Source organism: Urocitellus parryii, chromosome 7 (genome assembly GCF_045843805.1).
Source record: "Urocitellus parryii isolate mUroPar1 chromosome 7, mUroPar1.hap1, whole genome shotgun sequence".
NCBI lineage: Eukaryota > Metazoa > Chordata > Mammalia > Rodentia > Sciuridae > Urocitellus > Urocitellus parryii.
The window spans coordinates 177,271,448-177,339,821 of record NC_135537.1 but is presented as its reverse complement, the minus strand read 5'-3'; the positions used below and the strand labels follow the sequence as shown (position 1 = coordinate 177,339,821).

At 57.9% G+C, this 68,374-nt stretch overlaps 3 protein-coding genes across 6 annotated transcripts in view; all 3 read right to left on the bottom strand.

Moving 5' to 3' along the window:
- Positions 1-307, bottom strand: part of Dnai2 (dynein axonemal intermediate chain 2) — an 8,003-nt gene extending 7,696 nt beyond the window's left edge. Inside the window, exon 1 of the mRNA XM_077801290.1 lies at positions 125-307. Coding sequence (XP_077657416.1) covers positions 125-307 — 183 coding nt within the window. The remainder of the gene's footprint in view (positions 1-124) is intronic.
- Positions 308-15,874: 15,567 nt separating this feature from the next.
- On the bottom strand, positions 15,875-51,164 carry Ttyh2 (tweety family member 2). 3 transcript variants are annotated; one of them, XM_026411713.2, is made up of 14 exons: positions 50,993-51,164; positions 44,544-44,716; positions 40,083-40,194; positions 34,251-34,471; positions 31,298-31,393; positions 30,836-30,908; positions 27,095-27,164; positions 26,767-26,822; positions 26,018-26,110; positions 25,725-25,817; positions 23,794-23,936; positions 23,207-23,392; positions 22,771-22,849; positions 15,875-17,577 (listed from the first exon to the last, which is right to left on the bottom strand). In XM_026411713.2, the coding sequence occupies exons 1-14, from the start codon at positions 51,119-51,121 to the stop codon at positions 17,497-17,499; spliced, it is 1,605 nt and encodes a 534-aa protein (XP_026267498.2). In that variant the 5' UTR covers positions 51,122-51,164; the 3' UTR covers positions 15,875-17,496. The 3 variants fall into 3 exon arrangements, with proteins under 3 accessions (XP_026267498.2, XP_026267499.2, XP_026267500.2); XM_026411714.2 differs by lacking the exons at positions 40,083-40,194; positions 44,544-44,716; positions 50,993-51,164 and adding an exon at positions 38,160-38,670; XM_026411715.2 differs by lacking the exons at positions 40,083-40,194; positions 44,544-44,716; positions 50,993-51,164 and adding an exon at positions 37,218-37,598.
- A 4,039-nt stretch (positions 51,165-55,203) lies between these two features.
- Positions 55,204-59,289, bottom strand: Rpl38 (ribosomal protein L38). Of its 2 annotated transcripts, none has more exons than XM_026411703.2 (5): positions 59,222-59,289; positions 58,987-59,023; positions 58,790-58,850; positions 55,643-55,765; positions 55,204-55,272 (listed from the first exon to the last, which is right to left on the bottom strand). In XM_026411703.2, the coding sequence occupies exons 2-5, from the start codon at positions 58,987-58,989 to the stop codon at positions 55,247-55,249; spliced, it is 213 nt and encodes a 70-aa protein (XP_026267488.1). In that variant the 5' UTR covers positions 58,990-59,023; positions 59,222-59,289; the 3' UTR covers positions 55,204-55,246. The 2 variants fall into 2 exon arrangements, with proteins under 2 accessions (XP_026267488.1, XP_026267489.1); XM_026411704.2 differs by having other exon boundaries at positions 59,192-59,244.
- Positions 59,290-68,374: the final 9,085 nt, after the last annotated feature.

Below are 68,374 nucleotides of genomic sequence, written 5' to 3'. Positions count from 1 at the left end.
CCCACGCTGGTCCATTCCACCTGGATTCCAGGTGGACAGGACACCCAGGACCCTGACCTGCTCTTTCTGGACACCTTGCCCGACCACATCTTCACTGACCTGGATTCTTGGGGCAGGGACCCACCTCATGCTCTGACATGCTGGCGGAGCACTGGACGCCCGTGTCCACTGGGTTCCGCTCCACAAACTGCGTGGCCAGCTCCGGATTGGGGGGGATGTCGATGTTCAGCTCGGCCTGGCGGTCTGAGAAGTTGCACTGCTTGCCAAACTCGCTGCGCTTCTTCACGTACACGTAGACAATCTCCATGGTGACGGGGGCTGCGGGGGGTGGGGGCGAAGGGAAGGGGTGAGGGGCCACCTGGCCACCCCTCAGCCTGGGTCCCATGGGACTGCTTCAGGTTCCCATCTGGCTCATGGGTGAGGGTGGGAGTGGAATCCAAGGGGTTTGTCAGGTGTCCAGAGCTGCACTGGGTGGCTGTTGCTGCACTGGGGATTGAACCCCAGGGTCCCACCCAAGATAGGCAAGCTGTCCATCACCGAGCCACGTCCCCAGTCCTTAATGTTTTGAGAGAATCTCACTAAGCTGCCCAGGATGCCCTCAAATTTAAGATTCTCCTGCTTCAACCTCCCCACTACCCGGGATTATAGGTGTGGCCATGGCACCTGGCTTGCATCTGAGGGTTCAGCATATGATAAGCATAAATTATCTTGTTTAGTTCTTGCAAATACCCTCTGAGGTGGGGAAGAAAATCACCATTTGATTCGAAGGAATGTGATACTCAGAAGTACCCTGAGCCACTGGCCCAGCATCACATAGCCACTGAGTGGTGGCGCTGGCCTGCCTGACTCCAAAGCTCTGACCACCCACTGACACGGCTTCTCCTGATCAGTATTATTGGGAGGCAGGAAGAAATGCTGATGGTGGTTCTGTTGGGCTAAACTGCCTGCTGCACTCTGGACCTGAGCCATGCAACACATGAATCGGAGATCCCTGGGCCCCTTCTGGAAGCCTCCACCCAACCATCCACTTCTCCACCTAATTGTGGAAAAGGCTCATTGACACCAGAGTCCTCCGTTGCCAGGCTCCACCCCCCCACACCCACCGCTCTCTGGACCCCCTCTGGGAATCTCTTCCCTCTGCACCAGGCCAGCCAGCCAGAGCTGAGCGGTCACCTGAGAGCACAGAGCCAGATGGCTTCCTGAGCAGGAGGGACCATCAACCCTCGGGAGCCCCTCTGATTTGCACTGGCCATAAAGAGTGGGAACTGGAAAGCAGCTGGGCAGGGCCCTGACCTCAGGTCCAGGCCTTGCTCTTCACAGCTGCATGACCTTGCCAAACTCGCTGCGCCCAGCAGTCAGGAAGCTGGTGTTCAAATCCCTGATGTAAGGAAGAAGGTAAGGAAGAGTTCTTCACCAGCGCTGACCCAGGGCTTAAAGATACACACGCGGCTCCCACAAGCTGCCCTTCGCTCACCCCAAAGAGACCCTCCTGCCCCCCTCACATCCATGGATTCTCTGGGGCTCAGTGCTGGCCATCAGGGAGGCCAGTCTGCAACGTTATGCTGTGGACTTTAGCAGTACTGGTCATTAGGGGGCCACCCCAACTCTCAGGAATTGTGCTTTGGTGTCTCATTCCCAAGAGGGCTTAGACAGGCCCTGGACTGCGATAGCCCTGGGGGTGCCGGTGGGGAGCTGTTGACCGAGTGGCCACAGTGGTTTGGGAAAGGCCCATTGTGCAAATTTGCTGTGGCAGCACTCACCACCCAAGGCCTTTTGAGACTCAACAAATCAGGCTTTGGCCCCTGAGTGGGTGTTGCTGCCTTTGAATGAAGTAGGGACCTGGTGGGAAAATGGCTGGAGGGCGTCTTGCCTCCTTAGCCAAACTCAGGAACTAGAGGGATACAGCAGAACTGCTGGAGTAGTGAGCCCTTTACCTAGCAACGCCATCAGGAAAGCAGTCCAAGACTGCTCAACAACACTCAAAATGACTCTTTTAAAAAAAATCTAATTATATAGACTTTTCTAGAAAGTACAGTTTTTATGACTGCCAAACTGTAGGCTTTATCTTCCTTCTAATTATAGTTTTCATTATCTCATCCAATTTTGCAACAAACACTTATTAGATCCTACTATGAGTGATCAGGACGGTGCGGCTCTGGCACAGGGTAGACATGCAGATGAACTGAAGGGACTCAAAGTTCAGAAATGAACCTTTACAGTTAGGGTTGACTGATCTCTGGCAAAGGTGCCAAGGCAGCACAGTGGAGGTGGGAAGGACTCTCTTTTTGGCAAATGGCTCTGAGACAACTGGACATTCCAAAGCAAAAGAGTGACCACCGCCAGGCACAGTGGTGTATGCCTATAATCCCAGAGACTTGGGAGGCTGAGGCAGGAGGGTTGCAAATTACAAGGCAGCCTGGGAAATTTAGTGAAGCCTGTCTCAAAATGAAATAAAAAGGACTGGGGATGGGCTCAGTGGCAAAGCATCCCCGGGTTCAATCCCCAGGAACAAAGGAAAAAAAAAAAAGAGTGACCATAGATCCCTATCTTACCTCAAATTAATTCAAAACGGGCTGCAGGACTGAATGTAACAGCTAAAACCATAAAACTTAGAACACAGGGGGAAAGACTTCATAGAGACGGTATAAAAAGTAGGGTCTCTAAAAGAAAAACAAATGACAGATTGGACCTCATGAAAATTTAAAACTTCTGCAAAGGACAACATCACGAAAACCAAAGAGGAGCTGGGGATGTAGCTCAGAGGTAGAGTGTTCGCCTAACATGTGCAGGACCCTGACTTTGATCCCCGTAAAACACACACACACACACACACACACACACACACACACACACACGAAAGAAAGAAGAGAAAAAAAGAAAGAAATTTGGAAGCACAAGCCACAGACTTGGAAAAAAATATTTCCAAATCATCTATCTGATTAAGGACTTGAATCCAGAATGTAGAAGACCTACCAGGTCTGGGCAACCTCATGTCCACCAAGACTATGAAATAGGCCTCATGATTTCCCCTCTACAGGAACAGAGTAGTGCTCAGAGACATGTAGCGCCTTGTCCAAGGTCCCAGGTTTTGTTTTTTTTTTTTTTTTTACCCAGGGGCACTTAACCACTGAGCCATGATCCCAGCCCTTTTTTGTATTTTATTTAGAGACAGGGTCTCACTGAGTTGCTTAGGGCCTCGCTCACTTGCTGAGGCTGACTTTGAACTTGCAATCCTCCTGCCTCAGCCTCCCGAGCTGCAGGGATTACAGGCGTGGGCCTCCATACCTGGACCAGTCACAACCAAGATCAGAGCACATCTGGCTCTGAACCACTGGTACTTGATCTTGGCTACACATTTAGAAATATCTAGAAGGCTTTATAAAGTTACATGCTGAGGTCAAACCCCTGCCCAACTAAATCAGAATCCCTCAATGATATTAAAAAAAATTCTCCAGGTAATTCCAACGTACAACCAACTTTAAAAACCAGTCAGGATGCTCATTAATAAGAGGGGAGTCCCAAGCCCCCTCCTGCAAATGCTGACCTGCCCCCCACCCCTGGGGTGGGATCTAGCCATTCCTGTTTTCTACCATCACCCCAGATGAAGATTATAACTAGACAAGGGCTACTAGAAACCCGTCCAGTGCAGCCTGGCTGATGTCCCCTGAGATGCACGACCAAGAGCTGAGAGATGATCTAGAAGCAGATGCCAGGGGTGGACTTGGCCAGGAGCAGCGGAGACAGGGTGTGAGCGCAAGAGGGCAAGAGAGTTAACCACCCAGTCTCTTTGTAGCCACATAACTTGTTCCTTAAAGGCAGCTCCTCCCCAGCCGCTCCCACCCCAGAACAGCCCAACTTGAATCAACCGCAGAAAGGCCTTTGGAGACTCTCTGGGGTAGAAGGGATGGCCTGGAGGGCAGGGGGCGGGAGAGAGGCCCAGTTGCTGCAGGACGCCTGAATGGATTTATTCTACAGGGACCAACAAAGAGGGAGCCTTGGAAAAAGAATGGGAATCCAATTAAATTCTCCCCTCTGCCACCACATGGAGAAGCACCTGTTCCTGCTAGACAGAGCCACTGGGCCCAGGCAATTAGGGGCTGCCTCTCTCTCTTTCCTCGAAAGACAATTGTTGGGAGCCGGCCAGCTCCTAGGGGACACAGGAGGCCTCAGAGGAGGAGGAGACTCCAGGAGGACACAAATGGACTCTTGAGCCCAGATCAGGTTTTGAACGGCTTTGCTCTCCTTCTTGGTGCTTCCCAAGGCCCAGCCCTGAGCGAAAACAGAGGCACTGTCTTGTGTCTGGAAGGAGACAGAGGGGACATTTAAAGGCTGGCCCGGTGACAGTGATGGACAGCGCATTCAAGGACTCAGCAGCCCAGGCTCTTTTCTCACCAGCAAGCAGGGCATGGAGATGAATAGCAGGGCCAGCCCGGGGGTCTCCGCAGTGCCCCTCCCTTGGGAGACAAGTGCTACAGGGGGCTTCCCCCAAGTAGGGCTGAGCAGGGCTGTCTCCAAGAGGGCCCAGAAGGGGCAGGAGCAGTGTTGCTGCCGCCTGGACTTTGGGGGGAGATTGCCCTCCCCTCCCCCGTGGGCACTAAGAGACGCAGAAGCTTGCGGGACACCACTACAGGGCCACCCAGACACAGACCTGGATGCTGGGGTTGGACCACAAGTGCAAGTCCCCCACGTCCTGGAGGAAGGAGTTGGACTGGAACCTTCACAGACCATGCAAACGACACTCCCCTGAGCAGGGAGAAGGAGCAAAGCCTTTCCTGAAGAGAACCTGCCTCGCTGAAGAGAAAGCGCTACCCAAGCCGGCCGGGACCACAAAGTGGGAAGGAGAGGTGGCGGGTGCAATAAGGACATGAAAACCTTCCTCTTCCTGTTCCCTGAGACTGAGGGTCCCTGCATGGCAGAGGGATGCAGGAGGGGGGTTTCTCATGTCCTCGTGCAACTTCTGCAGTTCTGGGACCTAAGGGTTTTGCTGGACCTTCCGAAGGGCGGAGCTTGGCGCAGGCCTGTAATCCCAGTGGCTCAAAAGGCTGAGGCCGGAGGATTACAAGTTCAAAGCCAGCCTCAGCAACTTAGTCCCTGAGCAACTCAGGGAGACCCTGTCTCTAAATTAGATTAAAAATAAAAAAGGCTGGGAGGGCTGAGGGTATAGCTCAGTTGGTAGAGGGCTTGACTCGCCTGCACAGGCCCTGGGTTCACTCCCCAGCACCACACCAAAAACAAACAAACAAAACTAAAAATAAAAAAGGCTGGGAATAGTTCAGTGGTGAAGTGCCCCTGGTTCAATCCCAAGTACCCATGCCCCCCAAAAAGGCAGATCTCCCTGGCCATCTCCCTTCATCACCTCTCCCTCCCTCCAGGAAAACACTAAGGTCCCCAGCAGGAGCATGGGGAATGAGAGCAGGGAAGGGTGGGAGGAGCTCCCAGAACTGGGGAGTGACCAGGCCTGAGCATCTGCTCCCCCACTACAACACTCGGAGAGGACAGTGGACTTCCTGGGCCCAAATAGAGAAGGGGCCCAACACCCACTCAGTTACCTGCTGAGCGTGTGACCGTGACACCAACCCTCCATCAGAGCTCTGCCCCCCGATTCCTCCTCTTCTAATCAACTTAGCGAGACCCTGTCTCAAAAAAATTAACAAATAAAAAGGGCTGGGGATGTGGTTCAGTGGTTAAGTGTCCCTGGGGTCAATTCCGAGTACAAAAACTAAATAAATACAAAAGAAACAAAGGATTTGCACGGGGGAAATGCAGGGTCTGAAAGCCAGGAGAAGAGGGGCTTGGGATTAAAGTTCAGTGGCAGGGGGCTTGCCCAGTGTGTATGAGGTCCTAGGTTCCATCCCGGGTGTGCATACAGGAGAACTTGAACTTGTTGCAAAGACAAACTGCCCAGCCTTTGGAAAAAGTAACCACCAGTCTGACACTGATCGTGACACATAATGGGCATATAATGCCATCTCCTGGGCTGAGGGTCAGATGAAGGGATGCATTTAAAATTCCTGTCACCTTGCTGGGTGCAGTGGCACATGCCTGTAATCCCAGTGGCTCAGGAGGCTGAGACAGAAAGATTGCAAGTTCAAAGCCAGGCTCAACAATTTAGCGAGACTCTGTCTCAAAACAAACAAACAAAAAAAAAAACTGGGGATGTGGCTCAGTGGCTAAGACCCCCCCACCCCTGGGGGTTCACTCCCAGCAACAGTAACAACAAAAATCCTGATGCCTAGAAGGTGTGCCATATGATTGACTTCCTTTCCTCTATTGTTACCAGAAAATACTCCTTTTTCCCTTTTCTTTTCTTTTCTTTTTTTTTATTATACAGGGGATGGAACCCAGGGGTGCTCTACCACTGAGCTACATCCCCAGATCTTTTTATTTATTTTTAAATTTTGAGACAGGGTCTCCCTACGTTGTCCAAGCTGGGCCACTCCAGAGTAGCTGGGATTACAGGAGGCTCCACTGCCCAGGCCAGAAAGGTCCCCTCCTGACGTCCACCCTCCCAGGTTGTCTTTCCCACCGTCACCTGTAAACCCTTTAGGAGCCTCCCACCCGCTCCAGGGCAGACTGCCTTCAGGACCGGATGGCTCAGGGGTGCAGGATGCAAGGTGTTCCTAAGTTACAGGATCCTGGGGCCTGGGGGACTACCCCCGGGGGCAGGGCTACTGTGGCGGAGGACACTGGAGCACTGGTCCTGGGTCCGCCGCGGGCAGAGCAGTCCCAGAAGCGCCCCTGGAGGAACCCCTCGCACTCTGGGGGTCTTTACCCTCGGGGGCGCTCTCCTTCACCCTCCACGCTCCTCTCCGGCCACAGCCCTTATCCTGGGTGGGCTCCTCCTGCCGCTGGGTTCCGCCAACGGAGCTTCCCCGGGTCCAGCTGCTCAAACGGCTCCGCGGCCGCCGAGTTTACCGGTTGCCTAGCAACCCCGGGGCAGGGACGCGGGCGGACTGGAGGGCAGCGACTCGGAGCACGTGACTCCCGCCCGCCACGTCGGAAGCACAGCCGGACCCTCCTCTTCTGGAGGCCTGTGGCGGGGGACCCAAGGTGGCCGAGAGAGTGAACTGTCGGTAGTGGTGATTCGCGTCCGCAGGGGCTTCGCGGTGGCGCTTGTCCACGTCCCTCTGCCAGGTCCCGAGAAAAGTAGTGCCTGGGAAGCCCTGAGCCCTGTTGGTGATGGTGGCCTCGTGATCTGCTCCTGATCCTGGCAGGCCATGGTGTACTGCTTCCTGTAATTCCCTCCTCCCGCCGCCACCATCTCCCCTGCACGCTGTGTGCTAAGCACGCGGGACCACACTGGCCGAGGACTTCCACGACTGGGCTGCACGGTGGGAAAGGCCTAGTAAGTGCTCACTGGGTGAGTGAGCGAAGGATGTTTCTCAGAGGATGAAGGCAATAAAAGTGAGATAATGAACCTAGAAGGGGATTTAGGGATAGAAACCACACCTAGAGCCCAGATAGCTTCCCACAGGAAGCCCCTAGTGCACTTTGGAGCCACGGGTCCCAGCGGGGCCATCTGCTGCCTGTGTGTCCATCTGCTGCCTGTGTGTCCCTGGGGCAAGTTACTTTCCTTTTCTAAGCCTCAGGTTTCCTCATCTGCAAAGTGGGGGACAGTGGCCCCCTTTAGAGGATTATCAGGAGGATGAAATAAGGTGATGCAGAGGAGTGTCCAGCCCTGTGCTGAGGGTAGAGCTCGTGGGGCCTGTTCACCCCCTCTTTATTTACCACGAGCAGGAATGAGGTTAACCTGGGTTCAGGGATGGATGCTGGAGATCTGGACAGACAGGAAATGAGTCATCCAAGAAGTGGGATTTGGGGTTGGAACTGAGCCTTGGAAAACCGTTCAGGGTGGGGGGGAGGGCTGGGGAGAGCATTCCAGCCTGGGAGTGGAGGGTGACGTGAGCAGGGGTGGGGGTGGTCTTCTAGGAAGAAAGGCGTTGGAGAGGTGGGGGGAGTTGTGGATCGCTCTGGCTGGAGTTGACCGTCCCTGCAGGGGAGAAATAAGAGAGGAACTGGCAAAGGTCCCTTGCAGCCAGTTTGTGAGGGGCCCAGAGGGCAGGGGATTCCCAGATTTCACGTGGGAAGCCCTGAGTGGGGTTTGGAGCTGTTTAAGTAACAGAAGAAGCGCCTGTTGGCCCCTGCTTCCTGACCTCTCCACAAGTGTGCCTTTGACACCACCCTCCAACCTTGAGCCCAGAAGGTCCAAGGAAATCCCCAACCATGGCATTTGCAGGTAAATGGACGGAGTTAGAGAAGATAATGCTAAGTGAAGTTAGCCAGTCCCCCCAAACCAAACGCCAAATGTTTTCTATGATGTCAGGAGGCTGATTCATAGTGGGATAGGGAGGGGGAGCCTGGGAGGAAGAGATGAGCTCTAGATAGGGCAGAGGGGTGGGAGGGGCCAGGGGGTTATTAATGATGGTGGAATGTGATGAACATCATTATCCAAAGTACAGGTATGAAGACACAAACTGGTGTGAACATACTTTGTATACAACCAGAGGGATGAAAAATTGTGCTCTATACGTGTAATAAGAATTGTAATGCATCCCGCTGTCACATATAAATAAATTTAAAAAAAGAAATTCCCAAGGAGGGGCAGGTACCCTGCAGGGCCACCTACCCTCCCACTTGGCTCCTGCTCCTACCAGCTTCTCTGGCAACACTCCTGGGGTGGGGTGGTGAGGGCGTGTGAAACCCCACTGAAAGGGTTCCGTGGGAGCCAGACAAACCGCCCAGGGGTAGGAAATGAACAGGCTGGCCCGACCAATAATGGCTGTCTGGGGCTGCAGTCCCCCACCCACCCCCAGCTGGGGAGGCTTGGGGGGGCTGTCTGATGATGGAGAATGGAGGGTGGTAGATAAGAAAAGAGGAATAGGAAGAGTCCAAAGGACACTTTCTCTTGTTCAATGGTTTATTTTGGGCTTCCCACCCCCACCCACGATCAGGAGGTCCGAGTGCTGCCAACTACCGCCGGAAACTGTTCTCTGGTAACCTCTTGGCAGGCCCATCTCAGCCACCCTGGGAAGGCAGCATGAGGTCAGAGAAGTAGGGACATTCACGAGGAACTAGCTTTTTAAGATATTGCACTATCTCCCAGATCTCCGCCCCGTCACAGTGTCACTGGCAACAGAAATTCTTTCCTGAGAGCAGTCCCTGGCCCTGGACATCCTCCAGACCAGCCCTCAATCCACTGACAGCCCCCACCCCTTTTCTTTTCCAATTTTTTTTTTATTGGGATAAAATTTACAGAACATAAAATTTGCCATCTTGAGTGTTTGTTAGTGTACAGTTCAAAGGCATCTCGCACACTAGTATCATATGCAACCACGCCCACCGTCCATCTCTAGCCTCTTCAAGCTTCCAAATAGAAACTGTACCCATGAAACAACAGGTCTCCTTCCCCAATGCATGGGCTCATTCAGCAGGGCAAAGAATGAGAACATGCTCTGGGCTGGGTGAACTGAGCAAAAAAAAAAAAAATTTGTAGTAGCGACTGAGCCCAGGGGTGCTTAACCACCGAGCCATATCCCCAGCCCATTTTATTTTTTATTTTGAGAAAGGGTTTTGCTAAGTTGCTTAGGGCCTCACTAAATTGCTGAGGCTGGCCTTGAACTTAAAAATCTCCTGCTTCAGCCTCACGGAGTTGCTGAGATTACAGGCGTGTACCACGGTGCCTGGCTCTAAAGTCCAGTTTGTCTACTTTTTTTTTTTTTTTGCCTTTGTCTTTGATGTCATGTCTAAGAAATTGCTAAGTTCAATGTTGCAAAAAATTTCCCTGCTTTGCTTTCTTCTAAGAGTTTTGTAGTTTTAGGTCTTACATTTTGGCGATCACCACTGTTTAAAAAAGACTGTCTTTCTGGGGCTGGGGGTATAGCCCAAGTGGTAGAGTACTTGCTTGGCATGTTCAAGGCCATGGATTTATTTGGTTGTCTTTATGCCTGAGCCATGCTCTTGATTTCTATAGCTTCGTTCTGTTTTGAAATCAGGAAGTGTGTGAGTCTTCCAGTTTTTTTCTTTTTTTTCCAAAATTATTTTGGCTCTTTGGAGTCCCGTGAGACCTCACATAAGTTCTAGGATGGATTTTTCTTTTTCTTATTGTTTGGAGGTACTGGGATCAAACACAGGGCCTGGCCCAGGCTAGGCAAGTGCTCTTCCACTGAGCTATACCGCCAGCCAGGGTGATTGATTGGTTGATTAGTGCTGGGTATTGAACCCAGGGCCTTGTGCATGAGGAGCAAGCTCGCTATCAACTGAGCTATATTTCCAGCCCAAGGATGATTTATTTTTATTTCTGCAAAAAGCATTATTGGGCCTGGCACAGTGGCACATGCCTGTAATCCCAGCAGCTCAGGAGGCTGAGGCAGGAGGATCACGAGTTCAAAGCCAGCCTCAGCAAAAGTGAGGTACTAAGCAACTCAGTGAGACCCTATCTCTAAATAAAATACAAAATAGGGCTGGGGATGTGGCTCAGGGCTCCAGTGCCCCTGAGTTCAAACCCTGGTAAACACCCCCCCACACACAAAAAAAATCATTGGGATTTTGACAGAAATTGCATTGAATCTGTAGATCATCTTGGGGTAGTGTAGACATCTTAATATTCAGTGTTTCAGTCTGTGAATATGGATGACTTTCCATTTATTTACACTTTTATTTCAGTGTTTGTTAGTTTTCATTGTATTAGGCTTTTGTCTCCTTGGTTCAGTTGATTTTGAGGTGTTTTATTATTTTTGATGCTGTTACAGATGAAAAATGTTGTAGTGCAAATTTGAAATAAATAGATTTCTTTTCTCTGATAGCTCATTATTATTGTACAGAAATGTAACTGATTTTTTGTGTTGATTTTGTATCTAGTTACTTTGCTGGATTTATTAGTTATGACGACTATTTTGAATCTTAGTCTTCCTCATGTAAGGTCACATCATCTGTGAACAGGGGGAGTTTCACCTCTTCCCTTACAAGTTGATGCTTTTCGTTAGTCTTGTCTTTTTAAGGTTTTGGACCAAACTTTCAGTACCATGTTGAATAGAAGTGACCCAAGTGGGCATTCTTGCTGTCCGTCCTCTTTTAAAAGAACCCTTTTATTTTAGAACAGTTTTGGATTTACAGAAAAGTTGCAAAGACGGTACGAGAATCCCCAGGTGCCCCATCTCTGGTCCTCTCTCATTACCATCTTCATTGGTTCTGGAAAATTCTTTCAAAGGTGTGAGTGAATATGGATCATGCTATCATCAACTAAATAAAGTCCATACTTTTGAAAAATATTGAACCCAGTTTCTCACTGCTATGGTTTGACTCTGAGATGTTCCTGAAAGACTCGGGTGTCGAAGGCCTGGTCTCCGATGTGGCGATGTTGGGGTGGGGGTCTTGGGAAGTGAGCACGGGGGCTCTGACCCCATCAGTGGGTTAATCTCTCGATGGGTTCATAGCAGATGGCATTGTTGAAGGGTGGCAGAGGGGCTGGGATTGTGGCTCAGAGGCAGAGCACTCGCCTGGCACTGGAGGGACCCAGGTTCAATCCTCAGCACCACATAAAAATAAAGGCATTGTGTTGTGTCCATCTCCACCTGAAAATAAATACTAAAAAAAGAAAGAAAGGTGGGAGAGCCTTGTTGGAGGGAGTGGGTCTCTGGGGGCAGGCCCTGGAAGGGTATTTCCTGCTGCCCCATCCTGCAAACCCTTCCTTTTTCTGCTCTTGGTCACCAGGAGGTGAGTAGCTTTGCTCTAGAACCCCCTCCCCACCGTGATGTTCTGCCTCACCACAGGCCTAGAATCAGCAGAGTCAAGTGACCGTGGACTGAACCTTTCCTCCTGCTCGCTTATTTTCTCATAGCAATGAGAAGCTGACTAACACACCCCCAGCGTCTTTTTTCTGTTCTAGGATCTCATATCATGTCTTTTTAGATTCCTCCTGACTGACAAGGTTTCTCAGACTTTCCTGGTTTTTAATAAGCTTGACCATTTTGAGGAGAACTAGTCAGATATTTGTAGAATGTCCCTCCGTTGGTATATGCTTGATCTATATTTTTTTCACGATTAGACTGCAGTCATAGGTTTTGGGAAGGAGGGCCACAGAGGTGAAGTAACCATGTCATTCTATCTGTTGTACCCTGTGGATCCTATGGGGTCGATCTTTTTTTCTGGGGCAGGGGATTAAATCCAGGGGTGCTCTACCACTAAGTTACATCCACAGCCCTTTTATTTTTTGAGACAGGGTCTTGCTAAGTTACTGAGACTGGCCTCAAACTTGAGATCCTCCTGCCTCAGCCTCCCGAGTGGATGACAGAGAAGGTTTAATTATATTGCTTTCCTCTTGCTCCACCTGAGACCTGGGAGACAGGAGTCAGAGTGTGGGGTTTAGGTCACCCCAGAGCACTTGGAGTTTGGAGGAATAGGGAGTGCTGGGATGTCAGCCGTGCACTTCACAGGGAGGTGAGGAGCTGGGTTGCCTTTGTACTTTCTTTCGTGGCCTGTCTCCACCTGCTCCTTCAGCGCCGGGGTCTATTAGACCCCCCAGTCCTCTTGCTCGGCCCCACCCTTCCCCACGACGCCAGTGACCACATGCATGTGCTGTCTCCCCTGTCCAGGTCTCTGGGCCTCTTTATCAGTTCTGCTCCAGACTTGGCCTTGGTTGCCCAAGGTGGCCCCTCGACCCCAGCTGTCAGGACTGAGATCCTCACCCCCACCCTCATGTGCCCCTCTCCCAGTACCGAGCCCTGGTTATCCACTGTTTTAATCAGCTTTGCCTAACTGTGACCTATGTACCCAACAAGGACAACTTAGAGGAGGAAGAGCGTATTCAGGCTCAGAGTTTCAGAGGTTCAGTCCGAAGGAGGCCGACTCCCTAACTCTGGGCCTTAGGTGAGGTAGGATATTATGGCCGAAGGGAGTGACAGGTGATCCACTTCCTCCATTAACACCTCCATGCCCACAGCTGCCGCCCAGTGAGTCCACCCAGGTGTACTAATCTACAATGAGGCTGCAGCTCCCATGATCTGATCATTTCACCTCTGAACATGCTTTCATTGTCTCATATCCCAACCACAACATCCACCCATCAACTGGAATGTAACGGATGACCCTTGACCCATCTCTGTGAAGCAGGGTGACAGGTGTGGGGGACTCATGAACTCTGCCACAGCTGTCACTCACGTGCTCATATGTTGAGTGCTGCTTGCTCTGCGTGTGAACCTCAGGGTGGCTTTTGTGTTGTGCTTGCCAAAGGCCCTGTCAAATTGACAAATCGCCTGCGAGGCAGGAGGACAGCGCTCCCCCGGGGAATTCTCAACGATGAGAAGATACAGCATTAGGTAGGAAAAGCAACTGCAGAACTCTGTGTAGAGTGTGGTTGTACCTCTACAAATATTTTAGAACAAAACTTGGGAGAATTTCCACCAAACTGTTCATGCAATCATGCTCTGGACTGAGGATTAGGGAGGATTTTCACTTTTGCACACATTTTTGTGAAGTTTGGATTGTTTGCAGCACACGTTTTTATAATCAGAAAAAATAATGGTCAGATTAAGCAGAGAGTGGGCTGGGGATGCAGCTTGGAGGAAGAGCACTTCCCAGCACACATGAGGTCCTGGTCCAACCCCCAGCACTGCAAAATCAAAAATAAAAAAAGTCAGAGAGGCCAAAGTGGGAAGCACTGGACTCCAGGAGTCTTGAACCCATGATCCTGAATTTGCATCTAGGCTCATGTGTTGGGTGGTACTTGCTCATTTGTAATCACCATGAAGTCCAGGACCTGACTGCCTTAGGTACTTCTGAATTTTCAGAATTTAGAGAAAGTGAGGTGCCAGCAAATTGGAAACTGCTGTAAAAGATGGCAGATATTTTAGGCTCTGCAGGCCAAGAGAGAAAAAAGAAATCATGTAGGTACTATTTATTTATTTCTGTGGCATTGGGTATTGAGCCCAGGTACTGTACTACTAGGCCCATCCCTACCCCTTTTTGTTTTGAGACAGGGTCTCACTAAGTTGCTGAGGCTGGCCTTGAACTTGCAAACCTCCTACCTCAGCCTCCCAAATCACGTAAGTACTTTGGACAAAAGAGAAAACTGATTTCCACACACGGGACTGATGAAATTAAAAACATCAAGATGACTGAGCGCACTTCTTTTGTAATATACTCTACACAACAATGAGAAGAATGGAATTCCTGGGGGGTGGGAGAGAAAACATTTTGTTTAATTGGAGTTTGAAGTTAGTGTTCTCTGCCACCCAAATCAGCTGCATATGTCTGAATTTTTCTTTTTTAAACCATTTAAAATGTAAAAGCCGACTGGGTGTGGGGCACGTGTCTGTTAGTCTCATCATTGGGGAGGCTGAGGCAGGGGATCGCTGGCGCCCAGCCAGGGGTCTGAAGCCTGGGCAATGTAGCAAGGCCCCATCTCTAATCAGTCAGTCAGTCAGGAGAAACCTCTGTAGGCAGGCCATGCAAGCAGCAGGTGGGGCGGGCTCAGGGCTGCCCTGGTGATAAGCAATCAATACAATCTCAGTTTAATAAGTGATGGGAAGAAAGGAAGTGTCCACATTTGAGAATACCGCCTCTTGGTCTGCAGTGTTTGGAGTCCGAGGCATTGATAACCTACCTGCAGGCCTACACAGAAGACCCCCAGGTTGGGGGTGGACGTTGCATGCTGGGGGTGAAGGGCTTTGGAGGAACTGCACAGCCCACAGAGCGCCTGCGCCTGGCGGAGCTCTGCCTGAGGGGCCCGATGGTCCCTGCTCTTCCTCTGGGAGCAAGTTAAATGTCCCCCTTCCTGCAGTCAGTTTGTTGTCAGAGGATGGTAAGGGTGAGGTGGGGGAGGACTGACCCAGTGACCACTCTCCCCACCCCTCTGTCCCCTGGCTGAGACACTGCTGGCACACCATGTAGGGACAGAAGGTGACACAGTGGTACTGGTCAAGCCTCCCTTGGGCCTGAGCATTCCCATGCCTCCTCTCTGCTTCACGCTGGGCCTGTCTGCAACTCCCGTCTCCACCGATCTCGGTGCCCAGAGACCAGGGGTGGGGTGGGGAAGCCTGCCATTCTCGTGAGGCGGTTCTGGTGCCCAGTTCTGAGGAGGGCTGCACTGGGCTTTCTGCATCTCGTCCCAAGCAGGGGACGCATCTGCTGCTCACTACAGGGGCTCCCGAGAACACTGTGGTTCTGGGAGTGCAGCTGCCACAGAGAAGCACAGTGTCTCAGGGCCGCGGGAGAGCTGGGGCCAGTGCTGGGGAGCCACCCGGCTGGCTAGGTGCGTCCCCAGAGACACCGTAAAGGAGGCTGGAGGGCGCTGGGTCTCGGGTGTGCCTGCCCTAGAGGCTCCTGTGGAGGTGAGTGTCTGGTCCCCTGGTGACACCCATGAGGGAGAGCAGCCCCAGGAGGTCACCTGGGAGGCCACCCACTGTGTGGCCACCTCCCAATCCCAGTGAGTCCAGGGCACCCAGCATCATCAGGATCCAGGGCTTGGGCAGGTCTCCCAGTTCTGCACTCGCACCAGCGAGATCCTCACCCTCAATGCACCTGTTGACAGATCTGCAAAACTAAAGCCCTCCAGGAATTATTGTGAAGATCAATGAAAAACCAACATGAATGCCCAGGAGATTCCCTGGCACCTTGAGTCATCGATAAATACTGCTTACGGCTGACGAGAATGAGCTTTAGGGGAACTTTGGAGAAAGACTGGGGCAGAAAACAAGGGCTGTCCTTGGTCCTGTAGGAGCAGCTAGAGACCTTGAGGGGCCCATGACCTTCAGAGCCCCCTTTCAAATCTCTGGAAGCCACCGGGAAGCCCCTGCCATGCGCAGGAGCCTGTGGGAGGGGCGGCTCCATGCTCCCCGGTCCCGCAGGGAGGAAGTCAGAGGCCGCACAGGTTAGAACAGTGGTTTATTCCTCTCCAGGTGAGGGTGCATGTGTCAGGTGAGGGTCTGCCCACCTGGCTCCCGCGGCAACCCCCAGGAAGTTTAGTTTAGTTTACATGCATTAAAAACAACCCTCAGGTTACCAAGAACAGGTTAGAAGCAACACCTCGAGGTCGGTGCGCCTAGCTGCACTCGATGTGGGCATCGGATGGCGTTCGAGGTATGCACAGGTTAACGCAGGTGAGTCACAGAGGCCCCAGCTGCCCGGGGGCTGAGGAGCGCTCGGCTGGCGGTTTGTGAGGCCAAAGTGGCTCTTCCCAGATGGCAGCAGAGCCCTCGTCCTGAGCTGTTAGCTGTGGTCCCGCTTTGGTGTGGAGGCCCCGGGGCCCAGTGCTGGGCAGGAGGGTGGGAGCACCAAAGACCCCACCTGGTCCCTGGGTGGGCAGGATAGGGGTCATCCTTCCCTCCTGGCCAGCGCCATTTCCTTCCTTCACCACCAGCAGGTCGGGGTCTCAGACACTGGGGTGGGGACAGGGAGGTGGGAACAGCCTGTGGTCACATGAAGCCAGGATAGTGGCACTCTGCCTGATGACAAACCTGCTCCAGGACCAAAGGGAAGTGACAGCTTCTTGGGTGCCAGTTGTCCCCAGAATGGGGGACCCCACTGCTTTTCCTGTGGGCTCTCCCCTCTCACGGGGCCTCCAGATGCCCCCTGACAGCAGCTCAGGACCGGAAGTCTCACTGACCTTTCTTTTATTGAAAAGCCCGCCCTCTCCTGCCCTCCAGGTCTGTAAAGCACTGGCCAGTGCCAGGGAAACCTGACGTGTCTGGCACAGAATCTGTAAGGAGCTCGCCCTGAACCTAGCCTAGGAACTGGACGTGCTGAGTCGTGATTCTTTGGATCATCAACATTTTAAAAAAACACTGCACAAAAGAGTGAAGATGCTTTCAAGGTGCCTGCACACCCCGGTCCCTGTCTGCAGCACCCACTCCTGGGCGGAGGTGGGCAGCGGAGGCCAGACACGGCAGCACACGACAGCTTTCTCTCCTGTGTGCACCCAAGGCCGCCAGCCTCCCCCTCTGCTCTGACCCAGTGCCTCTGGGCTCAGGAAGTCTGTGGCCCTGGGAACGTGGACAGTGTTCTGGTCCCAGGGACACCACTGCCCCTAAGCACATCTCTTGATCCAGCCCTCCCACTGGCCCCTGCTGGGAAACGAAGAACAAAGGACAAGAGTGTAGCTGCCTGGGCTTCTGGCCTTGCTAACAGGAGACAGAGTCTGGGGGGGGTGGGGGGGCAAGAGGACACAGCCCAGAGGCCAGCGCAGACGGAGGCGACCCCCTTCTTACGCAGCTCCCCCAGCCTGGCTGGAGGGACGTCAGGATGGGCCGAACCAGGCTTGGGGCTCAGGAACGATGGCCAGGCCCTGGGGTGTTCTGGGGTGCACAGCAAGGCAGGAGAGAGGCTGGCCCAGTCGGGGGCCTTCTGTCCATCCAGGGCTTTGGTCAGGAGTCTCAGCCTCGCCTCTGCGGCCACAGGAGGCTGCGAGCCTCCAGGTGCCTTTGGTCTCCATAGAAGGAACTCGCTGGTATTCGCACTCGTTAAAACCCAGCTGGGAGGAGGAGGGAAGTCCACGTCCAGCCGCTAGGCTGGAAACTCACTCCCATAGTGCCTCAGGTGCTCATCCGCCACGGACATGTAGGTGGCCCTCATGCTGGGAGAGTACTGTGGGAGAGAGGGGCGGGCAGGGCACAGCTTGTCACTGTGAACGGGGCACCGTAGAGCCCACCGCCACCCACCCCGTCCCCGTATCCTGTGGCCCCACAGATTCCTTCCACCCACCTCAGACAAGGTGTTTTTTTAAAAAACCCTCTGCACTGAACATGGGCAGACCCTTTCTTGTTATTTCCTAAACAGTACAGGACACCAGCTATTTATGCAGCATTTGCATTGTATGAGGAATTAAGAGTGATCAGGAGATGGGCTGACGGATCCCGGAGGATTGTGTGGGCTGCCGGCAAATGCCACATCATTTTGCATCAGGGACTTGAGCATCCTCAGATTTGGGTGTCCTCAAGGTCCTAGAACCAACCCCCATGGAGACCCACGGGCCAGGTGCTTGCAGAGGGGGAAAGCCAGGCCAGCCGGGCAGGGAGTTTCAATCACAAGTCATTGAGGGGCTGAGGGATCTGAGAGTGACTAGGGCGGGCTTTGTGCCTGGTGATGCCTTCTGTCCCCTGTCCCTCAGGGTGTCTTGCTCCAGCCTCGAACACACCATGCTCTGACAGAGAGGATGAAATGACACCAGGCAAGACCCTGCACACGGTGGCTTTTAAAGTGACATCAGTGGGCTGGGGGTGTAGCTTAGCGGTGGAGCGCTTGCCTAGCATGCGTGACGACCTGGGTTAGATCCCCAGCACTGCAAAAAAATAAATAGACGGATGCACACCCCCCGCGACTTCCAAAGTGCTCTTCTGGCAATTCCAACATGGAGAAGTAGTGACCCTGGTACAGGGTGAGCTCAGCAGCACTTAGTCACTCCTCAGGCAGCAGAGACAGGGCTTCTCACACCACGCCCTGAGCCCAAAGCACCTGGGGACCTTGTCCGCGAGACTTGAGGTCCCACATTTCTAATGAGCTTATGGGTGCTGCTGCTCTGCCGCCCTGAGCAAGGGCCGCGTGCTCTGTCTCCTGGCCTGGGGAAGCTTTGGAGGTGCGGGCCATTCACCCCAGAGGGGACTGAATACTTCTACCACTTGGGCTGGTGTCTGGGAGGAGAGGGCAGAGGCTCTGCAGCCCAGTGAGTCTCCATGACAGGTGGCTTTGCCTCCCAGGGCTTCTGACAATGTCTGGGGAGGTTCTGATCGTCACAGCTGGGGGCTGGGGTGCTACTGGCACCCAGCGGATAGAGGCCAGGGATGCTGCTACGTACCCTACAATGCACAGGACAGCCCACCACAGAGGATGACCCTGCCCCTCCACAGTGCTGAGGCAGCAAGGCCCAGAGCCCGGGTCCTCCACCGCTGTCTCCAGGCCAGCCCATCAGCTCTGCCTGGGAGCCTGGGCCCGCCCCAGATTTCCTGGATCCGAGGCAGTGTGGGCCCACGGTCTGTTTCAACCAGTCCCCTTGGGTGACTCTGATGCTCCTTCGTAGGACGATCCCCTTAAAGCAGTATTTTGCTTTGGACAGAACTTCTAGGAGGGTCCCCATGAGACGCAGCTACACTTGACCTAGAGTCTCAATCCACCAAACCAAAGCTAAGCTGTTTATCTGATCTTGAGAGATATCGGGAGAATAAGACTGAGTGTCCTCCTAAGCAGGTCAGTTTCCACCAGCATGATCATTAAGTTCCCTCCCCTTTAATCTTTATAAAAAGTGACCCGGGGGCTGGGCCTGTGGTTGCCTAGCATGCACAAGGCCCTGGGCTTGATCCCCAGCGCTGTGACCTGGCATTAAGCAATCAGTGATCTCTATTGTTCTCACTCCATTCTAGTCTTAAGGGAAGATAACTTTGAAATGATCAATGCACTTTTTTTTGGGGGGGGGGTTATGGGGGGCTTGAACTCAGGGACACTCAACCACTGAGCCACATCCCCAGTCCTATTTTGTATTTTATTTAGAGACAGGGTCTCACTGAGTTGCTTAGCAATTGCTGAGTTGCTGAGCTGGCTTTGAACCCACAATCCTCCTGTCTCAGCCTCCTGAGCTGCTGGGATTACATGCGTGCACCACTGTGCCCGGTGACCAATCCACTTTTTGTTCCTTGTTGCTGCTTTCTTTAACCTTTCATTGTCTATAAAATCAGCCTCCTGGGGGCTGGGGAGCAGCTCAGAGGTAAAGCATGTGGTTTAGCTTGGGCGAGGCCCTGGGTTTATCCCCAGCATCACCAAAACAATAAACAAACAAACAAGAAGCCCCTCCCTGGCTGGGCTCAGTGGAACACTCCTTCTATTTACGGAATGCGGTGCTGTCCAATTCTAGAACCACAAACAAAGCCACGGATCTTTAACTCAATTTGTTGTAAGGCTGTGCTTTGGATGGACTGTCCTGGGCCGTTTTTGTCCATCAGGTCCAGGAAGCAGTGCCTGGGAGGAGGGGTTCCCTGAAGGCAGAGCTGGGGGAAGACACATTTCCAGTGGAGGAACAGGCTGTACCTTCCAGATGGCCTTTCTGGGTGTCGGCCAGCCAGGGAAACCCTCTGGCTGTCCCTGATAGGGAGCTCAGCACTGGGGGTGGGGGTGTGTCCGATTCCACCACTGAGCCACACCCCCACTCAGTTGTGCCACATTGGGGAAACCCTCCATGCTGGGGCCAGCGGGGTCCTTAGCCATGTCCTCTGCCCCTTGCAGGGCTGAGCTTGGTGGCGCCAAAGCACTGAGGGTCTCTGGGCAGGCTTGGTCTGGGGGAGGCCGATTCTGTCCTTGAGTCCTGCATTAAAGCCAGTTCTTATCTGCCTCTGCTGGGGGCAGGGGGAGGGGCCTGGTCTTTAACCTGAGAATCTTTTCATTGGGTGTCACAAGGCTCCAGGTAGTTCCTTTTCCATGGCAGCAGATTTCCCCTAATCATGTTTTGCTTAGATTAATATTAAAGTCAATCTGAATCCCTGGGGCCTAGCCGCTGGTGGCAGAAGGGATCCAGGAGGCTTCTGATTCGGAGAGAAGCCAGGTGCTGACTCTGGGCTGTTGGAGGTGGAGCTCAAGGGTAGACGGCTTGCACAGGAATAGATAAATAAAAATTCTAAAACATTAAAAATTTTAAATAAATAAAAAAAAAAGGTGCTTACTCTAAGTACAGGCTTCAACTAGTTCACTCCCCTGAGCCCCGGGGAGAAAACAAAACGAGGCAGGGTCTGATGCTGTTGGAAAGCTGCTTAAAAAGGACAGCAGATGAGCCAGGGACCATGGTGCCCGCCTGTGATCCCAGTGATTGAGGAGGCCGAGGCAGGAGGGCCGCAAGTTCAAGGCCAGCTTTATCAACTCAGCGAGGCCCTAAGCAACTTAATGAGACCCCCGTCTCAAAAAAAAAAAAAATGTTGGGGACTTAGCTCATTGGTAAAGTGACCCTGGGCTCAATCCCCTGTAAAAAAAAAGGCAAAAACAAGAACAAAAGAAGGCAGATAGCTGGTGGTGCTCTGGGCAGACAGCAGGGTGGGGAAGGCTGGTGGAGGGCAGGGCACCCACACCTCGCCCACCTGCTTCCTGGCTCTCCCTCCCTAGCCCAGGTACCTGGTTCCCAGTGCCTACTGCACCAGTTTCTGATCCCCTTCCAGACTCCCTGGGTGGGGCAGGCAGGACGCCTCCCGGGTCAAGGGAAGGCAGACCCTGCCTCCAGATTCTCTGGCCCACCGTCCCGCAGCCACCCGACCTGGGCCTTTCTCCTAAGGCCACACCTCTGTCGACGAGGGCGGGGAGGAAGTGCTGCTGACTGGAAGGAGCAGGCAGGGGCCGGCCAGTCTTAGGGGTCATTGGAGACAGAGCACCCTCACAGGGGTCTGTGACCACCATCTCCCTTCTACACACGGAGAAACCGAGGCACCTGAAGGCACTGTCCTGGTCCAAGGTCACAGAGGCCACAAGCAAGAGTTAGGATTCCAAGGCAGGCCCTTGGCCCGGGAGCCTATGCTGTGCCCAGGGCAGTGGCCCTGTGACCTGCAGATGCTCCCTGAGAAGTGGCAGAGCGCTCCCTTCTCCGCTGCCCACCCTGCACAGCTGGGGCTCCTGCCTGGCACTGCTCCTGCTGGCTGCACAGGGTGGGCACAGTCCTGACGGAGTGAAGAGGCTGCCTGGCATCGGCCTCCCACACATGGCACCACAACAGACCCACCCTCCAGCCCAGGGCCACCCAGAGGCTAGGGCCGAGGAGAAACAGATGTAAAAAGGAAAACTCCTGTAACTTTCCCTGCTGCAAAAGGAAGAGAAGGTCCTCTCGAGCCATTTCCTCCTCCTCCTTTCTTTTTTTCTTTTTGTGTGTGTGATACTGGGGAGGATGTTACTACTGAGCTACACCCCCAGCCCTTTTATTTATTTATTTTTGGATACCAGGGATTGGACTCAGGGGCACCCAACCACCGAGCCACTTTTGCTTAGCGCTTCCCTTATGCTGAGGCTGGTTTGAACTCATGATCCTCCTGCCTCAGCCTCCCGAGCTGCTGGGATCACAGGCATGTGCCACGGCACCCGACCAACCCTTTCATTTTGAGACAGGGTCTCACTAAGCTGCTTATGCTGGCCTTGGACCAGGATTCTCCTGCCTCGGCTTGGTTTACGGACGTCTGCCACTGCACGGGGCTCTTCTTGGAGTATTTTCTTTGGAAAACTTACTTAAATCATTTCTGCTGGGGATGGAACCCAGGGCCTCAGGCATGCTAGGCAAGTGCTCAACCCCTGAGCCTCACCACCAGCCCTCTGGCCAGGCTTACTGTGCAGGGGTGGAGGAGCGGCTCCTTGAGGGCCTGAGAGCCGCCCCTGGGGAAGGTCACACAGCGAAGGCGGTGTCTCTGCTCCGCAGAGCTTGACTGAGGCCCTGCCTCCGCGCTGGTATTCCGTGACCGCCAAAGATACGAGGAAGGTGATTCTTCCTACGGTGAAGGCCATCACCTAACATCCACCCAACCACCAGAGATTCCGGACGGGCCAGAGGGATGGGTGGTGCAGTGTGACCTCTTACTTAAGGACAGGTCCCATTTATCCAGAGGACAGGGGTGCAACAGGCCGAGCCCCCCCAGCCACAGGAAAGGGCCCGACTTCCCTGGCTGCAGTCTCTCGGGCAGCCTGTCGGGGGCGGGTCCAATGCTCATTCCATAACCAGATGGTTTCCTCCTTGTCTGCCTCTGTGGGGAGTGCTCGCTGGGTCGCCAGGGCATTTTGTCATTATGTCCCCAACAAGGGCAGAGTGACTGTGCGGCTGAGGGCACTTACCGTGGGCGGGGGGGAGCCTCTCCCGATCAGCGGCACGTTCTCGTAGCGTGGGTTCCCACCAAAGAGCATGGCCTGGTTCCTGGGGGACAAGAGGGGGCTGAGCAGGGTCTTCGTGGGGGGAGGGCTGCGGGTTTCTAGGAGGGTCCCCTGGGTGTGCAGAAATGGGCACAGTGGCGGGAGCGTGGGTGGGCAAATAAGGCAGCGAGCCCTCCGGGAGCCGTGGGGTCCGGAGCGGGCAGCATGGCGCCTGGGGCCTGCCAAGGGGCCGCGGCTGCACATTTGTCAGGGCTCCCCCCAAGTCACACGGGCAGCTAGATGCTTGCCACCGGGTGTTCTGTGGCTGCAGCTGGGGGACCACAGCTGGCCTTTGATGACCCCTCCCCCCAGACCCAGCTGCCCTCCAGGGATGGGCAGGGCTGGCCCCGAGCCTGCCTACATGTACTCGGAGACGGGCGCGTTGGACACGGCCTGGGCGGGGGGTTGCAGGCTGCTCTGGCTACCCAGGCCGCTGCTGTAGCTGCAGAAGCTGTGCAGCTGCCCCCTCGGCGGGTTGTGGGCTGCGATGCGCCGAGCTTGGGGGTTAAAGGGGTCGTCGTCATCGATGTCGTTGTAGTCTCTGTCCCTAGAACAACACGTGGAATTGAGGCCAGAGGCCTGTTCTGCTCTTCCCACCCAGGACGTTCCCCCACTTCTATCCCCGAGACAGACACAAGCGTGATCCTCAGCCCTGCCTCACACAGATCACTCCGCCCCTCCCAAATCCAGGTCCTCCTCCCTAGGCAGCCCACCATGCTGACTGCAGGTCCTCCCTGCACACCCACATCTCAGCACCCCACTTTGCAGAGTCCTACTGAAGAAGAGGGGAAGCAAGGGGTGCCAGGCTGCCCTAGGCCCGCGAGCCTTCCTACAGGAAGCCAGTCGGTGTGCGGGCCCTCGACGGCCTTGCTGGTCAGGTGATCAGCTCTCCTCTGCTCCCCCAGGGGCCCCCGGTCAGCAGGAAGCCCCCCTTTTCTGGCAGCCCACCTGGAGGAGAGGTGCTTCCAGGCCCGTGGTCCCGCACAGATGAGGGTGGAGAAGGTCAGGGTGCCCAGGAGGGAGAAGAGGCCGAGGTACAGCAAGCCCTCCATGCCATCATAGCAGATGCCGGTGAGGGCGTCCAGGTAGTCCTGGGGAGGGGCAGGTGGGCAAGAGGTTGCAGAGGGAAGGAGCCAGCAAGACCTGCGGCCCACGCCCTTCTTTGGAAGCCCTTTCTCAGCCTGGACTCTGGGCTTCTGGCCGAAGACATCTCTTACTGTCATTAAAGGTTCCCTGGTTTGGAGTCAGCACAAGGCAGCCTCCTGGGCACCTACCGCCTTCCGGGCACCAGAGAGCTGGCTCTGAACCACCAGGGGGTTGTGGGGAGGCACAACAGGGGCCAGGAGGGCAGGAGGAGTGCGTCTTAGGAGACAAGGCCAAGGCACAGGCTGGCCAGCGGGAGAGGAGGCTGGGTCTTACCCCGAGGCAAGTGGAGGTCACCGGAGGGTCTGGGGGTGGATGGAGCTAATGGACTCATTTTCAAAAGGACCTCTGGCTGCTAGTGTGGAAGGTCTGGGTGGTAAGGGGCCAGAGGAAGCTGAGGGGTGCTCTGCCTTCCTGGGGAACAGATGGGTCCTGCCTGTCACCCAGGGGACCAGGACTGCCTGCACCCTGGGGAAGCTGTGAAGACAGAGTGGGCAGATCCAGGGTTCGCCTGAGCGTGTCCTCGCTGGGCCTTGCTGAGGTGCTGGATGTCAGGGGAGGGAGAACGGGCACAGGGTGACTCCCATGCTCTTAGCTCCAAAGTCACACGGCCAGGGTCCCAAAGCCAAGTCTCTGACTTGCCAGCTCGGTATCTTCAAGAAGCTACTTCAGCACGTGTAGTCCCTCTGTCACCCGAGGCCAGATGGCAAGCTCCCTCGGGCACCCACCCTCCCCCTCCCTTCCACACCCAGGCACAGTCTAGTCTCCGAATCTAGATCGTGTCCTGGGGAAGTATCTGTGGAAGACCCTTGTGAGGATAAATGACATATGGCTACACAGTGCACGCAACAGGGCTGAGTACTTAATCAATGGCAGCTGTGACAGTTATTCTGCTTACTGGCTCTAAATCCACAGAAGAGGATCACACGCATTGGCTCAATGCTTGGGGGTGGGGGTGGGGGCCACTGGTATATTTCCAGTGTGTTCCCTGTAATTATTATTTTTTTTGTTTTTATTTTCGATTTGGGGTTGAACCCAGGAGTGCTTCACCACTGTGCTGATCCCCGTCCTTTTTATTGTTAGATGGGGCCTTGCTAAGTTGCTGAGGCTGCCCTTGAACGTGCTACCCTCTTGCCCCAGCCTCTGGAGTGGCTGGGGTGACAGGGGGGTGCCACAGTGCCCGGCTACCCCCTCCACCGACATTCCAACTTCTTAGAAAGATGTCGCTGGCCATGAGATTAGGACAAGCACTTGCAGCCCAGGAAGATGGGTTCCCAGACGGCCGGGAGTCAGGATAAGGGAGAACTGCCTTCTTCAGTGGCCAGGGCCCCAGAGTTCTAAGCTGGGCGACCCTCCTACTCCTGTCCCCACCACCTTTCTTTAGAGTACAGACAGGAGCTCGTTGGAAAAGCGAGAAATGAGGGTAAGGTACGGGCCGGCCCTGCGTGTTCTGCCTCCAGGAGAGCAGCGTGGCTCCTGCCGAGTCTGGGGTTTTAAGGATTTGGGGTCCCTTTGTTCTTGTCCTAGTCCCTCACACCCCTGACACCCCGCCCCCAGTACCCCCCACTGAGCCACCCCGTCTCAGCCACAGAACAAAGGAGCCGCACCTCTTCCCCTCCCACTGCCTAGCTGGGGGTCCAGGGAGTCTCTCTCCTGGGCCTCCATGGGCTTCTCTGGGAGACCTGGTTGGGGGGAGCGGCCCGTACCCCCCGTGTACCCCGAGGTCACCCGAGCACCTTGTGCAACCCTCGGCAATCCAACATGGCGGTCAGCTGGTGAAGGCTGGTCTCCGACATGTTCAGCAGGAGCTGGATCCCCAGGAGATCTTTCTGGAGCAGGCGGGGGAGAGAGGCAGGGAAGGGCGTGGGCTCACAGACCCAAACACAAGGCCCCCGAGCTGCTGGGGGGAGGCAGAGCGGGGCACACTCAGAGCCGGCCTGGGGCTCGGGGGGAGTGTGGCGGGCAAGGGCGGTGGGGGCCACCCGGCTCCCCTCTTCCAGCACGGGTGCTGTGGGCGGCGCGGCCTTACCTCCGCCGTGGGGAAGAGGGGCACGGCAAACTGCAGCAGCCCCACCACCTGGATCTGCATGGTGGTCAGCGAGCGCTGGAAGGTGGTCAGCGCCTGGGCGGAGAGAGCACAGCCCCCATGAGGCTCCATTTCCCAGAAGCCTCCACAGCCCCTGTAGCCCCCCACTGCCCACTAGACGCTCCTGCCAAGGCACAGGTTTCCAGGTGGGCCGTGTCTGCTGGAAGAGGCTGCTTACACTCAAGATGCAGGGGCTAGGGATAAGAGGTGGGACCGGGTAGGCTGTAGAATGTTGGGGACCCTGGTCCATTTGGGGGTGGCAGTTCCCCAGGGTTCCCATTCCCAGCCATCTGGTCAGCTGTTCCCTGTGGTCATCACTACAGGCCCTCTGGCTTGCAGGAGTCCCCCCCACCCATTCCTCTGGCCTCTTGAGACCTACACAGTCCTACTTCCTGCTTCTCAGATGCGGTCCTCAGACCAGCACATGGGCCTAGCCTGGGAGCCTATGAGGAATTCTCACCCTGACCAGCACTGCGGGGTAACAGCACCCCAGAGGAGGGGAGTGCATGAGCAACCCAGATCTGAACACACAGACCAAGGGCACAGCCCCCTCAGGCAGCTACACAAGGACCAGAGTGAGGCCCGGCCTCCCAGCCTCCTAGCCTCCCAGTCGGTGGTGGGGCTAGGGTTCTAGAGGGAGGGAGGGGACGGAGGGGCTGTGGTAGGGTGAGGGTGTGTCTGGGTGGCCGTACCTGCTGGAAGGGGCTGCTTACACTCTGACCGCAGTACAGGTAGTAGCGCGTCACCTCTGCAAGGCAATGACACTGGTGACAGGCAGCTTGCAAAGGACCAAGCCCTCGACCACCCTCAGTGCGTGAGCTGGGCCTCCCTCCCCACCCACGCTCCCAGTTTCTAGAAAAAGGCCCTGAGGTCCAAGTGGACCTGAAGTCTGGGGCAGGAGAGGTTGGGTGATGACAGGGCTGAAAGAGGTTCAGCAGAGACACGGCGTGGCTGGCCACATGGGCCCGGCCTGAGTGTCCAGAGAGGCCCCAGTGGCAGAGGTCCGGGAGCGCGCATTACCTGTGCTGATGTGGCCCTGCGTGTTGTTCAGGATGAAGGTGTCAGGAGCCACACAGAAGTCACTGGTGCCCTGGGTCAGGGAGAGATGGGAGGGAGCGGAGGAAGGTCAGTCGCTGGGACCCTCGGCCATTCCCAGGGAGAGCAGAACAGTGGGAGCAGGTTCCGGGGTTCAGTCCCTGCCCCACCCTTCCCTGGCCGTTTCCTGGCCGGGTTACTTATTCCTCCTGAGCTGCGGCTGCACCATCTGTCACCTGGGGACGGTAACTGCACCTTACGAGTGTGTACGGGGGGTTCTGGAAAGTGACCTGGCACGGGACTGCTCATGCCTCTTTGAGGCTCAGGGGGTCAGGTGCCCCTGGGCCGGGGGGCAGCTGCAGGGCGTGGGGGAGCTCCCTGCACCCCGGCCTCATGTGCTCATCTCAGTTTACCTTTATCACTGTCATCAAGCCCTACCAGCTCCGGGGAGGCTCCCTAAGGAGTAGGTAACAGATCATCCATCCTAGAGCCTTCAGGGACAGGTCCTCACTGATGAGACAGGGGGCAGGAAGGACCAGGGGCTGGGCGTCAGGACAAGCTGGGGACCTGGTCCTGTAGCACGGCCCAGCTAGGTGGCCACAGACCTGTGTGGCTGTGTGGCGCAGGCACAGGCCCTAGGAGGGGTGGTGGCACGGATGCCATCCTCTGAGCCAAGCCCCTCAGATCCAGCCGGGGTGCTGTGGACTTTGGGGGAAGGGAGCCCCCACTTTCAGAGCAGCCAGGGCAAGTTCCAGTCCTGTAGCCCCCTCGGAGGCACCAACCCCTGGCCTGGTGCATGCTCCTGAGCAGGGACCCCTGCAGACGCCCGCAGTGCCAGGCACCCTGTCGTGCTTCGGGGGCCACTGCCTTGAGGTGCCACACTGCAGGACCCTCACTCGCTGGGTCAGAGGTGGCGAGTACCTACTAGGAACCAGCAGAACCGGCACCGGAAGCTGTACCCGGAGGTCTACAGGTCAGGGGATCCGGGGATCCCAGGGGAGGGAGGGAGGGAGGGACAGGAGGGCCCCAGCTGAGGCTCCAGCAGGGACGTGGCTCCTTCCCTCAGGGCCGGGGCTGCTGTTGTGTTGGATACGAGATGTCCCCCAAGCTCCTGTGCTAACTCAGGACTATTCAGGGGTGAGGTGAGTAGATTCTGAGAGTCTCGACCTAATTGGTCAGTTGAGCCAGTTGATGATCTGAAAGGACTTCTGTCCTGGGGGGCAGGCAGCTGGGCGTGGCTGGAGTGGGTGGCTGGGGCGTGCCTTTGGGGGTTATAGGCTGTCCCCAGGTTCCTCCTCCTCTTTCCCTGCTTTCTGGCCACCTCCAAGGAAGCAGCTTTCCTCTGCTCCGATGCTCAGCCTCACCCTGAGCCAGAGATGGGGCTGGCCAGCCCCAGACGGAGACCTCCGAAGCCACCAGTTGCTCCGGCCAGGCATTTTGGTCACAGTGATGAAAAGCTGGCACACCTGGGCTTTAGACCCTTGGCTACTCCAGTCCCGCTCCGGGGGGCCGGCTTAGCCAGGGTGGCGTGCCGAGTGTGGCTGTGAGGAGCCCACGAGTGTGTGCACGTGTGTGAGCGTGTCTGTGTGCACAGGTGTGTGTGCTCGTGTGTGAGTGTGTACAGCACTCCCACAGTGGGGAAGGAGGAGGAGGAAGGGCAGGGGAGAGGGAGGGGCGCCTGGCACAGACGGGGTGGCGGGAGGAGCTGCCAGGACCCGGGAACACTGACCAAGAACCCCCTGGATTTACCCCTCATCTTTGCCTCCCCCGCCCTCCCAGCTGGGCACTGGAACCCTCTCCATGTTATTCCCGGGGAAACCGAGGCACGCAGAGACTTTCCTGAGGTTCCACTGCTGGGAGGGGTGAAGGGGGACGTGGCACAGGCTGGGGGCTCCAGGGCCACACGCCTCTGACTACAGAGCCCCGCCACACTGCTCAGTGGCCCACTCCTTCCTTCTTCTGGGGGTTTCCTCTCCTCTGTCTGAACGGCACCTCCTAACACCCTCTGGTCAGGAGGGTCGGGGGGTGAGGTTGGGTCAGGGGCCTGGAGGCTCGGCGCAGCCCCAGCTCCCACTACCCTCCTCTCTTGGCATCTGAGGGCATCGTTTCTTGTCTTCTCCTTTTCCCTCTTTGGTACCAGGGACTGAACCCAGGGGTGCTCTACCACTGAGCCACATTCCAGCCCTTTTTATCTTTCATTTTGAGACAGGGTCCTGCTAAGTTGCCGAGGCTGGCTTTGAGCCTCCTGCCTCAGCCTCCCGAGCTGCTGGGAGTACAGGCCTGCGCCACTGTGCCCAGCCGAGAGCGTCATTCCTGGCCCAGCGGCCTGTCCTATGAGGGCCTTGCTGGGGAAGGTGGGGGAAGGGTGGCAGTATCAGTCCTCTGGCCCAGAGACTCTCAAAACAGGCCTCGGGGAGCAGGGTGGCAGCAGAGGCCACACAAAGCTCAGCACAATGACCCCTTGACAGCCAGCGGCCCCCTGCTCCTCCTTGCTCCTCTTCCTATTAAAATGCGGCAGCATCCCCGGCCATCAAAGGCCCTTTCAGCAGGGCCTCAGCCCCCTCCCCCTCCCCCCTGGCACAAGGGCCTGACTAATGGAATTAGGGACATGGCAGTGCTCCCAGTCCCTGGCATTCCAGGGCACCCGGCTGTGAGCTGAAATCAATCCCTGGGGGTCCCCTGCCCAGGGAGTGGGTGAGAGAAGCCCCCTGGGAGGGGGCCAGCTCCTAAGGGGCAGCTGGTGGTGGCAAGCTGGAAGTCCCCGGTGCTTCCAGAGGCAGACGCAGCCCCGGGTGGGGGGCCGGACCCCGGAGGCCTGCCCGGGAGGCCTCCCTGTGCTTGCTCTCAGACGCTGCCAGGCAGCTGTGCCGGTCACTCTGGCCCGGGGGCTCCCTCGGCTCTGTTTACAGCCCTCTCGGCTCCACAGGGGAGCTTTAGACCACACTGGCCTTTTCTGCCCCAGTCCTGGGGATGTGGCCATGGCACGGAGGAGGGGGAGACAGGAGGTGCCCACTTCCTTCCCACAAGATGCAGAGTCAAGTGGCACCAGGGGCCATTGATTGGGTGGGCCTCGTGGAGGCCAAGTGCCCACGGCCAGAGCTACTGGGCAGTCCCTGAGACTCTGAACCTGGTGTAAGCGTGGGCTGGGGGCGTCCATCACAACCCGGGGCAGGACGCCAAGGTCTCAGGGCCTTCATCTGAGGCCCTGGACTCAGGGAGGGGTCCCGTGAAATCCTCTGGTCCCTGCCACCCCTCCAGCATCTGTGTCCACACAGGCACACACACACACACACACACACACACACACACACACACACACACAGGAGTGTGCACACAGCTGTCGGGTCCATCAAAGTCCAGACGTACCTTCATAGGAGCCCCTGATTTAATGACATCTTGAGGGACCAGGAAATATGCAGGTTTTCGAGCCACAGCCCCACATTCCCCAGGCCCAGGGGAGCAGGTCCCTCCAGCCTGAGCTAGAGACCCCCGACCTGGTTAGCTCCTCACACCCACACAGAAGCCACCGGCCACCACGAGCCTCACAAGCACTGGCGTCCGTCCTGTCCTGGCTCTGTCCCTAAGTGCCCACCCTTCTTCCCTCCTGTCCTCTCGTCCTGAGATTCTGGGATGCTAGGGGAGGGCCTAGGGCAGGAAGCTGGCCCGGCCTGGGGGTTCTCAACAGGACCCAGCACCAGAGAGACCCCTCCCCGCTGCCCCACTCACCACTGCGGCGGCCGAGTCGGCGGCCAGGGAGGCCCAGCTGAGGAGCAGCGCCAGCACCCCGCAGCACAGCGTCCTAGAGAGAGGCAGGGGCATGGGTCCTGCAGGGTGGCAGGCGGGGTCCCCTGTGACAGCGTGCACCCTGTTTCCAGCCCCCTTCTTTCTAGCTGCTACCCCACGCAGCCACAGCCCTGCGAGTGCTGGACAGCCTCATGGGGCCCAAGGGACCCAGCAGAGACGGCAGCTAGGAGGGGACACTGGACAGAGAGGACGGGTGCTGGGCTTGGGCCTGCGCTCTTCCAGCTGCCCCACAATCAGACCCACAAGGGAGGGGACCCACAGGGAGCCCCTGTGCGCTATCCCCACCCCCTGCCCCCCGGCTGGGCCCAGCCAGGCCCTGGCCTCTCTCTGCTAGTGGCACCTGGCCCAGCTCTTTGTCCCAGGCCCACGGACAGGGCTACTCACGAGGCCAGGAGACACTTGGAGCGCTTGGCCAGTCCCAGGCAGGCGATGAAGCAGATGACCAGGTCCAGGATGAAGAGCAGGAGGTAGGAGAGCCACCTGGGAGGACAAAGAGGGACGGTCAGGCCAGCGAGGCAGAACCCCCACCTGCTGCCCACCCTGGAGTCCTTGCTTCCTGGAGCCCACGGAGGCTGGAGGCTCTTGAGGGGCCTGGCTGCACCCCGATCCCACCTCCCTGCCCTGGCCTCACTCCCGGGCCGTGTCTCATCCAGCACGTGCCCTAGAACTTGAGCACCCTGGGGACGCTCTACAGCGGTTCTGCCCAGTCCACCTGCCACTGCCCGCAGGTGGCCACCAAGAAGCCGAGACGCGGCCTGTGCAGGCGAGGAAATGAATTTTTACCTTTACCTAACAGTTAAACTGTCCACGTGGCTCCTGGTCACCACACAGGACACCACATCTCTGGAGCCCACCTGCAGGCCTCTCCCGAGATCCTGTTTCCCTTTGCTTCTCGGACTCTCTGACAGCAGCAGGCCAAGCTTGACGTCACAGCCTCTGACCTAAGGAGGCCCCTGAGTGCCCACTACTTCTTCTTTTTCCTTTATTTGTTTAAGTGTTGGTGACTGACCCCAGGGCCCTGTGCATGCTGGGCAAACACTGCACCACACACTTTATTTTTGACACAAGGTCTCACTAAGTTGTCGAGGCTGGCCTTGAATTGCCATCCTCCTGCCTCAGCCTCCCAAGTTGCTGGAATCACAGAAATGTGCAGCCTCACCTAGCAATACCTACTTCTTCAAAGAATGCTCAGTCTAGCCCCCCACCCCGACCCCCAGGCCTCCCATCTTGCCCCGATCTGTGTGGGATCCACGATGTAGGCTGTTTAGGTTCATTTCAACCCACATTTGTGCCAGGCACTGAGCTTGGCACCAGGGATGTCCACACAAGAGGAGGGCTTGTTCTTGACCACTGGGGAACAAGGCACCCACGGACCTCCAGGCCTCCCAGCCCTGGGTTCCTCGGGCCTTTCTACCCCTCAGGCTGAGCTAATGGGGAAAGACTGTCACATACCCCTGGGAGACAGTGACAAGTCACTTTGCCCTTTGAACCTGCTTCTATATCTGTAAGGGAGTCAGAACTCTTATCTCACAGGGCGAGGGCCGAGGCTCCCTAGATGCAGAGGGGCACAGGGAAGGCAGCAGGGACAGAGGTAGGGGATGGGAGAGGTCCCCACGGAGGGAGGCCCTTGGTCATTACTTGTCTTGATGCAAAGGCAGATTGCATTCATTGACCCCTCCCTCCAGCTCTGGATTCCTGCCTCTCCAACAGCATGGAGTGCTGCTCAGGGACCAGGTAGGGCTGGCAGGGAGGGACAGAGGCTCCGGGTGGAAGGGGCACGCTGCAGGCCCTGGGAGCCAAGCGAAGGGGGGCTAAGTGCCCAGAGCTGGGGCCCAGTCCAAGTCCGTGATTCCTACACGGGGCAGGGGGCAGCGCACAGCGGGTCTCGGGTTCCCAGGAATGGAGACGCAGCTTTGGGGGAGGGCAGAGTGCACCCCCCACCTGCTGGGGGTGACGAAGGAACCGGCTTCCTTAGCCTCAGAGCTGGGAGGAACCTTGGAACCCCTGGCCCCAGGATCCCATCCTAGACTAGGGACTCCAAGGCGCCAGCCAGTTCCAGATGCTGCACAGGACGCCACACGGTCCTTCTCCCAGGGGCACAGCTGGCCACGGGCCCCTTGCAAACTGTGGGTTGCACGCTCCCAAACCAGGCTCTCGCCTGGAAGCTGCTTGGGTGACCCCGACCCCGGGCCACCCTTTATCTCCGTCAGACCCTGGCCAGGCCTCCTGTGGTCCCGGGAGCATTTATTTTGCTGGGTGGCCACACGGAGAAGCCACCAGGAAGGCAAATGTGAGAGGCCCCTGCTGCCGAGCTCCCTGAACAGGCCTGTGAGCCACAGCGGCTCTGGGGGGGGCCGTGACAAGGCGCCACAGTCCATTTCCTCAAGTCACAGCCTCATCATGAACGAAGGGCGGGGATTGGGAATGGGGTACAGAAGGGACCTGCACTTGGGTTGTCACTTGGCCCCTATTTAAAATAAATCCATCTCAACAGTAAGCTCCTTTCAATGTGTAAATGGACGGGCTCAGCTGTGAAGGGTCCCCCGGTCCTTGGGCTCAGGTGCTCCTTAGGGCCAGGGGAGGTCTCGGACCACCTTCAGAGTTGGCAGTGGGCCAGGGGAGGTCTCGGACCACCTTCAGAGTCGGCAGTTTCTCTCTGTCCTGGGGGGCGGGGGAGTCATTTTGCCCATCAGCATCTGTCTGGTGGGGAGCTGGACCAAGGTCCCTTTCGATCTAGAACATCCATCACATCGTGGAAAGGCAGGAGCTGGACAGGCTGGGGGCCGAGGGCCGGGAGCGCCATCTGAGGCAGGGACTTCATAGCTCCCGTCCTCCTCCTCACGGGAAGGGGAGGTCTCTGGATTCAGCCCAGCAGTGACCTCCTGGGGTGGGGCTTTAGGGCACTGTGCAAGTTGGTGTCCAGGCTTGACCTCCATCAGTGGCCTCACAGGAGCCAGTACACTGGGGGGAAGGGGGTGGGGGGGGACTCAAAGGCGGACATTCGCTCTCCACCACTCATATCCGCTCCACCCTTGGGCCTCCTCTGGGTGGGCACCAGGCCCCGGGAGCACCAGGACACACACTCTGTGAGTCAAGGTCGCCATTTGGCAGGGGGTCACCCTACCACCTGGACTGCTGCTTCCTCCCTGGACTTACAGAAACGCCTCCTAGACCCCCCCGCCCCCGGAGGGAGGGAGGCCAGCCACAGTCTCTGACCTGTGCCCAGGGACTTCACCTGGGATGGGGAGTCAGGAGAGATCTCCACGGACCCCCCAAAGCTGGAGGACAGAGGGCGGGGCTGTGTACCTCACGGGGTGGGGGCCTCCCTGCGCCTCACCTGTAGTACTCCACGTAGCCGGTCTGGTCGGACAGCTCGGTCAGCTGTGTGGTGACCTCCCTCCACACGGGCAGTCCTGAGAGCTGGGCGACGATGCTGCCTGCCATCTGCTGCATGAACTTCAGGGTCTGGATGTAGTCACCCCGGGCAGCAAAGAGCTCGTGGAGCCGGGCCAGGTGCTGCTCCAGGTCCACCTGCAGCTTCTGGGCATTTTCGGACACCTAGGGAGAGGCGGGGCTCAGGGCTGGCCCTGGGTGGGTGGGCAGGGGGAGGTCTCTGCCAGCACAGCAGACAGCTACCAGGGCTTAAAAAGGGACACATTCTGCGGAGCCAGCCCTGAGGAATCCATGAGGCTGCTCCCCTAGAGGAGGGACTGGACACGGTGTCACCACGGATATAGTGGGGGCCTACAATGTCCCCTGGTGGCCCAGGTGCAAGGCTTGGTTCCTGTGGGGAGGGGGTGGAAACTCTTGGTGGGAGGTCTTGGGGTCACTGGATGCACGTCCTTAAAGAGGACAGCAGGACCACGGTCTCTTTCTTTTTTTCTTCCCAGCCAGGAGGGGAGTGGCTGGGTCCCACCATGTGCTTCCCAACACACTACTCGTCACGGGCACAAAACCAAAGCGGGCCAGGAGGGACTGAAACCTCCCAAACCCAGCCACCCCAGCCCCGGTCTCTTCATAGACATCTCAGATGTCTTATGTAGGCAAAGGTGCTTTCAAGCAGCCAGGCCCAGGGCCACAGCCTGGTGGCCTTGAGCTCGTGATAGTAAGCTGGCTAACATACCACCCGGCTCCTCGGACCAGGCGGCAGGCCCTGCTCTGACCCGACCAGGGCTGGACTCCAAGATCCAGCGCCTTCATCCAGGTGGACCGTCCCTAATCTGAAAGCCCTAAACTTCTGAAAGCTCGAGCAGCCGAGTCTATGCACATATCCCAAAATATAGGGGAAAAAAAACACAACCCAAGTCCCAAACACTTCTGGTCCTAAACGTTGTGGATGAGGGATATTCCATCTGTGTCAAGAAGACTCCAAAGGAGAAACAAGGATCCATATTTTTCTTCCTTGAAGACTCTCTTAAAACACTTGGGATCATGAATTCTCTTTTACAGAAACAGAAAGTTTAAACTGAAGCGCTTGATGTGGCCACCATGACCTTCTCCCCACAGTAGGATTCTAACTGCCCTGCAAGAGTAGGCCGGGCTCCCGGCAAAGGCAGAACAATGGGACTTTGAAAGGACAAAGACAGATGCGGTCCTCCTCTGAAGGGCCTGGACAGGAGGCGGCAGGAGGAAACCGGCGCCTTCTCTGGGTGCTTATTCCTTCCTGGACAGACGTCCTGCCAGGTGTGCGGACAGGCTCCAGCCCTAGGCAAGGGTGGGAGGTGCTGGAACTGTGGTTCTCAAAGTGTAGTCCCTGGCCAGTAAGGGCCCTAAGGGCTTGCAGATGAGTGGACTCCAAGGAAGACATGGGAGGAGATGGTGGTGACTGTCCTCGCTGTGACTGTCCTTCAAATAAGGGGCATAGCTGGGCTTGTATGCAAAGGTGCTTTTAAGCAGCCCAGGCCCAGGGCCACAGCCTGGTGGCTTTCAGTGCGTGCCTGTGGCGCCTGCTCTGGGCCATGTGTCAGTCAGCAGCTGGGCTGGAAGGGCTTTGTTGTTTTGAACAGCCCCAGAGGCACAGTCTCGGGCAGCAGTGGGCATCGGGGCGGGCGGCGGGCAGCTGTGCTAATCCTCAACCTGCAGCCCGCGGCTCCCAGAGGCCTGGGAGATAAAAATGAGGCCGAGGAGGGGCGGAAGGTTCCCCAGGGAAAGTGTGGCCACGAGCATCCACGTTACTGGCCTTGTGGCTTTTTACATCTGGCCCACACTGTGACTTCCGGGTTCCAGAAGAGAAAGGGCCTCTTTGTTTCATTTTGTTCTATTTTCTCAATGTCAGTGTCCTGTTGGTTAGTTTTCTGGCTTGTGCCTGATTCTAGGAGCTGGTGAAAGGACTAGGGGACACCAAGATAGAACTGGGCACTGGAGAGACCCTGCAGCTTGTAGCTTCACACAGGAGGAAACCCCAAACCCTATCAAACCAAGTTCAGTAACCGAGCACCAACCTGCTGAGCTTCGCCCAATTTCACAAGATAGAGGCAGAGGCTTTGGACCACGGATACAAATGACACTATCTGTCCTTAAATGGTAAATTATGAGCAAACCCGGTCCCACACATTATATCAAACTTGAGAGCAAAGGGCTATTGTTAAAAATCATCTGAAAACTTTCCCCTAAGTCCACTTTTTTTTTAATACTTATTTTTTAGTTTTAGGTGGATACGATACCTTTATTTTATTGCTATGTGCTGCTGAGGATGGAACCCAGGGCCTCACCCGTGCGAGGCGAGCTCTGCCACTGACCACAGCCCCAGCCCCCACGTCCACTTCTTCCCTTCTTCCCAGCCCTGGATTTCTAACTCCTCTACCTCTTAAACCCCTCTTTGAAAATAAAACACACAGCGAACAGCTGTCAGACCTGTCCTTCCTCTTGCTGTTTTCCCCGTAGGAAACAAAACAAAATTAAAAATAAAATGGAAATCACAGCCCTGACCTACTTACGGGTCTGCCTTCCTCCCACTGAGCCCAGTTCCTGCACCCCCTCCCAGGGAAGCGGAGGTGAGTCGCCTGAGACGGCGCTCTGAGAGCCAGGGGGGCAGCTCACACCCCTGCTAGGCAGGCTGGGGACCAGCCACAAGTGGTGGGAACTGTGTGTCACAGGCTGGGACAGTGGTGCTCAAAGTGTGGTCCCCGGCCAGCAGTATCACCCAGGAGCTCCTAACAAGTGCAGAGCCTCCGCCTGCCTCGGGCTCCCAGAACTGGCCACGCAGGGCTGGGCTGCGGCCCGGTAAGCCCTCCTGGGGATTCTGAAGCAAGCTCAAGTTTGAGAACCTCTCGGAGGGAAAAGCTCCTCAACTTGGCAAGGTTACCTGGGAGTGGCCGGCCAGGGGTCGATCTCAGATCATGAAGACCAGAGGCAGGAGAGAACAGGGCCGAGAGGAGCCTGGGAAGACCTTGCTGGGAAGGGACACGCTCTCAGCCCCCAGAGCATCCGCCTCCCAGCGTGTCCCCTCAGGGCTGCCCACGGTCTGCCTCAGGGTCATTCGAGGAAGCCACACTGGCCACCGGATCAGGGCACAGAAACCTCTGCAGTGGTGCACTCCTGTAAGCCCAGCAACTCAGGAGGCCGAGGCAGGGGGATTGCAAATTTGAAGCCAGCCTCAACAACTTAGCAAGACCCTGTCTCAAAAAAAAAATTTTTAAAAAATAAGAAGGACTGGGGATGGAACTCAGGGGTAATGCGCCCCGGGGTTCCATCCCCAGGACAAAATGAACCGACCAGCGCGAGCACAAGTCAGCGAGGGCACGGGCTGCGGGGCCAGCTTCACCCTAGAGCCCACTAAACCCCGAGGGTGAGGGCCTGGGCCTGGGGGAGGTCTGGGAATCATTCCCCCCACCAGGTGGCCGGATGCAGGGACTGGGTCCACGTCCCTTGGCTCCTGCCACCCAGTATTCCCAGCCTTTCTGAGCCCCCCATCAGGGCAGGCAGCTGGCCTGGGCCCCTGCTAGGCCTGCCCGAGCCGTGGAAGGACAGGGTGGGGTTCCAGCAGAGGACCTCCTGGGCTGTTGGGGACAGTCCCACCAGGCCTCTTGATCACCCGATGGCCTGAGTTGGGCTCCAGCAAGGCCCAGGCCCAAGTTGCCCAACCTGCCCTCAAGCTCCCCACCCTGTCGCTGCCACCCCCAGCCTCCCCCTCCCCCTTTCTACTCCGGGGTGATTACGGCCATTATTATAATGACCCTCCTTATCTCAGCGATCCTGGTGGAGGGCGCTGTCTAGTTTACCAGACACTCTCACCAACTTGAATCACCTGACATCACTTCTCTGACTCCCGGGTTCCAAGATCTGCCGCCTCCCCCAGGCCCCCGCCGTCTGGGACCCCCCAGAGGAGCAGGGGAAGCCAGTCAGAAGCAGCGCCCCGCTGGCTGGACCATCTCGAGGCCCAGGCACGCGTCCCCAGTCTTCAGGAACGGTGGGGAGGGCGAGAGGCGGAACTTGAGGGCACCGGGGATCTGAGAAGGGGACCTGGCCACGCAGGACTCAGGCCCCGGGCCACGCCCAGATATCCCCGAGCGTCCCCTTCCCTCCTGGAGGACTCCGTTTTCCTCTCAGGGAGGTTCAGCCCGTGAAGGTCAAGGCCACGGGGCTTTCCTGGGCCAGGGCTCTCATTTCCGGGCTGGGTTCCTCTTCCAGGGGTGCTGGCGCTGAGGGGTGGGGAAGGGGACGGAGCAGGACGCCAAGAACGGGAAGCTGGGCAGAGGGCAGCCACCATGAGACCTCCTTCCCACCAGGCCTCTGGGTGCTGACCAGGCGGCGCCCAGTCCCCAGCAGCTGACCCTCAGCTCCTCCACCCCAGCCGCAGCCCAGCACCCAGACACCAGGGTGTCAGCTGTCTCCCAGAAACCAGTCCAGGGGACACGAGGGGAGGGCGGGGAGCCTGGGAAGGGTCCTCCTGGCGGCCAGAGGCTGCCCCCCCGCCTGTCCTGGGCATGAGCAGTGGCTGCTGTCTCTTTAAGGTGAGCCCGGCCCCTGGGATGGCTGGGATTACAGCCTTAGAGGAGCTTAAGGGAGCAGGCCCAGGGGCTAACGAGGTCAGCCCTCTTCCCCGGACGCTGGGCAGTGACCGATTCTCCAGTTAGCGCTGGGCTCCGTGGCTGAGGCTGCTTGACACGGAAGGGCACTCTGTGGCTGTCACCCCTTTGCTGGGGACCTGACCCAGACAGGATCAGGAACGGGCAAATGCCCGAGGACTGGTCTCCCTGAAGGCTTCCCCCTGCCTTCGTACCAGCGCCTGGTTCTCGGCCAGCACCCGGGGCTGCCCCAGGACGGGCCGGAAACCAGCAGACATGACCCGGCACGCACAGGGAAAGGGACAGGCACACGGGCTCAAGGTGCAAGTGGAGGACCGCGATCCCTCGCCCTCAGTGTCTGGGGCTCAGCAGAGAAGCCCCTCCCTTCCCCCCAGAATCCAGCTTCTCTGACCAGCCCAGCCAAGTCCTTCAGACCGGGAGCCCCTGGCCAGGGTCACAGGGGAAGCCAGAGCCCTGAGGACGTGCTACAGGGTTTTAGGTGGAATCTCGCCCCCTCCCTGGGGTACTGGGGATGGAACCCCAACCTGACACCTGCAGAGAGGTGCTCTGCCCCTGAACTATACCCCAGCCCTCCCTCCCTTCCTTCCTTCCTTCAATTTATTTATTGATTTATTTATTTTTGATACCAGGGATTGAACCCAGGGGCATTCAACCACTGAACCACATCCCCAGTCCTTTTAATTTTTTATTTTGAGACAGGGTCTCGACAGGTTGCCTAGGGCCTCACTGAGTTGCTGAGGCTGGCTCTGAACTCGCGATCCTCCTGCCTCAGCCTCCTGAGCCGCTGGGATTACAGGCCCTTCTTTGTGTCTAGGTTTTCCCCCTTGACATCTCCTGGACCCCCCAGGACACCATGTGCAGCCCTTAAAGAGAACATTAAAAAACGCAGGGGATGACTTTCCAAGTCCCAGGGGGAAAGGTGACCAGCAAATGGGAAAGTGTCCAGCTCCTGAAAATGAATGGGATTTGACCCCCAGCTGCCCCGAAGTCCCGCTGGTCTGGGAAACAACCATTGCTCATTTGCCACAGGCAAGGCCCAGAGGGGAGGCCTGCCCTGGGGCAGCGGGCTGCCCAGCACGCCTGTCCTGGCCACACTGACCCATTGGTGTGTCCGTGCGGGGACCACTGCCCGCGGGCCTTACCAGTTCGTCGATCCCAGAGAAGGTGTGGTTGGCGTTCTCCAAGGAGTAGATGAGCTGGTGCGCCCCGTCGTGAGTCTCACTGTTCCCATAGAAACCAGCGCCCACCGCAGCACTGCCAAGGAGACCCAAGGTTAGAGGTGACACCCAGACCGAAGGTCAGAGGTGACACCCAGAGGGGACGTCTGGATCCACCTTAAACCAAACCAAACCAAACCAACACGAGTTTTAGAGCATTTTCAGGTTCACCGCCAAGCGGAACAGCAAGCAGCGTGCCACAGTCCTGTCCCTCTGTGTGGCCACCTCCGACACAGACATCGGACACCAACCTGCGCATTCCTACGGCTGCGGAGCAGCGGGTGCAGCAGGGCCACCAGAGCCCACAGGGAGGGGCCTCACTCGGGGTCTTGCCAGTTCTGCAGGTTTGGACAAAAGTCAGCGACGCGTATCTACCAGGTGCATATCTGCCGTCACTGTCACCCCGTGTCCTGCAGGCGAGTTCCAGGGCCCTAACGCCCCTGAGCCCTGATGTTCAATCCGCCGTCCCCTCCCCATCTCCTTGCCGTCTTCCCGGCTGAGCCTTTTCCAGAGTATCACACAGTGGGAATCCCACGGTACCCAGCCTTTGCCGATCGGCTTCTCGCCCTCAGTAAGGGGCCTGGGAGGCTCCTCCGTGTCCCCTGTGACCTGAGCTGAATAATATTCCACCACCCAGACCAGTCCCCCCCCATCTGCTCAGCGACTGCGGAGCGTCCGGGCTGGGCACGGAACTGAGGACCGTGGAATTGAGGACCACGGGGTGAGGAGCTCTTTCCTGGGGGCTGGAGCGTGGGACGACGTCTGGGGGTGAAGGTGAAGGGTCCCCCCAAGCCACCGAGCAGGACCCAGCCGGCTCCATAGCACATTCTGGTTGACCCTGGGAGGTGGGAGACCAGGGGCCAGCTGGGGACCCCACTGCAGAGGGGCTGGGCTGGGCTGGGCGTGGGCACCCGCACCTCACACCTCCCCAGGGGACTCTGCACAGCCGGCCTTGGGGTCCAGGGACAGCACATGCCCAGGGCTGAGCCCCCGCCCTCCCGACGCCTTCAGGAATCAGGGCGCCCTCGCATTCTGGACCCTTTCCTCTGGCGTCCCTGCAGAGCCAGGAGGCGGCTGTCCCTCTGCAGTTCCAGCTTGTAAACCTGGTTTCCTTGGTCCCCGCCCCGGGGTCCTGGCTTGCTCTCAGGGCGGCCCAGGAGGTGCCTCCGTTCTTCCCACACTGCCCTGACCTCCGGGTGCCTCCTCAGGTCACACAGGTATCCTTCCTGGGTAGGTCTGCAGGCTCTGGTCCCTGTCACCACCGTCCCCTCGGTGTCTACCTCGTCAGTGTCACTCTGGAACATGGAGCCGCCCACCCAGCTCCAAGCTTGGGGACTAATGCTCTGCCCCCCCCCACCCCCTGACCTTGAGGTCTAGCGCAGAGCCCCCTTCCTGTTTGGGCCTGGTGGCACCCGGCGGTCTGCCCTTCTCCTGGTCTGTGGCTTTGTCACAGGTGGCCCAGGCCTGGCTGGGAGCTGCCTGGTGGACAGGGGGAGCCCTGGCATTTTGGGCACCCTAGGGATGGAAGCCAGGCTCACCCTCCCTGACCCCCCACCTCGCCTCCCCAGCCTGCCCTAAGGAGGGTCCCTGGTGTCACAGGCCCTGCCTGGGCTGTGGGGAGCCATCTGCTGGACAGAAGAGACAGAATCAAGGGTTTGCCTGCCCTGCCTCCCCCTGGGTGGGCCACGCCACCCTCCTTCCCAGATCCCAAGTCCCCGCCCTGCGCTTTCCAGGACCCTGGCCCGTGCTCCTCCAGGGACGGACCCCTCTCCCTGGGTCCTGGGGGGCAGAGTTGGGTGTGTCCCCTGACACCCCGGCTCCCTCGGCGCCCCTCCCCTGCTGGCCGCTCCCTGCAATGAAGGTGACTGATGTCCCCCACCCACGACCCAAGGGCACCTTCCAACCCCAGCCCCTCCGGATACGCGTGGCCAGCGGCCTCTGCCCGTGGCCTTCTCCCTTCCTGGCCAGCCTTCCTGTCTCCTTGGCCAGCTGCTCTCTGCCCCCAGGCTGTCCCCAGAGCGTCCTCCTGCTCCAGGCTTGGCCCCCGTCCTCTTCCAGTCTCTGCCAGGCTCCTTGTCCCATGTGCCAGGCCACGGCATGGGCCTCCCTGGTGACCCTCGAGTCTCCCTCCTACACTGTGCCCCACCAGCGTCCTCAGCGCTGCTCCCTGGACGCCTCACAGGACCCTGGGCAGCGAGCCCCTCCCTCCTCTGGGACCAGGTGCTTTCGCCAGAGCCCGGGGCTCACCGCCAGCAGCTCCTTCCAGGTCACCTCCCACCCACCCACCAACAGGGCCGTCCCCTCTCCTCGTGCCCCAGGCGGCCCATCGGCCACGCTGCCCACCACCGCCTGCACCCACACTTCTTCACACTGGAGCCCCTCTGTTCTAAATGCTCCAAGGGGTCTGGCTTCTGCTTAAACCTGGCTTATGGGGTCACCTACCTCTCTGTGAACCCCACTCTTCTAAAAATAAGACACAGATCCCTAACGCAGCCTGCAAGCTGCTGCGTGGCTCCGGTCCTGTCTGGCCTGGTGTCTTCTCCCACCAGCACACTGCGCCCCCTCCCTCCATGGCTGCTTCCTGCTCACCCCTCAGCGGCACCCTCAGGCCTCACCGGCTCTCTGCTCCAGCCACAGCGGCCACTCTCAGCCCCCTGTGCCCCGGCCACAGGGCCTTTGCACGTGTTCCACTCCCTTCTGCTTGGAAGTATCTGCTCCTCCTGCCCCACCTTTGCCTAATTAGTGCCTCCTCATCCCACGTTACCCGGGGCCACCTAACTCCTGAGGCCACCCAGCTCCTTTCCTTCAGGGGACTCTCTCTAGTTGTCATTATTCACATCAGACAAGTGCATGACTCTGTGTCCCCTGAATAGACCCAGAGCCACAGGATCAGAAGGCAGATCTGTGCCTGGTTTTGTGTCCCAGGTCCCCTCCTGCCTGGGACGAATGTGAAGAGGGCTGTGAACGAATCCCGCCACAGACTCGCCTTCTGCTTTGGGTTTTCCTTCAACCATAGGCAACTACTGCTTATTGGACGTGACCGTCCCCAGAGCCACCTGGACTGTTCTAAAGTACACGGTCCCCTACTGCAGACTTTCCACCTGCGGACCCGAAGGCCTAGCCACACGGCCACTCGGTCACCTCCAGTGCGGTGTTGGACAGCTCGGCAGCGCTGACTGTGAAACGGGCTTTGTGTCAGGGGACTCTGCCCTCCGTGTCCCAGCCTGGTCCAGGTGGGCCGGGGGGGGGGGGCCAGGCTGTGGGCTGGGCAGATGTGTGCAATGCGTCTTTAGGGTTTACAGACACACCCCGTCAGAACTCTGGGAGTGCCCTGCTCTGTAGGACAGGGTTGTTATTTACTTACTTATTTAAATCTGGGAACAAGGATAGAGAGCACTGCTGGTGTCCTGCCCCGGGGTCCCAGCTCCCCTGGCCACCCCTGCACGCTCTCAGCAGGAGGATCTGAAATTCCAGTCACCTTTCAGGAGCTCTCCCTCTTGATGGGAGGTGACACTGGTCTTTGAACTCCCAGCCTGGGCTGGGACACTTCAAGTTTCATTGAAGCTGGGAACCGCGGTGCACACCTGTCATCCCAGCAACCTGGGAGGCTGAGGCAGGAGGATCACAAGTTCAAGGCCAGCCTCAGCAACTTAGCGAGGCCCTAAACAACTTAACCAGACCCCGTCTCCAAATAAAAACTAAGAAGGTTGGGGGTGCTCAGAGGTGAAGTGCCCCTGGGTTCAACTCCCAGTACAAAAAGGAAAAAAAAATTGACACTTAAGCCCCAGCTGCCGGTCCCTTCCACAGGCTCCCGCCCCGGGGCTACCTCTCTGGGCTCTGGGATAAGAATGTGTTCCAACTCAACCTGGACACTGGAACCCAGGTGTCCCTGCTCCCAGGCGCCAGCCCTGCCGTGGAGCCGTGAGGGACCCCACCCCAGAGGGTCCCCCCCCCCCCCCGGAGCACCTGGGGCTGGGGACACTTGGCTTTTGGCAGAGCCACTATAGACACAAAAACAAGAAGAACCCACCCCTCCCGGAGCGCCAGTGTGTGGACGCTGCCGGTCCCCCAGGGCCCACGGCACTAAAAGCTATCGATCCTGGGGCCGGAGCCAGCCTCCCCTGACCTGCGGCAGGTGGGAGGGGACAGGGCTGCAGAGAGCAGAGGCCCCCATCTGGGAGTGCCACCTGGTGGACTCGGGGGCGGCCCTGGGCTGGGGCAGGAGAACCGGGGCCCCGTCGCCACCCCGTGCACCCGATGCCCAATGCTTGGCCAGAAAAGGGACGGTGTTCATTTAGGGACAAGTTGTTCCCTCAGGTAGCAGGAGCTTGGTCAGGAGAAGGCGGTCGGACAGCTGAGGGTCACTCAGGGGAAGGGGACACTCACCAGCACACGAGGCCGGCCACCACGGCCGTCCAGGTGACGCAGCAGGAGCCGCGCTGCTTGGTCTGCACCACGGGGTCCGGCCGGCAGCAGCAGGCGCACACCAGGTAGGCCGCCAGGAAGGCGAGGTTCAGGCCCAGGCAGATGGCGGCCAGCAGCCCGAGGAACAGCAGCGACTGGAAGGGAGGGAGGGGTCAGCTGTGCCCTGCCCTCGCCCTGAATGCCCAGCGGGGAGCAGGGGTGCAGCTGTGCGTCTGTCCCCCACCCTGCTCTCCGCTTGGAGACCTCCTCTGTAGGCAGAGAGCCCGGCACCAGGCCCAGGTGGAGGCCGGGGAGAAGGAGCTGGGGGGCTCAGTGGGCCTGCGAGGGAGCGGAGCCCAGGTGCCTGGTGTGGGCCGCGAGCCGGCCGCCACGGGAGGCTGACCAGGGCAGGGTGTCCCGCGGACCAAAGCTCCCACAGGCCTCTGGGAGGGGACAGCTTGGGCAGGATGCCTGGGGACCAAGTGGGACCTGAGGCGGGGCCTGGAAGGGATGCGGGCACATCTGCTGCCGGCAAAGGGCCCATTGTGCCGGCCACGCTCCACGCAGAGCCCCGTGCGCCGTTCCAGGTGCTGCCCATCCAGAGCCACGAGGAGACGGCTCGGGGCCGGGCGTGGGGACAGGACACCCTCCCCGCCCCGTGGTGCCCCTTTCACTGAGCCCCACAGGGGACAGCTGACCCAGGGGCCAGCAGAAGCAGCAAGAGCACAGTCCCAAAGTGGTCAGGGTCCCTTCCCAGGCCACCTAGCGCCGCAGGGTCCTGCAGAGGGAGCCCGTCGGTCAGGATGCCCGGGAGCCCCCCGCCACGTCCTCCAATCTCTCGATTCAGCCAGATGGACACCAGATGGCCCTGGGATTGGTGACCGCCAGCCAGCGCTGGACCTGGCTCTAAGTCCGCTCCTGAGCTGACAGCCTGTCCCGCTTCCCAGGTGCCCCCGGGCGCTGTCCCTGTCCGGATTCCCCGGTGTCCAGTGTGCCCGTCAGGGAGAGCCTGGGCCAGGGCCCCCGGGTGTGGTGGTGGCCATCAGCAGGGAGAGCGAAGGAGCCGGGGGTCTGGGGGCCAAGCCGGGCTCCGGGGCACACACAGGCTGGGTCCTGACTCACAGAGTGGCTCTAGCGGCTGCAGCCCGAGGCCTGTGGCCATTTCCAGGTTGGGCAGAGCACAGCAGTAGGGGCCCACCAGGACCAGTGCTGGAGCACAGCATCCCCACCCCCATCCCATGACCCTCGGGGGAGAAAGTGTGTGGGGGGGCACTCATTAGCACAACTGTCCCCAGCACTGACCCCAGGAGGTTCCTCCCAGACAGTGGGATGTCACCTGTTTTCCAGCGTCCAGTCCACCCCGCCGTGGAAGGCCCTGGAGCCCCAGGCCAAGGCAATTCTACTTCACAGAAGGGAGGGCTCATGCCCCCCCCACAAGATCCATACACCAGAGTTCACAGAAGCTTAATACAGAGAGACCACCTCGATGTCTACCAGTAAGATAGTGCCCATATGCTACAGCCACCAGATGGACTAGTACGCAGCCATGAAAAGGAAACAGGAGCTATACACAAGGTGGATGGATGCCACAGAGGAATGTGGAGGGCAACAAACCAGCACAGGCTGTATGTTCAGTTTATATGAAGTACAAGGTCAGATGCTCACTGGCAGCAGCAGAGGTGTGAACAGTAGCGACTATAGGAGGGTCAAGAGCACACTTTGACCAGGAAGGTATCGCATAAAACCAACAAATCCACTGAGCTGCACATTTCATTGTCCATATTCCCGTAAGTTATTTCTTTTTCTTTTCTTTTCTTGGCACTAGAGATTGAACCCAGGGGTGCCGAGCCACTGAGCCACATCTCCAGCCCTTTTATCTTTTATTTGGAGACAGGGTCTTGCTCAGTTGCTTAGGGCCTCACTAAGTTGCTGAGGCTGGCCTTGAACTTGTGACCCTTCTGCCTCAGCCTCCCAAGCTCCTGGGATTACAGGCGTGTGCACCATGCCTGGCTTCCTAATTATTCCTAATAATTAAAAAAAAAAAAAAAAAAAAAAAAAGGTCACCAGCCCCCAGGCAGGCCTCCCATGCAGCCAGCTAATTCGCCACCACTGCCCGCTGCCTCCTGAACAGTGCCACTGCTGAGCTGACCACTTGTCCCCACCATGCAAGGAAGTACCCCCTCCATGAAGCCGTGGAGATGACGTATGGGTTGGTGCTGCTTCAATTCCTCCAAACCCACCGGCAGAGCCCCCGCGCCTGGCTGGCCTGTTCAGCCTCCCCCAAGCCTCCCTGGCTTGAGCCCCTGGGAGCCCAGACCTCCGGCAGCCCCCGGGGCTGCAGCCTGGGCCTCTCCAGCCAGCAGCTGGCCTCAATTAGGGTCCTGACAATGTGTCCAGCCAGGGAAGGGGGCGAAGCCTGGGAACGCTCGCTCTCAGGGCTCCTGTAGGCGGTGCACCCGCAGCCCCCAGGGTGCTGGAGGCCAAGACCTGGAGCAGGAAGCTGGGGGTCAGTGGGCGGGGCAGAGGCAGGGAGGGAGCAATAGGTGGAAGGGCAAGAGGAGGGAGGTGGTGGCCGGGAGGAGGTGTGAGCCTGTTGGTGTCACCCGCTGCTCTAATGGGCAATTATTTCTCTGCTCCTAATTAACACTCCTGTCCCCAAGTGCTCGGGGTGGGGGAGGGGCAGGGGAGGGGGTGGAAGAGCCCTGTGGCTGGCCCAGGCCCTCCTGCTCTGAGGGGCAGGGCTAAGGAGGACAGTCCCCACACCACCTGTGCCCCCCAGCGCCAGGCCCACGGCCCCCACCTAGCGCTCAGGCCTCTCGCACATCAAAGGCACTTCAATTATTTCTGATTTGTCCCTCTGTAATGAGAAAACCAGAGTGGGGAGCTCAGGGCAGGGCCCAAGCTGGGTGGCATGGCACTTTGGGGGCCCCCAGGAGACGGCTGGGGAGGTGACCCGCCTGGGGGGAGTCAGCAGCACCCAGAGGGAGCCCCAGGCCCAGGGAAGGCCGCCCCTCGGGGCTCGCGGGCGTGACTGTCTGATGACGGTGACTCAGGGCTCAGGATGAATGGGCCTTCCTCATTCCCACCTCAGCCGCTACCCGGCCCTGGCCCTGGACTTCTCCAGACTGCCCCACCCGACCCTCCTCAGGCCTAGGGACCTGGACTGGCCCTTGGAACTCAGAGGGGAGAAGGCGGAGATCAGGGCGCCTCGGCCTGCCCTGCGCTGCGCCTGGGGCGGGGACACCAGCCTGAGTTCTGCCCCCAGTGGGGCGCTGGGTGGATGGTGACGGGGACACTGACGTGGCTCACTCACTGAGTGCCAGGGGCCCTTCCTGTGGTCCCCTCCTTCCCGAGCAGGGTCATGGACACGTGCTGACTCTTGGGGGGACGTCTCCCCGTCAGTCCTCACCTGTCAGACCTCCTCACCTGTCAGACCTCCTCACCTGTCAGACCTCCTCACCTGTCAGACCTCCTCACCTGTCAGACCTCCTCACCTGTCAGACCTCCTCACCTGTCAGACCTCCTCACCTGTCAGACCTCCTCACCTGTCAGACCTCCTCACCTGTCAGACCTCCTCACCTGTCAGACCTCCTCACCTGTCAGACCTCCTCACCTGTCAGACCTCCTCACCTGTCAGACCTCCTCACCTGTCAGACCTCCTCACCTGTCAGACCTTCTCACCTGTCAGACCTCCTCACCTGTCAGACCTTCTCACCTGTCAGACCTCCTCACCTGTCAGACCTCCTCACCTGTCAGACCTCCTCACCTGTCAAAGGTTCCGTCTGGGCTGGCCCCAGGGCGAGGAGGGCTCTCCCCTCCGCTGCTGGGCACCCTCCCCCGGGTGGCCGCAGCCCATGCGGCCTTCCCTTCCCCAAGGCCCAGATTCAAGTTCACCCAGGCGAGGGGGGAGGGGCAGCCACCTGGGGAACTGGGGGTTCCTGCCACTCCCCCAAACCGAACGGGAGCCCCTCCTTCCTCAGAGCCTGGTGCCCCGAGCTGGCTCAGGATCTTCCAGGGACCTGCTCTTCTAAGGCCCCTCCGCCTGGGAGCCTCCCTGGAGACCCACACCTGCGCACGCCCACCTTCGCCCAGTTCTTAATGCAGCCACAGGGACCCTCAGGCTTGGACACCTGGGGCATGAGCTAAAGCCCTGTGTGCGTTGTGCTTCCAGGAGGGCAGGGTCTCTCTCCTGTAGGTGCTGTGGCTGGACAGCTGCAACATGGAGGCCCATCATCTGGTGACGTCCACCTCTGGGTCCTGTTATGTGCCTGGGACCGTCCATCCTATTACATGATCATTACTTTCCATGAGCACTTGCAGACGAGGGAGGCAAGTCTCAGAGAGGGTAAGACACCTGCCCAGGGTCACACAGTGAGAGAAGTGGAGTCCCACAACCCCAGAGGGAGGGCCAAACTACTTGGCTGCTGCCGATGTAAAGGCCGGCCCCAGAGAGCCCTCAGCAACTGCTCCAGAGTTACTCTGGCTGCCCTGGATATCACAGTCACCCAGGCTTGGCAGAGCAGGTGGCCCAGTCAAGTTTGTTGAGGACTGAGATGACCTACTGCAGAAGCCGCCCAATTCATGCTGTGAACTGACCAGCTGCCTCTGGTGCTCAGGAGAAAAGGAAAGACCAGTGGTCAGAAAACAGGGGAACTTACAAAATAGGAGAAGCAGTGGCCACGGAAGGCGTGCCTCTGGAGCCCAGCACAAAGGGTGTCTGGGGCAGGACGCTGGGAGTAGACAGGGGCAGGGACCATAAAGGGTCCCTCCAGCTCAGCTACCCACAGTCCATGGGACCGAGGGCGGGTGGGGCAGGCACAGGCCCCTCGGCCCAGCTGCTGGCAAGACAGGTGCTGCTGTCTGGGGAGCGGCCAGAGGGGGCCTCACCACCCCTCCTCCACCCAGGGGTCTTCTTGATCCAGCTGGGGGCTGAGATTTCCTCCAATGGACAGGAAAACATCATGGGGACCCGGGAACAGGATCTGGGGCGCCCCCCTAACAACACAGCTGTTCCTGAAATCATATCCGCTTCCTGACGCCCTGATGGGAGTCGGGGAGCCCCGAGCTAGTCCAGGCAGGGTCCAGGCCCTTCCCCTGGCAGGGCTCCGGGAGCGGCAGGGGCAGGCACACCCCCTGAACTGCCTCCTGTCCCCCCATGGCAGGAAGGTGGACTCTCCCCTCCTCCAGAAGGACTGGCACCAACTGCCTGGCCCGAAGGCAGCGAGGCCACTAGGGGTTATTATTAGACTCCTGGTCACTGTCCTTCCTAGGCTTCAGGATCCCCTGGGCCCTAAGGAGGCAGCCCTGGAAGGGGAGGAGCAGACCCGGGCCTCAGGGGACAGCCTCCAGAAAGGCCCCACACAGCGTGGGGGGAGGGGTTGGGGAATCACCCAAGACACCCAGGCGAGACCGGGGGTCAAAGTCCTCCCACCTGCCAGAGCACTGGACTAACGCCTCTTCCCCACTCACTGCCCAGCCCCGGAATCTCTACCCAACCAAGGGACTGAGTCAGCAGGGCCGGGCTGGACTTGCACACCTGAGACGGAGCGGGGCTGCAGTTCCCTCTGGACCAGGGTCCGGGCAGAAAGGGCAGGGGGAAGGGTGGGCAGAGCAGGAAAAGGCAGACAGGACAGGGGAGTGGCGGGCCAGGAGCAGGAGACCCCAGAATTTCAGAGCCTGGAAGACATGCGGGTGGAGGGGACGCGCCAGGGATGGGGCAGCGCAGGCGAGGACAAAGGGAGGGGGTTGGCTGTCAACACAAGGGGACGAGGGTGAGCGGTGGGGCTGATCCGGGGCGACCTTCCTCCCTGAAACAAACACAAGCGGCCGTGGGCTCCTGCGCGCGAGAGGGAGGTCACCACGCCGCCTCCCCCAGCCCTGCAGCCTGGCAGAAGGGGCCCAGGCAGAGGTCCCGGCAAGCAGGGGCTGGGGAGGAGGGGCGCTGCGGACTCCCGAGCCTCAACTCAGTTTCTGCCCAAACTTCCCCCAGGCTATGCTGGGGAAGGCAGCGTCCGGTCTTGGAACCTCACAAGGGGAACTTCGGGGCCCCGCGCGACATCCCCGCCCCTCCCGAGCCAGAGCTGCCCGGTCACGAACGCCCCAGCCCCCACCCGAGCTGCCCGGCCCCTCGGCGCCCAGCGCCCGCCTCCCGCAGGCAGTCTCCGCGCCGGTCCTCCCCTCCCCGCTCCGGCTTAACTCCGATCTCTCCGCTTTCCCTGAACCCGGAGGGTCCCAGCCAGAGGAGGCCGCAGGGCCAAGGGTCCTGGAGGAGAAGGGGAGCGAGGGGAGAAGGAAGGGGCTGCGGCGGAGGAAGGGGTCTGGGAGGCGGTGGAGAGCGCGGGCTGGGGAGAGGAGCAGGGTGGTGCGGGGACTTGAGCGCGCGCGGGCCGACTCCGGGGGTCCGCAGTGGCTCAGGTCTGGCGTGCGCTCACCTCCTGGTAACTCTCATCACGCGGGCTGAAGGTGCTGTCCACCGGTTGCAGGCGCAGACCGAAGCGCGGGACGCTGTGCAGCCACACGACCCACCAGGGCGCGATGTACTCCACGCGCGCCGCCGGCATGGCTCGGCCGGAGTGCAGCCGGCGCGCAGCAGCCGCCTCTGCCTCCGCCACCCGGCCCGGGACGCGCGTCGACCCCGCCCCGCCGCGGCCTAGGCCCCGCCCCGGACCCGCCCAGACCCCGCCCCGGCCTGAACCCAATCTCAGCTCAATCCTGGGGAGCCCAAAAGCCTGCTGTGCCCTTCTGGGCTGGCATCTTCTTGCCCTGACGGTGCAAGAGGTGGAAGAAGTGCGTTTCAGTCTCGGTCTCCACGTCTCTTACTAGTGACTTAACATCGAATCAGTGTGAGCTGTGCAGTGCAGCTCCAAGTCACAGCCCGAGAGCTGGCTGGCGGTTCCAAGGGCTTATCCAGGTGGGAAAACTGCTATTGGGGGCAAAAGGACCTGCCCTGGGTCACTCGTTTTAAATTCACTCTCAATCATATATTGGCCCATCTGTAGTGTAAACCAGGTCCACTCGGAGAAATGACTCGGTCCCTGCCCTCCAGCTCCGCACTGCCTGCCTGAGCAGCAGGCCCTGAGTGAGGTAGAGGTGTCTGGCGGACTGAGAAGTTTTGATTCCTCCTAGCAGGAGGGTCAGGCCGGCTTCCCAGAGCAGGGGAACCGTGGGCTGTCTAGAGGGAAGGGAAGGGGCCGTGGGAGCCCAGGGAGGGATGAAGCGCATTCGGCAGCACTTAGACATACCAGGTGCCAGGCATGGCTCCATCAGTGAGCAAAGCAGCGGGAAGCCATTGCTGCGTGTCCTTCTGTGTGGACCACTGTATGCACAGGAAGACATGTGTCTTAAAAGGTGCTTGGGGGAAAACTGGAACAGGGTGGGGCAGCCACCCTCAGCAAAGCCCTGTGGGCCCTTGGTCCTCACGCCTTTGCACACTTAGCACCCAGCCTGCAAGTACAAACGGCTTGGTGAGCAAGTCTGGGGGCAGTGGAGTGAGGGAGGCCTTACCGCCCCTCCTCCACCCAGGGGTCTTCTTGATCCAGCAGGGGTTGCGGTTTCCTCCAGTAGACAGAGAATATGGTTGAGCTGGGGCTGGAGGCAGTGAAGGGCAGGGAAGGGCTTGTAGAGGTCGTCGGTGGTGAAAAGGGTTGTGCTGGGCTGGGGCTTGGTGGGAGGGAGCTCTGGGCAGCCAGCCTGAGGGTGGTTAGCCGCATGGGTGAGAAAGGGGACTCAAGGGAACGAGGGACTCCCAGGTTTCCATCTTGGGGCCTGCATGACTGCTAGTGGGGCCAGCGTACAGCCACTGCCTGTTTTATCAAAGATCCTGGGGCCAAAGAGCAAGCCCTGTCCTGCCCTGCCCCTGGGGCCTCTCCTCTGGGCCAGCTGGAGCCTGGCGGCTGCCATCTTGCCTACACATGCTCACAGCTGAGGCCAGAGGGGAGCAGGAGGCTGGGGAACACTTTGTTCTCTCCTAGGGGTTTCTTTCATGAATGCTGCACATGTTGTAGGACACCTTCCTTGTTCTAGGGGTTCTAGTGATTAATAAAACACACACATCCTGTCTACATGGTGTTTAGTCTAGAGAGGGCGGTGAGGCCGGTTTGAAGAGCCTGGTGTTGGGATGAGGAGGCAGGGCGGAGTTGCTGCTGGGAGGTTTCTTGCAGAGCCAGAGTGGGAGGAGTTGGTGCATGAATTAACTGGGGTGTCCTTGGGAGGCTTCTGAGTGGTAAGAATGGGACCCTGAGGTCAGGGACCAGGATAGGTGGGGCTTAAGAGGGGACATCAGGCAAGTGAAACCCACAGTGGATGCTGGGGACTACAGGGACAGGGCTCTGATCACACCTGTGGCTGCTTGCCAGGGCCCGGGGACTTCCAGGGTGATTGAGTAGTGATCACACAACCATAAAGGTTTATCAAAATTCATGGAACTAGACTCAAAAGGGTGAATCTCACTGTTTGTAAATTATGCCTGAAAATTAAAAAACAAAACAAAAACCCCACCAGAAAATAAGTACTTATATTTAATATAAGAAAAAAGGAAAAGAAGCTGGCAGCAAGGGCAGGTCACACACAGCCCCGCCTGGTTGCTAAGATGGACGCGAAGCAAGTTAGTTACTAGGGGCATTTTATAGCTCACGCCCTCCGTGGGAACTCCCTGAATGTGGACATGATTATGCAGCCACAGCCCATGTCCCCTGCAACCTGGGAGAGGCACTGCTGGGTGCCTGGTATACTTCCCACCTGTCCTCCTTCTCCAGTCCAATGGCACCCACGGCTAAAGCTGCTCAGCACCCTGAATGTCAAAAGATGTCCTTCTTCTTGGAAAAAATAAAGCCCCAGCTGTGATCACTGTAGGGCCTTAGGGAAGGAGGGCAAATCATGGGATGACAAACAGGAGGTGTCTATCTTCCACTCAGGTCCTGGTGTTCACCAGGGGAGCCCCTGAATAGGGCCCGGGTCAAGAGGAAGCTGGTAGAGGACGGGTAGGGTGTAGGGCACTGGGTAGGTGAGCTGCAGGCTCTCCCTGGGAGACGGCCACAGCTGAGTGCTGCTTGGAATACCAAAGCCCAGACTGGATCTTCAGCCAGTAAGACTGCAAGCCTTCCAGCTGCTTCCCCCAAGGCCCACTGACCTAGAGGGGAGGCCAGGAAGCAGAGGCCCAATAGGAATAGACCTCCCAGGGTTCCAGAAGGAATAGCTTCCCCATCCCACCTGAACCAGCAGCTTCCAGGTGCTTTCTACAGCCGTTAGCCGCAGCCTCACAAAGCAGTGGCAACCCTGGCTGGAGTTAACCCTGGTCACTTGGGTGAAGCACCCCAAGTGACCATAGCACAAGCCAGGGTAGGAAGTGCCGCATGAAAGGATGCCTTCTCTGGGCCAGGCGGCCAGACAAATCCCTGTAGGGTTCGTCTCCTAGGAGTGGGGACAAGTTTCTGGATAATGTGCTGGGGACAAAGAAAGCCTAAGTGGTAACTCACTCCCCCTTGGGAATCCTAAATGTTAAAAGAATGGGAAAGACCGAAAGCTGCTGACAGAGCCACCTCTGGGTCTGTCAACAACCCAGGGCCTCCCTGTGCCACCCTCTCCTGGAGTAAACAAAACTCACGCCTTTCAATGAATTCATGAGACCCAAAGATTGGTGCTTGGTGTCACAACCTGCTTAAGCACTTAAAGCGCAACACCAAATACACTTTTTAAAGAGAAGGAAAATAATCTCAAGAAGGATCTACCAGCTACTGTTCATTTGTGGTGGTATGGCGCCACCTTGTGGCCCACCTCAACATGATCCAATGTTCCTAGTATAAAGCATCAGAAGTTCAAAAACTTGTACACATTAGCCCATTTCACTGAGTAAGCCAGTGACAAGGAAAGGTATCAGTGTGGTTACTTTCATTTCAGGAAATAGTCACTTCTCAAAACCATGCAAGTCAGAAGTGGCAGGACAAAGTTCTAATAGCCAAGGAATGAGCCTGGCTGGCCCTCGCAGGTCAGATTCACCTCCTTCTAAATCAGTGAAAGCCCATCACTGTCCCCCCTTCTCTCCAAGGCTGGAGGGCCCAGCTCAGACCCTGCAAGAACCACTCCTTCCTCTGAAATGTCACCTGGGCTTGACTTAAGTCCTGCTGTCTCATGCTAGGCTAGCATAATTCTGAGCCCCTATCTCAACTGTCCTTTTTTCCTGCAATCATCTCACTTTCAATCCCACTCTGTCACATAAGTCATGCTGAAAAAAAATCTTAGGCTACCTTTGTGCTCAGCAACACCTCCCTTTCACTTTAGTCAGAAGGAAACCCATTCTACCTAATTCACTCTAAGTCCCAGAAACGCAGACGGTGACTCACACAGATGCCCGGCTCTTCTTCCTCTTCCCATGGGGGCTTCCCGATAGCCCTGTCTTGTGGTGCTTGGGATGGGACCCAGGTCCTTGCACACGCTAGGCAGGTGCCCTACCCCCGAGGCAGAGCCTACCTACCTCTACTATGTCTCAAACAGGCTAAACAGAAGTCTGGCCTTATTTGTCCACTGAGATCCCAGCCCTAGACTTGGGAGACAAGGAGGTGGCAAGCAGGATCCATCACCCGTCCCCAGCAGATGGCACCACCAGCAGCACCTCTTCCCCCAGCTTCAAAGACAAAGGACACTTAAGGCTTTTTAAACACTTTAATGTAGTTCAAATCGGCCTGTCTGATTCATTTCAGTTCCTTCACTGCCAAACCTAGAAGGGAAAGACAAACCAAAGCAAGTCATTTTTGTGTTACTGCCGTCCTGATTTTGTACTCCACCTAGGAGCTCATAAAGAAGGTTTGGGTTAAAATCAAGCTAGTATTTGATAAAAACATTCCACTCAAGACTTGGTCCATTAGATTTAACTGATTGTTCTCCCTGCAAAGTGGGGGCCAGTACAGCAGCCAGTGTGGAGGGCTGTGAGGTGCGAGCCGTGCACTTCCTTTACCCAAGGACACCACTCCAGCACTGGGTCTAACTGCAGATGGTGACTCCTCCCCGCACTACCAGCAGCAAGCCCAGACACCCAAACCACACAAGGGCAAGCCAGAACCCCCCACACTGTGGGCGGCCTAACTCACCTGGGGGCAGGGACTGCTTCAGCTTCTCTGCCTTCTCCTTGTCTGTGATGACCAAGGTGTAAAGGTACCTGCTGCATCGAACTTTAAACTTCACATTATCCTTGTTTTTCTTGATCTTGACAGCTACCAAGCAAAGCAGAATTTGTCATTAAATCATGTCACAGAAAACAGATGCCTCACCATTGTTCAACACTTACAAGCCTGGGCCTCTCTCAATTTTAACTCAATGGTTTATATTTAATACAGGTTTTTTTGTACAGTGAACACAACATTGTAGAACATTCTATACTGACCTAATTTATCATTACTTGAAAAAACAACAACAACAAAAAAACAAACCAACTATCTGCAGGCATTAACATGCAGTTTCTCCTTCAGGACATCCCAGCCCATTCATCTCCTAAAATGTATGTAGTCCCTGTTTTCTGGGTTCTTTGTTGCTTCTAAATTCTATCTTGGGGATCACAGATTAGACAAGAGCCTCAACTGCACCTCAAATTCAAAGGGGCAGAGTCTGGTTAGGTAGAGTCTATGTTAGGTCAACACATTTCCATCCATCTGGCTGCTGGAAGATAACAGCTTCCCAGGAGAAAGTTAGTCATTTCATGCACTTGTCAAATCCCCTGTTCCAGCTTCCTTAAAAACCCACTCACACACTTCCAACAACTCAGTTACAAAAGCAGTGAAGTGCTTATTGCTTCAACCCAAGTACCTCACCAGACAAAAGCACACAGCACTTGGCATCACAGAAGTAGCACAAGATTAACTTGCACTCCTACGACTCCATTTCTGCCAATAATTGCTAAAAGGGCCCCTCAAGGAAGCAGAAGCACCATGGCTCAGAGCCTGCCTGAGGCACTGGTCGGTTGCCTTGGCTCATCCTTGTAATAAAGCCAGATGCCTAGATGCTCATTCAAGTGCGCGATCCTATTTCAGCATGCCCACATGAAGTACCCCGCATTGCCCTGTAGCGGCTTCACTCCTGAAACCCAAGTGGAACACCATTTCTTTTTACTTATTAATTTATTTGTTAATTATTTTTGGTTCTGGGGACTGAACCCAGGGGTACTTAACTACAGAGTCACATCCCCCAGTCTCGTGACAGGGTCTTGCCAAGTTGCTTAGGCTGGCCTCCAACTCCCAATCCTTCTACCTTAGCCTCCCAAACTGCTGGGAATACAGGCACAAACCACCAAGGTTAGCTGAACACCACTGAAGACACATGATCTCTTAAAAATGAAATTTTAGCATTACCACACTAAACAACTGATGCAGCAATTCCACTTCTGGGTACATATCCAAAAGATATAAAAACACAGAATATTCGCACACATGTTCACAGCAGCATTGTTCACTACAGCCAAAATGTGCCAGCAAAGCAAAGCCCAGCAACAGATGAGCAGGAATGAAGAAGTGATATATGCACATAGTAGGAAATTTAGCCTTGAAACAGGACAATCTGACATACAGCACCACAGATGAATCATAAGGACACTATGCTCAGTAAAATAAGCCAATCAAAAACCAAAAGGTTCCACTAATACTAGACAGCAAGAGTAGCCAAAACCAGGGACAGAAAAGAATGGTGGTGGCCAAGGGCCTGAAGGCATGGGGAGTAGGTGTCAGATGAAGAGAGCTCTGGATGCCGTGCTTATGCCAATACACTGCATACAATCTAAAAATAATGAAGAGCACAAACTTTATGTGTACTTTACCATAATTTAAAAAATTGGTTTATTCATCATGACCCCCATCTAAGTTCAGGTTCCCAAACACATCCCCAACTAAATCCAATGTATTTGGTATCAAAGTCCCTGTTAAGGAACTTAATGGGCCATCAAATTTGGATCCATGCACCAATCTTGAGAGACAGAAACTCAGAGTCCTACTGCCACCCACTTTAAAGAGAAGGTGGCCTTGTGTTAAACTTGTCAGAACAGTGACAAACTGCATGGTTAGATCTAAAACTGACCAGATAATTGTTTCTCTATAGCATGACCATGTGCACAACAAGCACTCCATCACCTGCTGTCCCCATCAGGGACAGGGAGGCATCCTTCCCACCAGATACTTGCTCCCACAGGTGTCACCAGCTCACAGTACCAGAGGATGAAAGGCGACAGCCTGTTTTGGGTAATGGATACACAAGCATGTGGGTGTCCCTCCCCATCTCCCAGCCACCATCTTGGTCCCACCACTGACAGCCTTACAGATGCCTGTGCTCAGTTCACCTTAACACACCAGCCCAACCCTGTTCTACTGCCACAAGTATCTGGCTCTTCCTAAGACAAATCTGTGAGAGGGAAAGGAAGTTTTGTCTTCTGAGGTTTTTCATGTGGCAGGGGGAAAAAAAAAAGACCCCAGGTTAAAGTAACAAAAGGTAAAAAATTCAAGATCTATCTTGTGTTAGACACATATCCCCAAACGACCTTGAACTATAAAAAAGAGATACCTAAGTGCCTCACCCCCAAGTACAGCTCAAACAGAGAAGGCAGCAGGAGCTCCGCAGCTGAAATCCTGCACCGCCCCCCTCTGGTACCAGGAATTGAACCTAGGGTCATGTAACCACTGAGCCCCATCCCCAGCCCTTAGAAGTATTTTATTTGGAGACAGGGTCTCACTGAGTTGCTCAGGGTCAAGCTAAGTTGCTGGGATTCCAGGCATGTGCCAGGGTGCCTGATGAAATGTGCTTTTTAATGGTTTTGACCCATCACCTCTTTCCCTTTACTTATAAGCTGTAGAAGGGACGCCGAAAGATGCCTGCCTACTTAATAGTGGAAGTGTGTGTGGCCCACAGTAGGACCCCAACAGGACACCTAATACTGAACTCAGTGTTTGCAGAAGCCCGGGACTTTCGTGGGGTAAGGATTCTACTCAGAAATCCTCCTCCACACACAACAGAACAAGTGGGGATCGAACCTGGGGGTTCTCTACCCCCGAGTTGCATCCCCAGGCTTTTCTTTTCTTCTGAGCCAGGGTCTGGCTGAGGTGCTGAGGCTGGCCTCGAACCTGCCCTGCCCCTGGGGTCACAGCGGGCATCGCCACTCCCGGCCCCGGAGCCCCCTTGGCCCTGGCTGGTCTTAGGAGACGCACGACAGTCAGGCCCGCGCTCGCGGGGCCCAAGGCCCGGCCGTTCGCCGCACTTACATTTGGCGTCCTTCCTCCTGGCGGTGAGCAGGAAGTCTTTGATTTCCTCAATTTTCCGGGGCTGCAATACACGGGGACGGAGCATCGATCAAGCCCACCAGCCCTCGGCCTCCGAGACCCTCGGAAAGACCCTCTCACCCTCGCCCCGGGTCCCCGCGCGCCTCCCCGGGAAGGCGCCCGGCAGGGGTCGTACTCACCATGGCGACGAGGCACGCAGACAGCGAGGACCGGCACCTGCCAGGGACAGTGCTCGGCGTTAACGGGGCGCGGGTCGCGACCCCCGCTTCCACTCCCAACCCGAAATACCGGCTCCACCACACTCCCGCCTTCCCCTCCTGCACCCTGGGCGCAAGCCTGGGGTCCCCACAGTCCGCCCGGCTGCGGATGGCCCCGGATTATCACCTCTCCCCGCGGACAGACGGAGACACTTACAACTAACGCCGAGAACCGAAGGGAACGGAAAAGAGCGAGCCTTCCGTTTCCGGGCAGTTAAACCCTCCCAACGCAGGAAACTTCGTACGGTGTCTGCAAAGGATCAAGAATTATGCGTGCGCCCTTTCAATTTCAGCAGCCGTGCCCCCTTCTGGTTTAGGTTAGTAGTGCAGCTCCCTGAAGTAACTGGCGGCTGACCAGGTCCTCTGGCTGAGTCCTCCTGCCTTCCTCCTCCTCTGTCCTCCACGTTCGTTCCCTCCTCACTCTTCACCTTCCACTCCACCTTCTTACCCCAAAGTCCCCCACACCCCAGCTTGGCTTTCCTAGGTTTTATTTGAGAGTCATTAGACCTGTGCGTTGGCCATACATGCAGAGAAGTCTTTCCTAATTTATTCTGTGTACCTTGAGCGCCTCTTGCTGGGGATTCCTCACGTTTCCATCATGTCTCTTTGTTCCCATTCACTGGTGCCCATTCCTTTATGAATCAGTGTACACAAAAAAAGAAGTTACTACTTTCAGTAGTTGAAGTTATTACACCCCCCCCACACACACACACACCACAGTGTGACAGGTGGCCTCATTGCTACCTGAGGCTTCCTGGCCAGATTCCCCAGCCCAGTTCCCATCCCCACCACCACCTCTTGAGAAGGCTCCGGAACATGCAGATCTCCCCACCCCCATCCCGTCAGCACAGTCACCCTCCGCTCTGACGTCACTTTTAAGATAGGCTCTGGGAAACCCGTGGTTATTGGTTTTATTTTTATGTTCTACTTTCACTTTATTTTCAACCTCTCTGCAAATGTCCACATTTTATTATGTTTTGTTTCCCCCCGATTTAATAACCCCTCAGCAGAACGTCATCGCCCTGTGCTCATTACCGCAGAGCAGCCCTCTCCGGGAGAAGCTGCCCTTTGCCGGGAACTTGATCTGGACTTGAGCTGCTCCCCTCTGGCCCCCACCCTCCCTTCTGATGAACAGGCCCAGGGTGAGCCCTGCCTAGGGGTGCTGGCCACACCGGGAAAGGTAGACCAGTGGTCCTTGCTGCAGAGAGATGGCCAGCTATTCTCCTTGCACTAGACGGTCTTTCAAAGGAGCCAGACCGAGTTTCTACCACGCAGAGTGTGTCTGGGTGTAACCCGGGGAAAAGCTGGTTGATGGGCACTTGGTCTCAATGTTTGGAGCCCAGATGGGATCAGAACCGTGGTTTCTTTAGCCCTGACCCGAGGACGGCCACACATGTCTCAGCCCGACTTGGCCAGCCTCCTCCGTCCTGGTAGATGCTATTCTCTTCGACCACCCACCCCTCCCCAACAGCTGCCCTTTCCGCCAAACCCAGGGCCTCAACTTGCAGGGCCTTTCTGACCCGCAGGCATTGATGTGTGCCGTGTCCTGCTCTGACCCTACCCATCTCGCCTCTACAGCCCATCTCCGCCCCTCTGCCCTCCTCGGAGCCCTTCGCCTCCGACTGCCGTCACTGTCACCTGTCACTCATTGCAGTTGACGATGGATGGGCGGCGCATTGAACTCGTCACACATTGGCACTGGGGTTTCTTTGAGGGCCAGGGCAGGGGTGGACATTCTGTCTAAAGCAGCACTCATGCATGTAGCAGACGCCGAATACTGACCTGGAGGGTTCTCAGGCTGGCCTCTGAGCGCGTACCGCAGGACAGACTGCGTGGGGGGTGCAGGGAGGAGGCGTGGAGAGAGGGACTGATATTCTCAAAGCAGGGCCTGGCACATAGTAGGTGCTCAAACATGTTGTTGAGTGAATGACCGGGGTTTCTGCCGTCTGTGCAGGACCGACGGGGAGAGAGAGGGGGACAGGAGGAGGGGCTGCTTCTCCTTTTTGGCAGCGATCCCAGAGAGACAGATGTTCACCACTCGAGCTGTGCCATGTAAGGGGACACGATGTGTACAACAGACACAAAGGCGAATTTGTTCAAGTGCCCAGGTCTCCTCTGGCTCCTCAGGGAGGAGAGGTGAAGCAGGGGCCCCGAGGGAGCGCTTCCCGGCTCCAGGGTGGAGGAGCCCGAGTGTCAGGACACAGCCTGGAGCTGGGAAAGGAGGGGCCCAGCCCTGGCCTCCACCAAACCCCCCGCGCCTCTGTGAATGGGGCCGTGGGCTTCCCTGATTCCTTTTTTTTTTTTTTTAAAGAGAGAGTGAGAGAGGAGAGAGAGAGAGAGAGAGAGAGAGAGAGAGAGAGAGAGAGAGAGAGAGAGAGAATTTTTAATATTTATTTTTTAGTTCTCGGCGGACACAACATCTTTGTTGGTATGTGGTGCTGAGGATCGAACCGGGGCCGCACGCATGCCAGGCGAGCGCGCTACCGCCTGAGCCACATTCCCAGCCCTTCCCTGATTCCTGCACGCGGGGAGCTCCAGGGCTCCTGCAGATGAGAGCCCCAGGCTTGAGAGAGGGCCAGTCCACTCTGCTGGGCTGCTCACCCTCAGAGTGACCAACCCAGTGACCAGAGTGTCTCCCACATTTGAGAGGCAAGAAAGGAGAGTCCCAACCAGGGCCGTGGACGCAGGGCCGGAGACCAGAGCTGCCTGGCGGCCTAGGTCGGTGGGTGCGCTCCGTCCTGGCCACCTTCTTCCCTTCTGTTGGTCTGCTGGGCTCAGGGGCTACCCTGGAGGGGTGTGCGAGGGACAGAGCAGGGTCCAGGGGGACACACCCCTCCCCTGCCCTCCAGCAGGCACCACCCTGCCGCCCCGGGAAGACCAATTGGCTTAGATTTCTCCCTCCAGTTTCAAGGCACCAGAACTGGTCAGAACACGAGTGTCCACTGGCAGAGGTCGCCTGAGCAGAGTGGACTGTGACCTCCCCCTGGCCTCTGAGCTTTCCTCTAGTTCTGTTGGTCCCACGACTGTGGCTCCCGTTAACGAGTCCTGCTCTGTGCCGGAAACCGGGGCCCAGGAAGAAGCAGGAGGAGGCTCTGAACGTGCACAGGCGGCTGTGGCCCCCCAGCCAGCTGACCACAATGCCCAGAGGCCAGCCGGGCCCCTGCCTCCTGGAGGCCTCCTGGAAGGCTGCATGGAGGCGGTGACATGGAGCCGGCCTCTGTGGGGGGAGCAGGAATTTGCCAGAAGTGGGTGGTGGAGGGCTTCCAGGTGGAAGGACAGAGGGACCCGACACTCACCCCGCCTGCCGAGCGCAGGTGCACCTGGGAGGTTCCGCCTGGCGGGAGCAGAGGCAGGGGTCTGAGGGGGGGCAGGGGGAGCAGAGGCCTGGGGCGTGGGCTGGAGTTCCCCCTCCAGGGACAGCGAACCCTTGTCAGCATCTGGGGTCCAGCTCCACGCCTTCTCCCACTAGAGGTGAGCTCCTCAGCCCCACTTCCTGGTTCTGAAGGTGTGTGTGTGTGTGTGTGAGTGTGTGTGTGTGTGTGTGTGTGTGTGAGTGTCTGTGTGTGTGTGTGTGTGAGTGTGTACTGCCTCTCTGTTCTTCCTCACAGGACTGCTTTGAGGCTCCAGTTGGCACATCACAGAAAAGCCAAGGTCACCAGCCACAGTGGCACATGCCTGTAATCCCAGTAGCTTGGGAGGCTACGGCAGGAGGATTGCAAGTTTGAGGCCAGCCTCAGCAAAAAGGACTGGAGATGGGGCTGGGGATGTGGCTCAAGGCCTGGCATGCGTGCGGCCCGGGTTCGATCCTCAGCACCACATACAAATAAAGATGTGTCTGCCAAAAACTAAATAATAAATATTAAAAATTCTCTCTCTCTCTCTCTCTCTCTCTTAAAAAAAAAAAGGACTGGAGATGTAGCTCAGTGGGAGAGCGTCCTGGATTCAGTCCCAGGACACAGAGAGAGGTGGGTGCTTTCCTATCTACCATCTCATTTAATCTCCAGGAGGCCCTAGGAGGCCCCAGGAGGCCGGGCCTCTTGGCTCTCAGCAGGGCTGGCTCCAACCCACTCTGAAGGGAGCTGCACATCAACCTGGGGTTCCCCGCTCACTGAACTTGGCTACCAAGAAGAGCAGGGTACAGGTGACTGGGCTGGTGCTGTTTTGGAACCCAAGATGGTGAGACTAATAGGGTGCTGGGTGCACCCCCTCCACCAGCCCCCAGAGCTTGAGGCCCCTAGGTGGCCCTGTGGGGCAGACAGGCTGACCTTCTAGAAGCTGCTGAGTAGAAAGCCCAGGGCGTGGCTGGACAGACGCAGCAGGGTGCCGGCGCTCAGCACCGTGGGTCCTGGCCACTCTGTTCGGAGGCTGGCGTGGGCTGTGATGAACAGGTAGGATCGGGGGGCCTCCTGGGCCTCTATCTGGTGGGAGCCAGCCACTCACGGTTTCTAAAAACATTATTTTTCACTTTTTATAAATTTTGAGACAGGGTCTCGCTCAGTCGCTCAGGGCCTTGTTAACTGTGACAGACACGTGTCTCTAGACACTGTCAAATGCCCTCTGGGGGTGGTGGGGGGGCAAACGGCTTCTGATTGCAAAGCCCTGGGCTAGGAGGAAAGACCAAGAGAACGTGCCGACTGCCTCTCTTCGGAACTTGCTCTTTAATGAGGCTGAGGCCGGAACCCAGGGCCTGACCATGCGAGGCAAGGGCTCTGCCACCAGGCCGGCCCTTGGTCAGCTGACGGTGTGGTGCCTGGGGCCAGCCCCGGGCCCAGGCCCGACTCTGCTCCTAGCAGGCGTTTCTCAAGTTCGTACCTAGGGTTCGTGTTCGTCAGCTTCGTCACTGTGACCAAAATACCTGGCAAGAGCGACGTACAGGACGAAAGGTTTGGGCTCACGACTTCAGAGACTCCGTCCCCGTCTGCCGACTCCGTCACCCCGGGCAGCAGGGAGGCCCGACATCATGGAGGAAGGTCACGGTGGGAGGAAGCTGCTCACCTGAGGCAGCCGCGAAGCCGAGAGGAAGAGGGAGGGACCAGGGGACAGTGTGTGACCCCAGTGACCTAGCTTTCTCCAGCCATGCCCCACCTGCCACCGGTGTCACCCAGTTCATCCATTATGAACCCGTCAAGTGGCTCCATCCACTGACTGGGCTCCAGGTCTCCTGACCTCATGATCCTGCCCCTGAGCTTCCTGCACCAGCACAGGTGGGAAGGCTGGTGTCCAGGTGGGGACGGCGTGGGTGGGAGGAGGGAGGAGGGGCCCTGAGCCCACTGCCCAGTGCCTGGTGCCCCTGGGAGAGCAGCGCCGCGCCCCAGCTCAGAGTCCCCGTCGGTGGGCGGCGGGGCCTGCTCTCCTGCTCCCCTGCCGGCCAGGGCCCAGGCTGGGCACCTTCTCAGCCACAGCTGCGACCATTCTGGGCATCTTTGTGGGGCTCCGGCTTAGGGCCAGGCTCTGAGCAGGTGAAGATGCAGAAATTAGATCCCGTCGCCATCTCTGTTGCCATCTCAGGGGACTCGCACACTTGCGGGGCAAGCAGTGACAGGCCGGGCCACCTGTGGGCAGCGCTTCTCACTGTGGGGCCGGAGGGGCTGTGGGGGTCAGAGCCACCAGCCAGAGCGTGCAAACAGGAAGTTCCGGGGCGACAAGAGTCGGGAGCCTTGGGATGAGCTGGCTCCAGTCCAGGTGGTCTTCCTGGAGGAGCTGGTGTGGCCCAGGGGGTCCAGCACTGGAGGGGGACAGTCTTGAGTTCACGTTCTGTGTCCAGCTGGGGGTCCCGAAGCTCCTCTGGTCTCTGGCCTTCGTTGCTGTGGAGGAGGGGGATCCATTCTTCCCCAGACCAGCCCACCTCCCCATCGTAGGTGGCCTCCACACCTGTCTCAGCCGCCCTGCCTCTGAGAACCAGAGGATGTGAGGGACAGAGGACCGTGAGCCTGGCAGCAGCTCTGTGGCTCTGCGGGGGCGTGGGTAACAGGATGGAGGCCAAGGCCAGGGCTGGAGGAGGGGCCAGGCTGCGGGGGCTAGCACCCTCCCCTGCCAGGGCCCACAGGCAGGGGCCACCTGGGAAGTGGCTGCCTCCCCCCCCCCCCCCCCGGGGACAGAGTGGGTCTTGATCGATGACACCTCCCCAGCCGCCTGCCTCCCCGCACGGGCCCCTCTCACTCCACCAGCCGCTTTCCCCGCGTCCAATCTGCTCCCGTAAAAAGGATAGATTAGACCTCGTCCCCCGGCGGCGAGGAGAGTAATACGGGGCCCGAGGAGAATCTATCTTCAGCGGAAGGGACAGGCTCCCCTCCTATATATCAACATGTGCCAGGGTGAGGGGACATTAGAGTGAGCAAGAAAAAGGGCACAGTCCCTTCAAAGTAGGGGACAGGGGCCAGCCCACGGGCTGTATCCATCTTGCATTATGCAGTGCCGGAGAGAAAATCAATAGAGCTGTCGCGGCTTAATGCATGCGGCTCGGTGGACGTCCCCGGCTCAGGATGCTCCAGACGGATGCTTCAAATTAAAAAAGAGGGAGGGGGAGAGACCAGAGAGGCCCAGAGAAACACCCGACAGGCCAGAGGCAAAGGAGGGCCCGACGGAGGGTGCGGAGATTAGAGCCCGGGCCCCCGGGGCGCGGCCGTCAGCCTCCCAGCAGTGTCCAGCGGGTCGTGGCCCCTCTGCCAGAGTCCCTGGGGCCCAGAGCTGACCTCGCGGAGCCCTCCAGCTGGTGGTGCTCAGCCAGCCCTGCCACCCCCCCTTCTCCCTGTCTGTCCGTCTGTCCTGCTGTCCTTGCTCTCCCTGCCTGAGTCTGTGGGGCCCCATGGCCACCGGCTCCTTCCACCCTGGGAGGCTCCTGCCTTCTGCGTCCCCAGCAAGGAGCGCCCTGGGGGCGGCTGTTGGCCGGCGACCCCCGTGCAGTGCCCTGGGTGGTCCTGGTCCCCTCTGTGTCCTGCCAGGGCCGGCCTGTCCTGGCCGGGAGTGTGGGAAGCTGGTACAGAGACCCCGGGAGGGACAAGGGTGGGTGAGGTGCTGACTCACCCTCCCGTCCTCTCCCTGGGGGGGGGGGGGGACCAGGGTGGAAAACCAGAACCAGCCACTCCCCGGGGAGGGGGCTGGGGCAGGGTTGGGGTGAAGGACAGAGACTCCCGGTTCCAGGGGCAGGTCTGCTTCCCGTGTCCCTGTCCCACCACCCCAGGGGCCTTCCAGGCCCGGACAGGACGCAGAAGCCTAGCCCCACCGGGCAGTCTAAGGGGCACTGTCGTAAAGGGCTGGTTTTGAAGGTGTGGGCAGTGCACAGTGAGGAGGGAGAGTGCGCAGCTCCCGTGGAGGGGCAGCAGGGCCCTGTGATGACCGCTGGCCTCAGGGCCCTTTGTCACCAGGCCTCAGATGGTCTGGGCTGTGAGGAGAGGGAGCCTGAGACCTTCCCCGGGGACAGGCTGGGAGAGGGCCTCCGGCCCTCGGTCCCCAAGGGGGACTCCTCCCAACAGGCTCATGGGGGCCTTCTTTGGGGACAGGGTAGTATGTCCCATGTCCCTCAAGGTCCCAAGGCAGAGGAGCGCCAGGGCTTGTCCTTCTTCCCAGTGTCTCACAGCCCTCAGGGGCCCTTTGTCCCACACGCAGCCTCCAACTCAGGTGCCCGTCAACAGGGGCGATGCCCGGTGGCTGGTCGCCCCACGCCCAGGTGGGTGACACAGGTGACCTGGTCCCATGGAAACCCACAGGTCCCCACGCGTCCCAAGAAGGATGGGCCCGAGGTGGCTTCCTCCCGTGACATCGCCCAGGACAAGTTGTACCAATTAAACCGGTGACCGAGTTTCCCAAAGCAATTACCAGTGCGGCCCCCCGAGGTGTGGAGAGCAGAGATGCGGCTGGCTGGGGTGGGGGCCGCCGGCCTGGGGCTGCCCCCGGCTGAGCTGAGCTCCAAGCCCAGCAGAGTGCGGGCAGAGTGCGGGCGGGCAGGGGCGCGGGCGCGGGTGCACTGGCCCTGCCCGCGGCCCCTCCTCTCTGTTTCCTTCTCTGGTGGCCGCGGGCAGGAGACCTGTGCACATCTGGACTGGATCCCGGTGGACGGGGAGGAGGAGCTGTACCTCTCGAGGGCAAGGAGACCGCTGCTGGGTCACCTGTGAGAACTGGCCACTGCCCCCCAGCCTCCTGTTGTCCCCACGGGACAGAAACGGCCTGATCTTGGAGGACGGCCTGATCTTGGAGGAGAAAGGAGGGAGGTGGGAGTGGCGCTAACCAGCCTCGTGCCCACGGAGCCTGGGGAGGGACTTCTCCCGCGGTCAGGACCCCTCAGCCATGGCTGTCCCGCATCCGGCCTGCTCCCAGCAGGAAGTCACAGGGGCTCTTCCCGGGCTCTGCCCTCCACCGGCTCAGTGTGGCCTGGGACAGGAGTGGGGAGGAGGGCGGTGGGAGGAGCACGCTGACAGGGTGTGTGTGTGTGTGTGTGTGTGTGTGTGTGTGTGTGTGTCCCACCTGTCCTGGACTCTCTGGCAGCCCTGGCCTGTCAGGCCGATCTCTGTTCACGGAGCAGGACAGCCGCAGGCGGCTTGCTCATTACAGCAGACGGAATCTGCAGACCCGGCTCAGAGGAGCGGAGAGCAGCGGCCACACTCTGTGGGCAACGTGGCCTCACCCTTGGACTTCACCCCCAGAGAGAGGGGTCAGGGTAGGGGTTGGAGAGGGTCAGTGCACGTATCTGGCTGGAGTCACACCAGACCTGGCCCCCACCAACCTGCTGGGGGACTACTCTGTGGACTCAGGATAGGGGACAAAAGCCACCACTGGGACCACGTGTGACATGTGCCAAGATCATCTCCTGTCATACAACAGCTCAGGTTAGGCCCGTTGGCCTCATTGACAGATGTGGCCCCAGAAGCACAGAGAACTTAAGTGATTGACCCAAGGTCACACAGCTAGGCACTGGAGGACGAAGATGCCTTGTCACCTGTGTGTGGAGCGTTGCCTCTGAATTCCCCGAAGCCTCTGGCCCTTCTCCACAGGTTGCTGAGAGTAGGGCCAAAACCAGGGCGGGGCTCCTTTGTTCCGCAGATGTTTGTTAAGCAGCTCCTCTGTGTTAAGACCGGGATTGGTGCTGCGAGCAAACACCTGTCCTCATGGAGTCTGCCCTACGGCCTGGGGTGGGCAGCAGTTCCCAGCTCAGCCGCTGCCTGTCTCAGAGCCACCTGTCAGTCCCTGCTGCAGGGAGAGCTGCTGACCCCGCACCTGCACCGTGGCCTCCTGATTGGGCCAACCTGGGACCCTCCTGACTTGGGAACTGGGACTCAGGGACGCTGGTTTGTGGCCACTGGAACTGGGGCTTCAT

Coding starts and splice junctions, on each gene's coding strand:
- Ttyh2 (XM_026411713.2), bottom strand. CDS start 51,121: ATGCCGGCGGCGCGCGTGGAGTACATCGCGCCCTGGTGGGTCGTGTGG. Junction 44,717..50,992: donor GTGATGAGAGTTACCAGGAG/GTGAGCGCACGC, acceptor CCTCCCTTCCAG/TCGCTGCTGTTCCTCGGGCT. Junction 23,393..23,793: donor TGGAAGCACCTCTCCTCCAG/GTGGGCTGCCAG, acceptor GTGTTGTTCTAG/GGACAGAGACTACAACGACA.
- Rpl38 (XM_026411703.2), bottom strand. Junction 55,766..58,789: donor CAGGAGGAAGGACGCCAAAT/GTAAGTGCGGCG, acceptor TTTGCTTGGTAG/CTGTCAAGATCAAGAAAAAC. Junction 55,273..55,642: donor GAAGCAGTCCCTGCCCCCAG/GTGAGTTAGGCC, acceptor TTTCCCTTCTAG/GTTTGGCAGTGAAGGAACTG.